The sequence below is a fragment of the Cervus elaphus genome, chromosome 1 (assembly GCF_910594005.1).
Source record: "Cervus elaphus chromosome 1, mCerEla1.1, whole genome shotgun sequence".
NCBI classification, from domain to species: Eukaryota; Metazoa; Chordata; class Mammalia; order Artiodactyla; family Cervidae; genus Cervus; species Cervus elaphus.
Genome location: NC_057815.1, coordinates 18357966 through 18430054, shown reverse-complemented (window position 1 = coordinate 18430054; position 72089 = coordinate 18357966). Strand labels below are relative to the sequence as shown.

At 35.9% G+C, this 72089-nt stretch overlaps 2 protein-coding genes across 4 annotated transcripts; both read right to left on the bottom strand.

Annotated features, from left to right (window-relative positions):
- Positions 1-14956: 14956 nt before the first annotated feature.
- Positions 14957-35108, bottom strand: LOC122686827 (caspase-13). Of its 2 annotated transcripts, XM_043892176.1 has the most exons (9): positions 35005-35108; positions 29943-30197; positions 25796-25905; positions 24846-25019; positions 23379-23613; positions 22346-22489; positions 21091-21200; positions 19169-19272; positions 14957-15794 (listed from the first exon to the last, which is right to left on the bottom strand). In XM_043892176.1, exons 1-8 carry the CDS (start codon positions 35009-35011, stop codon positions 19174-19176), a joined length of 1134 nt encoding a protein of 377 aa, XP_043748111.1. In that variant the 5' UTR covers positions 35012-35108; the 3' UTR covers positions 14957-15794; positions 19169-19173. The 2 variants fall into 2 exon arrangements, with proteins under 2 accessions (XP_043748111.1, XP_043748182.1); XM_043892247.1 differs by lacking the exon at positions 29943-30197 and having other exon boundaries at positions 35005-35098.
- A 1765-nt stretch (positions 35109-36873) lies between these two features.
- CASP1 (caspase 1) lies at positions 36874-48397 on the bottom strand. 2 transcript variants are annotated; one of them, XM_043891981.1, is made up of 10 exons: positions 48343-48397; positions 47497-47763; positions 45093-45152; positions 42400-42515; positions 41570-41743; positions 40899-41133; positions 40290-40433; positions 37944-38053; positions 37402-37501; positions 36874-36973 (listed from the first exon to the last, which is right to left on the bottom strand). In XM_043891981.1, the coding sequence occupies exons 1-9, from the start codon at positions 48347-48349 to the stop codon at positions 37403-37405; spliced, it is 1212 nt and encodes a 403-aa protein (XP_043747916.1). In that variant the 5' UTR covers positions 48350-48397; the 3' UTR covers positions 36874-36973; position 37402. The 2 variants fall into 2 exon arrangements, with proteins under 2 accessions (XP_043747916.1, XP_043747990.1); XM_043892055.1 differs by lacking the exon at positions 40290-40433.
- Between the last annotated feature and the right edge of the window lie 23692 nt (positions 48398-72089).

Sequence of the window (72089 nt, the reverse complement as noted above, 5' to 3'; positions counted from 1 at the left end):
CTTGCTTCCAGTCTACTTTTAACACAATAAGTCAAAGCAACACTTATTCGTCACTATGCCACCTCTTTGCCACTAAATGGTAGGATGCCTCACTTTACTGATGCCTGCTCAATCCCAGAAGTTAAATGTGAACTTGGAAGTCTTGGTGGTGGCAGGGGGGCAAGAAACTGACTGAACTGCTAAACAGTTTTAAAAATTCAGATAAAGAATCTTTTTACTTCTCTCCTCATCTGCTATTTGTCAGTTCTGTTTATTGTTTATCTGTGAGATTCATGTGTACATTTTTATTTATTAAATACACAAAGGACTCTTTAAACTTTCTCAGAATAATTGATAAATGTTTGTATGAAAATTAAACAATAGGAAATGTGAAATGCAGTAGATGCAACTTTCTTAATTTCATACTACAAATATATAATACTGTAAACATAGCACAATCATATGTTCAGTTTGCATCTTTGTGAATTTTTTCTGTAATTTCAAGAAACATAATATAATACTGATTTTATTGATAGCTGCAAGTATTGGTTTCTTTGTATCCATGTCCTTTGCTCTGACTACAGACTGGCCTTGTAATCTGGTTTTGGCCAGCACGACGTAGTAGAGGGACATGGTGCAATTCTGAGCCCAGGTCTTCAGAAGCATTGTGCACTCCTCCATCTTGGATACCTGAACCTCCGTTTGAATAAATCTGGCCTGGATTACCAGAGAATAAGAGACATGATAAGATGGAGAACCCACTTGTCTCAGCCAAGTTCATGTTAGACCAACTTTAATCTTTCCAAAACCAGATGCTTTCCAAAAATATAAGCGGTGCCACCAGTGTCAGTAGACATGCTTGTCCTATGTGCAAATGATTCCAGACACGTGAATAATCCCAGAGACAGGAAACACCCAGTTAACTGGTCAATTTTTGAATGATAGTCAGTGCTTATTTTTTTAAGCCACTGAGTTTTGGGGTAGTTTGTTACTCAGCAATAGATAACTGACAAACATATATTTACCCATAACTTCTTTTCCATATTATTAATAATTGCTTTTTCAAAATTTGGCGATGTATGAAAAACCTTAAAAAAGTCAACTCATTAAGAACTATCTCATTTTTTATGGCTATACAGTATTTAAGTATGGATAAATTATCATTTTAAAATGTTTTATCAAATTAATGCATACCTAAGGCAACTATCCCAGTAGTATATGGTTTAATAAAAACTATATTCTCCAGTGCATCTCTCCCCATCTTATATCTGCATCCTATATGTCACTTTCTTAAAGTATGCATGTTGTTATTTCCTAGTGATAATCTTCAGAATTCTCAGTAACATGAGAATTTCTATTTATCTGTTTTATCATCTATTTTCTTATAAATCAAATATAGATTACCTCATGAAAACTGAGATGCAGTTCACTCACACTGCCTCATTTATTGTCTATTCTACTGAATATTTGATATCATAATTTCAAGTATTTTTAATTCATTTTTAAATTAAATGATATATTTAACCCTCATTTCCTCTTCCATCTGTACTGCTTAGTTCTCTTCTATGTAAATTGAAGATAGTTGCCCTCATACAATTTCCTACATCTTTTCTCACCTCCAGTCATACCAATATTTTTAACTCAAAGTTTTATTTAATATTATCAACTTCTTAATATTTTCATTTTCTTCAACATTCACAACCAAATCTTCTGAGCTTTTTCCATGTAATATTAATAACTTAATGTTAAAGAACCAATGAAAAACATTTGCATTATTTTTGGCTATATACATATTGCAATCTATCTGGAAAAGTGGTATGCTGGAACAACCTTTCCTTCTCTTTGGGCCCAATCTCCCAAATAATTTCATCCCAAAGAATATTGACTCAATATCTACTGACTTACAATTACCTAGTATTCTATACTTGGCCTTTACTCCTATAATTCTATCTACTGCCAAGCCATCATTTTTTTTTTTTCTTTCTATTTTCTCACCCTTACCTACTGAAGAACATTGTTTAACAATAGTGCCATTTCTCTCTTATATCATTGATTTCCCCCACTTAATCATATCATTACTTGTGTGTGCTGAATTTCTCAGTCATGTCTGACTCTTTGTGGCCCCATGGACTAAAGCCTGCCAGGCTCCTCTGGCTATGGAATTTTCCAGGCAAGAATAATGGAGTGGGGTTCCATACCGTCCTCCAGGGAATCTTCCTAACCCAAGGATTGAACCCTCATGTCTTGCACTTCTGCCTTAGCAGGAAGATTCTTTATCATTAGCACTGCCTGGGAAGCCCAATCATCATTACTATAACTATAAAAATGAATTATAATATCCTATATTAAAAAGAATCCTCTCTTGATCCTAATTGCGTATAATTCCTCTAAAACCATTGCCTGTCCTTGAGATCTCTAAATGTACTTTATTCTATTTTGAACCAACTCCAATCACCCTTTTGTCTCTAGCTCCCTACCAAACAATTCCCGTTAATTTAACCAGTGACTTGTCAAATTAAATGTTTAATCCCCAGTAGCTTTTTTGACCTATTGAAGCATTTCAGAGTAACATTTGAAGCTCTTCTTGAAACTCTTCATTCATTTACCTTTCAAATAGCAACCCTACCTTGATTCTCCTGTTACTTCACAGGGTGGTTACTTTTCCTAGTAACCCTTGCCAAGTTAATTAATATCTTTAGTCTTTGCTCTGTTTTTCCTTACTTATTTAGCAGCCTCCTCTAGTGCCTTGGTTTTCATTACTGTTTTATATAGGAAAGCTCTAGAAATTTTAATGTTAAGCCTATGCTTGTTCCCTGAATATCATATTCACATAGCCAGTATCAACAGGTATCTATTTGAATGTCAGGTGAATATCTAAATCTTTTGTTTTTAAACTTTTTATTTCATATTGGGATATAGGATTCCCTGGTGGCTCAGACAGTAAAGCATCTGCCCACAGTGCAGGAGACCCGGGTTCGATCCCTGGGTTGGGAAAATTCCCTGGAGAAGGAAATGGCAACCCACTCCAGTACTCTTGCCTAGAAAATTCCATGGATGGGAGAGTATGGTGGGCTACAGTCCATGGGGTCACAAAGAGTCGGACATGACTAAGCAGCTTCACTCACTCACTCATAGCTAATTAACAACATTGCAATAGTTTCAGGTGGACAACAAAGGGCCTCTACCATACATATATATGTATCCATTCTCTCCCAAACTACCCTCCCAACCAGGCTACCAAATAACATTGAACAGAGTTCCTTGTGCTATTCAGTAGGATCCTGTTAATTATCTATTTTAAATATGGCAGTGTGTACTTGTTTATCCCAAATTCCCTAACTCTAATCACTTCTCCCCATTTTTCCCTCATGGCAACCATAATTTTTTTTTTTTTTTCCTCTGTGTCTGTGAGTCTGTTTGCTTTGCAAACAAATTCATTTGCATCACTATTTTTTAGATTCCACATGTAAGGGATGCCATAAGATATTTCTCCTTCTCTGTCTTACTTACTGCATTCAGGATGACAACCTCTGGGTCCATCCTTGTAAATACAAATAGCATTATTTCATTCTTTTTAATGGCTGGGTAATATTCCATTGTATATGTGTACCACATCTTCTTTATCCATAACTGTGTTGAAGGACATTTAGGTTGCTTCTGTGTCTTGGTTATTATAAATAGTGCCACAGTGAACATTGGGGTGCATGCATCCCTTTGGATCATGTTTTTCTCCGGGTATATGCCCAGCAGTGGGTTTTCAGGGTCATATGGTAGCTCTCAACAGAAAAGACCCTGATGCTCAGAAAGATTGAAGGCTGGAGAAGGGGACGACATTGGATAAAATGGAGAGATGGCATCACCAAGTCAATGGGTATGAACTTGAGCAAGTTCCAGGAGATGATGAAGGACAGGGAAGCCTGGAGTGATGCAGTTCATGGGGTCACAAAGAATCAGACACTACACTGCAACCAAACAATAACAACAACAATGGTAACTCCCTTTTTCAGTTTTTTCAGGAATCTTCACACTGTTCTCCATATTAGCTGTACCAATTTACATTCCCATCAACAGTGTAGGAGGGTAGATATCTCAATATTGACATTTCAACCCTCACTCCCCACCTACCTCCTCTGAGAGTGTTTTCCATTTTACCCTTGTGGTTGTTTGAGCCAATTTCACTGCTCCAATTATTCGGAGTAGAACACTTAATTCTTTTGTTTTTCTTTCTTAAAATCCTCACCAATCCATTGGTTTTACCTTCAAAGCATGAATTTTGTTCATGACCCTCATTTCTATTCTTATCCTTACCTTCCAAATATACAGTGTAAACAGTCTGTTGATTTTGAGAAAATACTGTGTTAGGATTTCTTTGGTATTCTGTTGAGTTTATAGATTAATTTGTATAGAAAATTAAAGTTTTTACACTTATTAGTCTTATCAGTGATAGTGATATATACCTCATTCTAGTTAAAACTTTTTTTATATCACTCAATATTTTTTAAAAAATGTTTTTTTTCACATATACTTTGCAACTATTTGTTTAAATTTTTCTTAAAGTATTTTATATTTGTTGCTTTTGCAAGGGGCGTCTTGCAAAAAACAAACAAAAAAACAAAAAAATACTTCCTAGGGGGGCAGTCCCAAGATGGTGGAGGAATAGGACAAGGACAAAAAAAAAAAAAAAAAAAATCACCACAGGAATCAAGCCAAGTGGCAATTGTGAGAAACAGCTCACATGCTCATGCCACCCACAGCAAGTGGGGGTTGAGTGTCCAGGTGCTGGCTGCATTGGTGGTCCTTATGGAGAGGACTGGGTTAAATGCCATAAAGACACTCTGAGGGGACTAATATGACAGCACAGACAGAATGGGGGAAACCCAAGCTATGGGAATGCTAGAGAAACAGAAACAAAGGACCTTTCCCCTGGGAAGGTTCTCACACAGCCTTCCAACCCCTGGCGCACTTATAGAACAAAGGGTGATGTCCTAGCAAATACCAAAGCAGAGTGAGTCAGCTGCCATTTACGGCCCTCCCTGGAGGTAGAGACACAGGCGTGCAACAGCCAGAGGTGGAAGGCAAGGAGCTGCTGCAAACTCAGCCTTAGAGACTGCATGTCTGACCAAACTGTAAGCAGGCCGCCAGTTGCTAACCACGTCTTCTTGGGATTTTTGACAGTTCATATCTACTGGGAGTGTCACAGACTGAGACCAGCCCCCTTGAGGAGATGCACAGCCCACCTGGGACTGTGCCCTTTTAGCATACCCGGGAGCCTGAGGGGCTTGGACCCGGGAGGTGCATGCTGCCTTGTGCTATGGCCATCCATGTGTGGTCCATGCACTTCAAACTCTCCCTACACATGCCAGTGGTGTTTGTTTGCAGTTTCTCTCCCTCTCCACAGCACAACTGAGCAAGTGAACCCAAATAAGTGATCATTTTCCTCCCTTGGTGTCAGGGCAGAGATCAGAAACTGGAGACAACCCAAGCAAAGAAAGGGAGAGGGAATGACCCCAGAAGCTGCAGGTGCAACAGATTGAAATCCTGCAGTTAAGCTGAGACTGTGCATTTGAGGAGCACCTGTAGACACTGAGAGCAAGTACAAGCCAGAACAAGGACATATCTGACACTGAATTGACCCCACACTGCCCACAACAGCTCCAAAGATATTCCAAGATATATATATTTCATTATCATTATTTTTTAATGTTATAGTTTTTAATTTCCTTAATCTTATCCCATTCTTTCTCTTTGCTTTTTTCCCTTTTTTCACCTCCACTTTTTCTTTTTTCCCCTCATAATGTTCTAATATGGTTTTCTATTACTCCTTTAACTTTTATTTTTATAGGCTACTTTTATCTTGCTTAAAAAAAAAACAACCTATTTTAAAATAAATTCCATATATTTATTTATTTATTTATTTTTGCATCCAGTTTCTTTTATATTGTACTTCTGAGAGTCTAATTTTCATTGTAGGTTTTTAATTTTTGTTTTTTTTCTTTTGTTACTAACTTTGTATCTTTAAGAGTCTAATTTTTAGTATCTTTTTTTTTTACTTAGGGATTTGATTACTGGCTTGATTACTGTCTTCACTTTTGACTCTCCCTTTTCTCCTCCTGGTCACCTCTATCACCTTCCTCCTTCTTCTCATCTCTATATAACTGTATGAATCTTTTTAGGTGTTCCTGGTTATGAAGAGTTGTTTCAGCATTAACCTAGGGGATTCTGTGTTGTGTGGATGGAGAAGTCTTGATGTGACTGTAAGTGGTTGGGACTAAAACCCAGAGACAGGAGGCTCAACTCCAGAACTTTGTATCATTACAGAACTCCTGACCCAGGGAATATTAACATATACAAGAGACAATCCAAAATCCAAAAATCATCCATGCCTACTCTAAGACCAAACTCCACCCAAGAGCCAGCAAGCTCCAGTGCAAGACACCCTATGCTAATCCTCCAGTAAAACAGAAACACAACCCTGGACATTAAAAGAAAGGATGCCCAAAGCCGTAGCAAACCTGGAGACACTCCAAAACTCTCTACTGGACTCCACACTGCCCTGCAAAGAGAGGAGATCCAGCTCCACCCACCAGAACACAGAAACAAGTTCCCCTTAACAAGCCACTGGTCCAACCCTAACCACAGGGAGCAGACTCTGTGATTAAGAGGAACTACAACCTTCTAGCCTGCAGAAAGGGGACACTAAGTACAACAAACTAAACAAAATGAAAAAGTAGAGAGATATCCAGCAGGTGAAGGAACATGATAAAAACCCACCAAACCAAAGAGGAGGAGATAGGGAGTCTACCTGAAAACAGTATTCAGAACAATGATACTAAACATGATCTAAAATCTTGAAAACAAAAGGAGATAAAGATAAATGAACCAGAAACATGGACTGAGAAGATGCAAGAAATGCTTAACAAGGATCCAGAAGAAATAAAGAATAGTCAATCAGTAATGAACAATGCAATAACAGATTAAAAACACTCTTAAGGGAACCAACAGTAGAAGAACTGAGGCAGAAGAAAGGATAAGTGAGCTAGAAGATAAAATGGTGGAAATAAATGAAGCAGAGCAGAGAAAAGAATAAAAATAAAAGAGGACAGCCTTAGAGACCTCTGGGACAATGTTAAGCACCCCATTATTTGAATAGTAGGCATTCCAGAAAAAGAAAGCCAAGGGAAAGGGCATAGGAATATATTTGAGAAGATAATAGAAAAAAAATTTCCCAAAAATGGGGACAGAAACAGCCACCTAACTCCAAGAAGCCCAGAAGGTCCCATACAGGATAAACCCAAGGAGAAACATGCCAAAACACATATTAATCAAAATAGCAAAAAATTAAACACAAAGAACAAATATTAAAATCAGCAAAGGAATAGTAACAAATAACATACATGGGGATCCCCATAGGGAAAACAGCTGATCTTTCAACAGAGACCCTGAAGGCCAAAAGGGAATGGCAGGATACACTAAAAATGAAGAAAGGGAAAAACCGACAACCAAGATTACTCAGCAAGGATCTAATTCAGATTCAAAGGAGAAACCAAAAGCTCTGTAGACAAGCAAAACCTAAGGGAATTCAGAACTACCAAAGCAGCTCTTCAACAAATGCTAAAGGATATTCTCTAGATAGGAAATATGGAAAAGTTTTATAAAAATAGTCCAAAATAATAAATGGTAATGGTAATACATATCAATAATTACTTTAAATACAAATGGTTAAACACTCTAACTGTAAGACAAAAACTGGATGAATGAATACAAAAACTAAGCTCTTATATATGCTGTCTACAAGCAACCTACCTCAAACTTAGGGACACCAACAGACTGAAAATAAGTGGCTAGCAAAAGATATCTCATGCAAGTGGAGACCAAAAGAAAGTTGGAGCATCAATATTCATCAGATAAAATAGACTTTAAAATAAACACTGTTATAAGAGACAAAGGAAAAAAAAAAACACAAAATAATCCAGACGTCAGTCAAGAAGATATAGCTATCGTAAACATATATGTACCCAACATAGGAGCACCTAGGAATGTAAGGCAAATGTTAACAAATATTAAAGGGGAAATGACAGTAACACAATAATAGTGCGGGGCTTTATTTAGTACACCACTCACATCAATGGACAGATCATCCAGACAGAAAATTAACAATGAAACACAAGTTTTAAACAATACATTGAACCAGTTAGGCCTGGGCATAATTGATACCTCTGGGCATTTCACACACACAAAAAATAATGGATTTCCATTTTTCTCAAGTGCACATGGAACATTCTCCAGAATGGATCACATTCTAGGCCGCAAATCTACCCTTCATTGTTGTTGTTTAGCCGCTCAGTCATGTCCAACTCTTTGAGACCCTATGGACTGCAGCAGACAAGGCCTCACTGTCTTTCACCATCTCCTGGAGCTTGTTCAAACTCATGTCCATTGAGTTGATGATGCCATCCAACCATATCATCCTCTGTTCTCCCCTTCCCCACTTGCCTTCAATCTTCCCCAGCATCAGGATCTTTTATAATGAGTTCACTTATCACAAAATGTGGTTCAAGAATTGGAGCTTTAGCTTTACCTTCAGTCCTTCCAAAGTATATTCAGGACTGATTTCTTTTAGGATAGACTAATTTGATCTCCTTGCTGTCCAAGGGACTCTCAAGAGTCTTCTCCAACACCACAGTTCAAAAGCATCAATTCTTTGGCACTCAACCTTCTTTATGGTCCAGCTGCCATATCCATACAAGACATCTTGAAAAACCATAGCTTTGACTATACAGAACTTTATTGGCAAAGTGATATCTCTGCTTTTTAATATATCGTCTAGGTTTATCAAAGCTGTTCTTCCAAGGAGCAAGCCTCTTTTAATTTCATGGATACAGTCACCATCTACAGTGATTTTGGAGCCCAGGAAAATAATGTCTGTCACTGCTTCCATTGTTTTGCCATCTATTTGCCATGGAGTGATGGGACCAGAAACCATGATCTTCACTTTTTGAATGTTGAGTTTTAAGTCAGCTTTTTCATTCTCCTCTTTTACCTTCATCAAGAGACTCTTTAGTTACTCTTCACTTTCTGAAATAAGATTAGAGTCATCTGCATATTTGAGGTTATTGATATTTCTCCCAGCAAACTTAATTCCCTTGTACTTCATCCAGTCTGACATTTCTCATGATGTACTCTGCATATAAATTAAATAAGCAGGATGAAAATATACATGTTTTACCTACTCCTTTCCCAATTTGGAACCAGTCCTTTTTTCCATGTCTGGTTGTAACTATTGCTTCTTGACCTGTATACAGATTTTTCAGAAGGCAAGTAAGGTGGTCTGGTATTCTCATCTCTTTAAGAATTTTCTACAATTTGTTGTGATCCATACAGCCAAAGGCTTTAGTATAGTCAATGAAGCAGAAGTAGATTTTTTTTTTTCTGGAATTCTCTTGCTTTTTCTATGATCCAAAGAATGTTGGCAATTTGATCTCTGGTAAATCTCTGGATTTTTTTTTTTTTTTAATGAAATAATTTCAAGTATCCATTCTGGTAAGAATTCTGTAAGTTTAGATATTAACTACAGAAAAATAAATACTATAATAAGCACAAACATATGAAAGCTAGACAACACACTTCTGAATAACCAACAGATCACTGAAGAAATAGAGAAAGGAAATAAAAAATATTCATGGAAACAAATGATAATGAAAACAAGATGACCCAAAATCTGTTGGATTCAATAAACAGTCCTAAGAGGGAAATTCATAGCAATACATGTCTACCTCAAGAAACAAGAGAAATATCAAATAAAAACCTAACCTTAAACAAAAAGCAACTAGAGAAAGAACAATGACAACAAAAACTTAGTAGAAGGAAAAAAATAATAAAAATCAGAGCAGAATTTAATGACCAAGAAATGAAGGAGACTATAGGTCAGTAAAGATGGTTCTTTAAGAAGTTAAACAAAATAGACAAACTGTTTGCCAGAATCACCAACAACAAAAGGGAGAAGACTCAAATCAATAAAATTTGAAATGAAAATGGAGAAATTACAACTGGCAACACAGAAATACAAACAATCATAAGAGACTACTTTGAGTGACTATATGCTAATAATATGGGCAACTTGGGAGAAATGGAGAAATTCTTAGAAAGTTATAACTTTCCAGAACTAAAACAGGAAGAAATAGAAAATGTGAACAGACCCATCACAAGCATGGAAATCAAAACTCTACTAAAAAATTTTCCAACAAGCAAAATCCCAGAACCATATGGCTTCACAGATGAATTCTACCAAAAATTTAGAGAGGGGCTAACATCAATCCTACTCACTCTTCCAGAATATTGCAGAGTAAGGAAAAATCCTAGACTCATTCTATGAGAGCATCATCATATTGATACCTAAATCAGACAAAGATGCCATGAAAAAGGAAAACTGCAGGCCAATATCACTTATGAACACAGATGCCTCAAAAAATTGAAAACCTCAAAAAATTCTAGCAAACAGAATCCAAGTACATGTTAAAAAGCTCATGTATCATGACCAACGGGCTTTATTGCAGGGATACAAAGATTTTTCAATTTTCACAAATCAATCAATGAGAACAAGACAAGGGTGACCATTCTTGCCGCTACTGTTCAACATAGTTGAAGAAAAAAATAGTGAGATGAATCTAGATTGGAAAAGAAGAAGTAAAACTCACTGTTTCCAGATGGCATGTTCTTTACACAGGAAACCCCAAAGATGCCACCAGAAAACCAATGAATATATTAAAGTTGCAGGATTAAATTAATACACAGAAATCCATTGCATTTCTATATGCTAACAATGAAATATCAGAAAGATAAATTAAGGAACCAATCACATTCACCATTGCAATGGAAAGAATAAAATACTTAGGAATAATTTTACCTAAGGAAACAAAAGATCTGTATCAGAAAACTATAAAACACCGATAGATGAAGTCAAAGATGACACAAATAGATGGAGAAATATACCATTTTCTTGGATTGGAAGAATCAGTATAGTGAAAATGAGTATTCTACCCAAAGAAATCTATAGATTCAATGCAATCCCTATCAAATAATCAATGATACTTTTCACAGAACTAGAAAAAATAATTTCACAATTTGTATGGAAACACAAAAGACCCTGAATAGCCAAAACAATCTTGAAAAAGAAGAATGGAACTGGAGGAATCAATCTTTCTTACTTCAGGCTAAAGCAAAGCTACAGTCATCAAGATAGTATGGTACTGGCACAAAGACAAAAAAATATAGGTAAACAGAACAAAGTAGAAAGTCCAGAGATAGATTCAAACACCTATAGACAACTTACCTCTCACAAAAGAGGCAAAAATATTCAATGGGGAAAAGATAGTCTCTTCAACAAGTGGTGCTGGGCAAACTAGTCACCCATGTGTAAAAGAATGAAACTAGAACATTATCTAACACTATACACAAAAATAAACTCAAAATGGATTAAAGACCTAAATGTATGACCCAAAACTATAAAATTCTTAGGAAAAAACAAGCAGAACACTGTGAAATAAATCACATCATGATCATCTATGATCTACCTCCCAGAGTAATGGAAATAAAAACAAAAATAAGCAAATAGGACTTAATTAAACAAAAATTTTTGCACAACCAAGGAAATATATAAGCAAGGTAAAAAAAAAAAAAAAAAAAAAAAAAAAAAGCAGCCCTCAGAATGGGAGAAAATAATAGCAAACAAAACAGCTGACAAAGCATCAATCTCCAAAATACATGAGTGGCTCATACAGCTAAATACAAGAAAGCAAACAACCCATTCAAAAAAGGGCAAAAGACCTAAACAGACATTTCTCCAGAGAAGAAATACAGGTGACTAATAGCGACACAAAAAGATGCTCAATATCACTCATTATTATAGAAATGTAAATCAAAACTCCAGTGAGGTATCATCTTGCATCAGTCAGAATGGCTATTATCTCATCAAAAAATCTACAAACAATAAATGCTGGAGAGGGTGTGGAGAAAAGGGAACCCTCTTACACTGTTGGTGGTAATGCAAATATGGAGAACAGTGTGAAAAGTCCTTAAAAAAAAAAAACAATGACAACAAAAGTTATTATGTATAAAGCATATATATATATATATATGTATATATATATATATATATTTGGAATTGCTTCTAAAGAATAATGTTTATTATCATCTTTAAAAAAAAAAAACAAAACTGGGAATAGAATTGCCATATGGCCCAGCAATCCCACTGCTGGGTATATACTCTGAGGAAACCTGAATTAATAGAGACACATGTACCCCAATGTTCATTGCAGTACTATTTACAAAAGCTAGGACATGGAAGCAACCTAGATGTCCATCAGCAGATGAGTGGATAAGGAATTTATGGTACATATACACAATGGAATATTACTCAGCTATAAAAATAAATGTATTTGAGTCATTTCTAATAAGGTGGATAAATCTGGAGCCTATTATACAGAGTAAAATGGGTCAGAAAGAAAAAGACAAATACTGTATATTAACACATATAAATGGAATTTTAAAAGATGATACCAATGATTCCATAAGCAGGGCAGCAGAGAAGACACAGTTATAAATAACAGATTTTTGGACTCAACTGGAGAAGGCAAGGTTGGAATGATTTGAGAGAATAGTATTGAAACATATACATTACCATATATAAAATAGATAACCAGTGTGAATTTGATGCATGAAGTAGAGCACCCAAAGCTGGTGTACCGGGGCAACTTAGAAGGGAAAGGAGAGGAGAGAGGTGGGAGAGGGGTTCAAGATGAAAGGGACACATGTATACCTATGGCTATTCATGTTTATGTATAGCTAAAACCGTCACAATATTGTAATTATCCTCCAATTAAAATAAATAAATTAATTTTAAAAAGGTGTTTAAATGGTTGTGTTTTGAATACAAGAATGCTATTAAATGTTGTATATTGATCTCAGTTCTTACAAATTATAGGATTATATTATTCCTTTTAAAATTTTTCAATGAATAAAATCATATTTTCAGAAACAGTGATGGCTTTGTTTCTTGGGCTTCAAAAAATTTTAGTTTATATTTTTAGCTTGCATTTTACTATCTTGAAATCTAGTGCAAAATCAAATAAAATTTTTTAATCTCTTATTTTGAGGAATGATTCCATAAAAATTTTTATTAAACTAAAACTTCATTTCCAGAGTAATTACTAGCTTATTAAAAAATATCAGCAATGTTTCCTATATGACTGCAATTGCTTTGCTAGCAATTGCTTAGCTAGTTGTTTAGAATATTTACATCAATGCACCTGAAAAATCAGCTTGTATTTTTCTAACTTTGCCTCTACTTCTCTGGTTTTGTATCAGTTTTGTTAGTTAGTTTAGTTGCTAAGTCGTGTCCAACTCTTGCGACCCTATAGACTGTAGCCTGCCAGGCTCCTCTGTCCATGGGATTCTCCAGGCAAGAATATTGGAGTGGGTTGCCATTTCCTTCTCTAGTCAGTTTTGTACTAGCCCTGAAAGAAATTTAAGAAGTTTATTTCTCTTTTTATTATATGGAAGCATTTAAATAAAATTGAGCTTATCAATTCTTAAAAGCTTTGTAAGACACTTCTCTACAGTCCTTTGGGTCTCTTCTTCTTCTTCTTCTTCTTCTTTTTTTTTTTCCAGTAGATATAGCAAAGAAAATTTAATGAATTTATTATTTATTGATTCATTTGTCTTTTCATTTCTTTATGTCCTCATTTGCTAATTTACTTTTTCTAGAATTCCATCAATGTTATGTACTATATTCTCATGATTTTTCTGTTTATGTTTATCTCTATTTATTATATCCCTTTACTGCTAATATTTTCTTTGTGCTTATTCTATTTTTTCATACTCAATCCTGGTGAATGTCTGCTATCTAATGAGTCCTTTTTAAAGGCAGTGTCGTGCTTAGTGTCTCAGACTGTAAGAATCTTCCTGCAATGCAGGAGACCCGTGTTCAATCCCTGGATTGGGAAGATTCCCTGGAGAAGGAAATGGAAGTGCATTCCAGTATTCTTGCCTGGAAAATTCCATGAACAGAGGAGACTGGCAAGCTACTGTCCATGGGGTCACAACGAGTTGAACAGGACTGAGTGAGTAACACTTTTACTTCACTTTTAAAGGAAAAGTTTTTCCTTCCTTCCTTTCTTTTTTTTTTTTTAAGAATCTGCCCAAATTTTTGTTTTGTTCTGTTATTGTCTCATTATATATAAATATATATATATATATATATATATAAATCTTTATCATTTGCTCTCTTCTATTTCCTTAATGGTTCAGTATTTTTCTGACTTCTCAAGTTGAATACTTAGTTCATATGTTTTCCTTTCTTATTTTATATCTGTATGTGTATTTTATAACTTATGCTTATATATGCATACACTATGTGCATGTGTTTTTATTTCTAATTATGTAGAAATTTGTTGCAGTCTTTGTATTATTGGGTTTTTAATGTTATCATGCATTAGTCAGAGAAGAAAGTTTAACTCTGTATATTCTTTGATCATTGTGATGTGTTTTTGTATGTTTTGGGATCTTTGGTTCCACGTGGAGAAGTACAGAAATGTCTACATCACAAGTCTTTGTACTGTTAGTTAACCATTACAATTCAAATTTCAGTTAACCCTTATAATTGAAAACCTGTACAATTTCAGTCTCTCCTTTTTAGAGAGGTAGTGTGGTGCAGTGGTTAGCAATTCAGATTTCAGAACAAATCTGATTGCACTCAAATTCTGATGTGGCCACCTACTTTATGTGTCCCTTTAGGAACATCTCTTAAGCTCTATTTTCTTTTATTTCATTATTTGTAAAATAGAAGTATTAATAGTGATTACTTCATAATGCAGTTGTGAGGATTAAGGTAGTGACTTAAATATACAATATCTCTTACAATAATCAAAATCTTTCAAATAATTTTAACAAACAATAACAAATATTACTTATTATGGTAGTATTTGATATCTAGAGAATCATTTTATTTTGTAATGCAGTTCAGCATGTACTGAAATATCTATTCAGCATTCTGCATGTATGTAATTGAAGTGCTGCATCTTCTTAGTCAGTAACTCAGATGGCCATGTTGCCAAAATTCCTCTACTGACATTCACTTTCCAGAAATGTTAACATTTTCTTTCCCATTGCTGACATTTCCCACACTCTTAGCTGTTCTTTATCTAATAATGGCTGTCTTTCTATACAAGCACACCCAGTTATACCATCTTAAATCACAAGCCCAATTTATTTTAGACAATTACCAAGTGTTTGCTAAATAACAAAAATTTCCTGAAGCTTTGAAATCTGGAAAGAAAATCATCAACAAGAAAGCAAATTAATTTATGGATAAGAAGAAAGATGCACAGGTAATAACTTTCTGAAAAAAAAAAATTAACTCGACCTGTGATGTTGGTTAAATAATAAATTAGAAAAATTATTCCAAATCATTCTAGTTGCAAGGTTTGATGAGTGATCAAAGGAGGAGGTGAGCCAGTTTGTGGTCCTTGTCTCCAGATGGGCACCATCTCCTTTCACCCTGCTGCTGAGAGCAAGTCATGACTAGTTCTCTTCACTCAATAAAGTGCAGGTATTATATGCAATACAACTAGAACATTCACTTTGCTTCTTCCACTTTATTTCCATCAATCCACCATTTTAATTGAAATTTTTTCTTAGAGGACCCCAAAGAACAGTTCATTTGTTTCCACTTTAATTGAAAGACAAAAGGTTAAACATGGATGCTGTGCTGATAAAAATGCTTCTTGAAGCTGACAAATGGTTAAATTTCCTGTGATTTTCTGGAGAAGAGAAAAAGAACAGAAAATCAACAAAGTAATCCCTGGAAGTCTTCAATCTAATCCTTACTGTGATTCTTTTTCTTATTTTCTTCCACATGCTTTTGCCATTCCCCCTACCTTCTATTGGTGACCTTTGTAGCTATTAACCAATAAGTAATCAGAGTGATCTTTGTAAAGTCTAAGTGAGATTATACCATTTTCCTGAATTTCACTCTGCCATTTCTCCCACTCACATTCTCTAGCCAGCTGTCTTTTTGCAGAATCTAAACAGCTTAAGCACGCATCTGCCTCAGGAGCTTATTTCCTGTTTCTGGTGTTGAGATGCATTTTCCACATAGAACTGTGAGGTTCACCCCACTACTCTATCCGTTCTGATTTCAAATCATTTCATCACTTCAAACCAGCCTTTCCAAAGTGATCTATCTATAACAGTACAGTGTCTATCATTTTGTGTCTCTTTAGCCTTTTTTATTTGTTTATTTTCCCTTAGCTCATACCACTCTCCGATATATATCTACTTGCTTGTATATTTAGATTCTGTCTCCACTTACTACAGTATGAGCATTTTGAGAGCAAGGATCTCATTTATCTTGTTCACTGGTATATTCTAAGCATCTATAATAGAACTTAGAACATAGTAAGTGCTTGATAAATATTAGTCAAATAAATAATTAAACCCCCAAATGTGGTTCCATAGAGCTAATTAGAAACTAAAAGTTATTCTGCTGAAGTATCCATGGGTTTTTGTAACCAGAGTATCAGAAACCAGGAGTAGAAGATGGTAGGTAAATATTTCTAGCATTGAGATGAAGTTTATAATAAAATATAATCTTTTTTAAACTTTATTTATTTTAATTGGAGGCTAATTATTTTGCAATATTGTGGTGATTTTTGCCATACACTGAGATGAATCAGCCATGAGTGTATAAGTGTCCCCCATCTTGAACCACCCTCTCACTTCCCTCCCTACTCCACCCCTCTGAGTTGTCCCAGAGCACAAGCTTTGAGTGTTCTGCTTCATGTATTGAACTTACACTGGTCATCCTTTCTACCTATGGCAATGTACATGTTTCAATGCTATTCTCTCATATCATCCCACCCTTGCCTTCTCCCACAAAGACCAACTATCTGTTCTTTACAACTATGTCTCTTTTGCTGTCTTGCATCTAGGGTCATCGTTACCATCTTTCTAAATTCCATTTATATGCATTAACATACTGTTTTGGTGTTTCTTTTTATGACTTACTTCAGTCTGTATAATAGGATCCAGCTTCATCCACCTTATTAGAACTGACTCAAATGCATTCTTTTTCTTATCACTGAGTAATATTCCATTGTTTACATGTACCACAACTTGTTTATCCATTTTTCTGCCAATGGACATCTAGGTTGCTTCCATGTCCTATCTACTGTAAACAGTGTTGCAATGAACATTGGGGTACATGCCTTTTTCAATTTTGGTTTCTTCGGTCTGTAAGCCCAGCAGTGGGATTGCTGAGTCACGTGGCAGTTCTATTCCCTGTTTTTTGTTTTTTTTTCAAGGAATCGCGACACTGTTCTCCATATTGGCTGTGCTAGTTTGCATTCCCACTAACAGTGTAAGGTTCCCTTTTCTCCACACCCTCTCCAGTGTTTATTGTTTGTAGCCTTTTTTTGATGGCCATTCTGACTGGTGCAAGATGATACCTCATTGTGGTTTTGATTTGCATTTCTCTGATAATGAGTGATGTTGAGTGTCTTTTCATGTGTTCGTTAGCCATCTGTAAAGCTTCTTTGTAGAAATGTCTCTTTAGTTCTTTGGCCCATTTTTTGATTGGGTTGTTTATTTTTCTGGTATTGAGTTTCATGAACTGCTTGTATATTTTGGAGGTTAACTCTTTGTCAGTTGCCTCATTTGCTATTATTTTCTCCCACTCTGATGGCTGTCTTTTCACCTTGCTTATAGCTTCCTTTATTGTGCAAAAGCTTTTAAATTTATTTAGGTCCCATTTGTTTATTTTTATTTCCATTACTCTGGGAGGTGAGCCATAGAGGATATTGATGTGATTTATGTCAGAGAGTGCTCTGCCTATGTTTTCCTCTAAGAATTTTATAGTTTTTGGTCTTACATTTAGATCTTTAATCCATTTTGAGTTTATTTTTATGTATGGTGTTAGCAAGTGTCCTAGTTTCATTCTTTTACATGTGGTTTGTCAGTTTTCCCAGCACCATTGTTAAAGAGTTTGTCTTTTCTTAATTGTATATTTTTGCCTCCTTTATCAAAGATAAGGTATCCAAAGATGGGTGGATTTATCTCTGGGATTTCTATTTTGTTTTATTGATCTATATTTCTGACTTTGTGCCAGTACCATATTGTCTTGATGCCTGTAGCTTTGTAGTATAGTATGAAGTCAGGCAGGTTGATTCTTCCAGTTCCATTCTTCTTTCTCAAGATTGCTTTGGCTACTTGAGGCTTTTTGGTGTTTCCATACAAACTGTGACATTATTTGTTCTATTTCTGTGAAAAATATCATTGGTAGCTTGATAGGGATTGCATTGAATCGGTTGATTGCTTCAGGTAGTGTGCTCATTTTCACTATATTGATTCTTCCAATCTATGAACATGGTATATTTAGGTCATATCTGAATGGTGTAGTGGTTTCCCCTACTTTCTTCAGTTTAACTCTGAATTTTGCAATAAGAAGCTCATGATCTGAGCCACAGTCAACCCCTAGTCTTGTTTTTGCTGACTGCATAGAGCTTCTCCATCTTTGACTGCAAAGAACATAATCAATCTGATTTTGGTATTGACCATCTGGTGATATCCACGTGTAGAGTTGTCTCTTGTGTTGTTGGAAGAGTATGTTTTCTATGACCGGTGTGTTCTCTTGGCAAAACTCTTAGCCTTTGCCCTGCTTTGTTTTGTACTCCAAGGTCAAACTTGCCTGTTACTCTGGACTCCCTACTTTTGCATTCCAGTCCCCTATGATGAAAATGACATCTTGTTTTTGGTGTTAGTTCTAGAAGGCCTTGTAGGTCATCATAGAACCCTTCAACTTCAGCTTCTTTCACATTAGTGATTGGATTACTTTATAGACTTTGGCATAGACTTGGATTACTGTGATATTGAATTGTTTGCCTTGGAAGTATACAGAGATCATTCTATCATTTTTGTGATTGCACCCAATACTGGATTTTGGACTCCTTTTGTTTTCTATGACAGGGGGATCCAGATGCATATATATAGAGTAAACAAATAACATATTGCCAAATTACATCAACAAGGAACACCAATTTACTAACTGACAACTAAAGCAATGAGCTGTCATTGGTCCTCACTATTAATATCACTTTCCTATTTCTTTTGCCTGCCAACAACATCTCTTGATACTTACTATTTTCAGTTGCCAGGAAAGAGGTAGAAATATCTTGTCATAGAAAGTCGTTCAACAGTGGGCATCTGAGCTTTAACATTTGGTTTTTCAAATGATTGTTGTACCTAAAAGCAAAAAGAGATTCTAGATGATACATATCTCTTATGCATCTCAGAAAATGTTTTGCAAAATAAGCCAAAGTTTTGTTTTTGTTTTTGAATGAAGGGTGCTCCTAGGATTGATGGAACCAAACCCTTGGGCATTTTAACTCCTTGTTGCTGCTATTCTACCTCTTAAATATAACACCCAATGTCAGAATAGCCTCTTTATCTCAAAATACATACCTCAGTCTCTCAGTCATGTCCGACTCTTGGTGGCCCCACAAAATTTTTGTCCATGGAATTTTCTAAGGGAGAATAGGGGAAGTGCTATTCCCTTCTCCAGGGGATCTTCCTGACCCAGGGATGGAACCTGGGTTTCCTACATTGCAAGCAGATTCTTTACCCTTTGAGCCATCAAGGCTCAAGCCCTATGCCTAAACTAAGCATTTTCAAATTTCATTTTCTCTACTTTCCATTTCTGATCTATAGATCTGATGATTAATTATCCATTGGTGTTTGTTCATGAGAACTGAACCTCAGAGATCCTCTATCTTCTACATCCAATCAGTCTAACTCTTCAATTTAATACTGTAGGGTTTTGTCCATAAGGTCTGAATGATGAGCAAGATTCACAGTTCCACCACTAAGTTGATCTTTGAAGCTTTTTTTTTTTTATCCCCATAGACTGATCAGTGAAATTGTAATTACTTAGATCCACTATTTCTAATCTTTTTTGAGGAATTCCCTTGAAAATGTAATGTTTAAATCTTATTCTTTCAATAAGACTTAACTTTCTATGTTCCTATTCACTGAGACCCTGACTCACTTTATCTTACAATTTCCTTCAATTCATGAAAGATATATTCTTCTTTTCCCACAGAAGTATTATTATTGTCTATGGATTTAGTTTAAAAACAACCACAGTTTCCCATGTTCATAATACCAGTAACTTTCTAACTGAAAAAGGAGGGACATTTATTCACACATTCATGCATGTATTTCTTCAATGACCATTAATTCCTACTTGCTAGCATATTGAGTATTGAATAAATCCCAGGCTTCATGAGCTTGCATTAAAGTAAGTAAATGAAGATAGCAAACACACAAATATATATTATCTGGGTGGTGGTAAGAGTTATGAAAAAAAAAATAAATTAGGAAGGAGGGAGGAAATAGGGAATGTCCTGAGTGAGGAATGAGTATTGAGCCTTCCCTTCTGGGCCACTCTATTCGAAGAATTTTTTCACTTCTGTCTCTTTCAAACGTCTTTGCTGTTCAGTTTCTAAGTCATTGATATTCTTTGCAAGCTGTTCACATTTCCTAGGACCTTCTCTTCATGGATCCTACCACAACCTGTATCACACAATATGTTTTTTGGAATATTTATTCAATACCCATCTCTCTCATAAGAAAGTAAGTTCTAGATAGCTTTACATCACATGTGTCTCACTCACATCTTTGTCACAAAGATATAACCCATTACTAAGTAGACCACTATATATATTTCATATATATATATATATATATATATATATATTAATATAACACTATATATTAAATGGAGCAGTGAAAATTAATCCAATATGCTTTCCATTCTTTGAATTATAAGAAATTATAGCCCATAAGATACACGCTCATATTTTGTTATATTTTGTTCTTCTGTGGTGCATTAATGCAGTCTTTTTGTAAATCAGATATTAAATACCTAGATTAAAGAAACCAAGTGCTACTCTACTTCTGTGTGCCTGAAAAAATCTGTCATTGTCACTTGAAAGGCAAATAATATTTAAGTTTTCCTTAACAAATAAATGATTAGAAAAAAAAAAAAAAAGATGAACTTACCTTCCTAAATACTTCCTCAAGATGACAGCACCAAGCATATTTTTGGAAGCATGTGATGAGCCGTGTAATGAAGAGAGAACCTTTTTTGATGTCTCTCCAGGACACATTATCTATGATGATAAGGAGTGGTAAGCCTTGGGCTGTTGTGTTCATAATTTTTTTTTTTTTTTTTTTACTTTTTTTTGTCTTTTAAAACAAAAATGTATCTTGGGAATTATCTTGACATATTTAGGGGAAGAACTTACAACCTTCCATTAACTCATTTTCCAAAAGAAGTTCAACTAAAGAAGCAGATCATCACAACTGAAGTTCATTTCATGGAGATTGCATTGTCTTTTGGAGACTGACTCTCTACTATGTGACTTATGTTTATCCACTTGGCTTTGAAAAGAGACTTGAGAGATGATTGTAATTATCCTATTTTACAGAGGGAGGAATACAGGTTCAGAAGGAAGAATTTCCCCATAATCATACATATGGTTGTTTACAGATTATAAACCATGATGTCTTTCACAATATCGGGAACAAAATAAATGAATAGATCTAACGAAACTTTTGTAAGGGAGGGATATGCTTTTGGTATATCAGATAACAGATAGTGGTATAGATAGTGGTATATACTTATCTCCCTAACTCATTAAACTATATACATTAAACATGTAGAGCTTTTTGTATGTTAATTATGCTTCCATAAAGTGATGAGTTATTAAAATTTTCAAGTTAGAGATGCTCAGATATAATGCCTCTCAAGATGATTATGTGAAGTTTAAAAAATAAGTGCTGTTCCCTTACTAATAATAAGCCCCGTTTTATCATTTTCTTCTTCTTTTAAAAGGACATGCACCTACTTGCTAGTGCATGCTTATGGTGCTACTCTAAGAAGCACAGATGAGAATTAATAGAGAACATAAGTTGGAGTTGATAATTTTTAAGAAAGGGCAGTCAATCCTTAGATCCATAAAAACTATACTCAAAATGTTAAATGGATTTAATAGAAAACTGAATCAATAATCTGTTTTTAACTAGTGTGATGGCAAAGGGATTATCTTTTATTATGTTGTTTTAATGGTTACTATACCTTTGGCTGTAAAGTGAAACAGATAATAACAATCATTTTTTAAAAGTGAAGAAAAAGTAAAATATATTGACAGTATTCAAAATTTGTATCAAATCATTGCTACTAATTTTTTTTTTTCAATCATTCAGAGATAGCCTTAGACCCACAAACCCCTGTCTGCAACTGAAAGACACATACGTGGTGTTGAGGAACAGAAGGCAATGAAGTCCTTCTCCACGTGGGTCTTGTAAACAGCGTCTTCTTCCAGGTTCTCGGGTGGCAGGGAAAAGCTGTCCACCAGGGCTGCTGGGGAGTCACTGACCCACAGTTCCCCACGGTTTGCTGTAGAGACATCAACTTCCTTCACACTGTGTGTCTCCCTCAGTGTGACTACTGCAATTACCTCATTATTCTACAATGCTTACTCCAACTAGTTTTATACACAGAAGTACACACACAAATACACAAATGTGAGTGCATCTCCACCCAGCACTGCTTTTTCCTTATGTCATTGAGCAATACGCCATTTAAGAGTGAAAACATGTTAAAACTGGAGGAATGCATTTGCTGAGAATAACAAAGGAGTTAAAGCCTTACCTGCATAATCTCAGAGAATATTTATCATTTTATAGCTAAATTATTTCTACATTTCATCTTTAAAAACTGCTCTAAAAGTTAAAATGGTGATTGGGAGTCAGAAAAAAAAAAAAGAAGAAAACAAAAAAAATTCCCTGATATCCCAAGTTTTCTCGTCTCCCAAGTTATTTTCGTTTCAATAATCTAAGAGGAAAAAAAGAAAAATATATTGCTATTATATAATATCCTGACTTTCAAATGAAGTTCCTCTCAAGCCAGAGAACATTAAAATGTCTGTAAAACATTTACAAGCAAAGCGATCATTTAAATTATTTCATTCCAAAGTTAGAATATTTGTGTCTAATTTTTTTGAGGATTCTAGTTATCTCCTTCATCACTTAGTTTGGATTAAATTTATCAGCTAATTTATCAGAAATTTATCAGCTAACAATAATTTGTTATCAATTTGTTATCAGCTAATAACAATTTGTTATCAGATAACAAATTTATCAGCTGGTCTCATGAGACCAGCTGCCTAAATGGAATTTCCTAATAATTCAATTTAGTTTAAGATTGTTTCACCTAGAAATAAAACATGTATTACAAACACCTTTATGATTTTTATGAACTATGGATTCTTCATCTCACAACTCACCACCTCTGCAGGCCTGGACAATGATGACTTTAGGTTTGTCCTTTAGACTGAGGCAATTACGGTTGTTGAATATCTGGAAGATGATGTCATAAGGTAGCACATCTGGTTTTCCAACACTGTGCATAGTCCCGCAGATCCCATCCAGGATGCCATGAGACATGAACACCAAGAATGTACTGTCTGAGGATTTGTGCTCTTCACGTGCAGCAAATTTCCACAGCACTGATTCCATGTCCTGAAAAGACCACAAAGTCTTACTTCAACAGGACAAGCATTAAAATTAAACTGACCTCCTATTTATTATGATCAGTATAAGAAATGTCTGTAACATTTCAGTCACAGTGTCTTTACATAGTGGATGTTCAAAGATAATTTTATTTTTGTTTCTATAATGGATCAGTAGACTCAAATTTTGCTCCTGATATAACCTGTTCTCTTAATACATTTTACATTTGTTTATTGTCAGTACATACTTTCCCTTTCAACTGTTTCCTTTCTCTCATTACTTAATAAGAAACTTGAATATAAACATATCATACCATTTTCCTTCTAAAACACTCCCCATCATACTTAAAATAAAATAAAACTTCTGACATGAGCGTACTTCTCCTGACGTTCTTCCTCCTCCTCTGGTTATACAGATCTCTTCCTACTATTCATGTAATAGTTTCATATTCAGTTCAGACTTTTCACCTATAGTCATGCTTTCTTGGAATATATTTCATTCACATCTTTCTAGAGTTATCTTGTCTCTGACAGTCATGTGTCAGAGCCCATATTATCTCCTCAAAGATGTTTTTCTTGGTCATGATTGTGAAACATTATTATTTATTATTATGGTATCAGTAAAACAATCAAACATTATTACTCCTCATTCACCAATGTATTCTTTTGTTTCCTTTTTCCTTTTCACTTTCTTTTCAATCTTAAAGACATATAGATACATCAAATCTCTGAAATGTTCTGTTTTGCTTATGGTTTGATCATTCCCTGTCACCCAGCAAGTTCACCTGCATCAGTGTGAGCTGGGAACCTTCTGTCTCTTTTACTGACCCATCCCTCATGCCAGCACAGCCCCTGGCAGAGTCAGGATTCAGCATGTATGTGACTGCTGTGAATAGCAGCTCACTCCTGCTAGCATTCTTTACTCCAGAATTTTCTGGGAAATACTAGGGCTGAATATCGATCTTCACACTTCAGAATTGTGTGGGTATACATGCCCATCAGGTGTTTTTTGTTTTTTTTTTTTTCAGGTTTTATGGAATTAAGAATGTTTGAAACTCTAAAGCGACACAGATTTCACCTATCTTAATATTTACTTTACAACACACATTCACACACTTAGACATACACATGCACATAAATGAGACCTATGGTTGTTAAAGCATTTGCTTAGTATTATAAAGTTCCCTAGTTAGTAGGAGGATATGTGTTGAATATGTGTCAGGGTGGGTGAGGGACCCTTACGCTGGCTGTGAGTTTTTCTTCCACTTCCACAGTGTAGCCAAGACCCTCAAGCAGCTGCTTCATTCCAAGGATGTCAAGGGCAGCACCATCCCTGGGAGGCAGATGATCAAACTCTGTATTGCATATGATGAGAGCCAGACGAGTGCGGTCCTTTCTCTGCTTTATTGGATAGATCTACAGGAAATTGATATGCAATGAGTTTTATTTACCAAAATCCCTCTTAAACTTTCATATACCAATCATTGTTGCTTTTAAGGGTTTGCATAATTGTCCCCTCTCCTATCCCATACCATATCTCTCTTACTAATGGATTAAATTGACAATAGAAAAAAGTTCAAATTGAAAGTGAATTATCTTTGAAAAGCTCAGAACAGGATCCAAAACATATTTGTGATGGTTACTCAAGAATCTTGAGGAGACTAGAACAACTCCTACCCTCTCCTTCTTGCCTTTCTTCTACACCTAGTCAAATCTTTCTTAACATTAAAGATTCAGGTCAAATTGTATAAAAACTAGGAGATATTTGCCATTGGCTCCAGCTGAAAATAAATACACCAAAGATCATTTGCCTTAGGTAACATTATTTTGATACTATTTTTTAACACTAACATTATATTTTGCACGTTAACATTTTTTAACTAGATTGCAACTGATTATTACTCAGCCATGCTATTTCATAAATATTTTGATTCTATGACTACAGCTAAAATTCTAATAAATCCCAAATATATTTGACAACAAATAAATGAAAAAATGAGAGACATATTTTATCATAGGGAAAGATAATTGGAATTTGTGTGAGGCCATGTGATTTCCTCCTACTCAAAGTATTTATAAACAAAATTACCACTGTCCCCACCCTGCTGTTCGGTAATGACTGCTTTAAGAAATTTTGTAATTGGTGAAAACAGTTGTTTCTCTTCCTCCCTCTCATGTACAGAGCACAGCACCTCTCCAGCCCTTTCTTTACACAGTTTCAGGAACTCTTCATGAGGGCAAAGCTTGAGGGTAGCTGCAGATCCTGCTGACTCGTCTGGTCCAGCCACAGTTTCCTCAGGAGCTGCAGGACACATCACATGATATAATTGGTGATATCTGTCCCTGTGACCCAGTTATCACCCAAGAAAACTGACAGGGGACAGTCTGGGGAAAAGATTTTAACACATTGGGTCATAGAAGATAAATGTATTATCACTGGGAAAGAAGGGAGAAATACTTGGTAGTAAGAGCAGAGCTACTAACAAATGCAATAACAGATTATGATATTGTGAAAAAAATAACCTTGATGATTTGGGGTCAAATAACTTTGTTCCTTACTGAACAAAACAATTTTATTTTTCAGATAGTTTTATTCTAAGGTATTGCTTATCTATGTGAACTTTCTGTTGTCTCTGAGCAAGAGCACATTGAGTAAATATCCATCAGTGTTATCTATTATAAATATAATTGAATCACATGTGCAATTTTAAATTTTCTAATGCCCACATTAAATAAGAATAGTATCAATTAATTTAAAAAATTTAACATATCAAAAATATCATCATTTTAATGTGTTACTAGACACAATTTACGCACATAAAAACTAAGTCCAACATCTCAAGTTCATTCCTACTTCACACAACAAATACAGACACATACACCCCCAAATACTTAAAGGAATCTTGAATCTTGTATCATCCTGGTATTATTTTTTTTTCAGTCTCTCATGAATTCTTAACCTTTCCAGAGAAAATGAGCTTCAAGGATTCCTCATCAAGCTGTGAATTCAACTATTTAAAAGAGAAATGCTGTCTATTAACCATAGTACTGTACCCAGTGTCAAAAGGACAAATTTGTCAGAGATTCTACATTCTACATACTCTGAATGTCTTTTCCTCCAAATGCTGAATAACCAGCACTAGGTTTTCAACCCATATGAGGAAATAACTTCTCCTTCTTGGAAATATTTGTTTCTGACTCATTCTGCCTTAATCCCTTGAGAAATGTAATATTTTCTGAAACTGGTTGGCCTCATTTGACTAAGATTGTGCAAGAGACTGGGAAAGTCCAAAGCCCTTCCTTTGAGATGGGAAGAAAAGTCCTCATAAGCAAAAACCGGAAAAGAAGTTTATCAAGAACTAATATAACAGGGGTTTTGTCTATGAAAGGAATAAACCTCTATGTTCATTTACATGAACTAATCAAAATTTTCTTATTAATTTAATTTACATTAGAAACCCAATATAATCTTCTATAATTTTTTTCATTTATTTTTTCCATTACTTTTTCAATAATATTTTTATAAATGTCTTTCTAAAATAGTACGTGAAAAATATAAGCTCTGGAGATGCAGCAAATAGTAAGTCTTTAAGGGTACCAAAGTCTCTGAACATTTATTTTTGTAGATTATATGACACATAATCTACCTATTTCAGAAGATTCTACCAATGTGAAGATGTTTGGCGTCCTGGGATAGTCTCTGGTCAGAAGGTATGTTTTGTCATTGAAAGTCTCCTGTTTTCAGGTAATTCACAGGTTTGATGTACTCTCAAATTTAACAAATGTCACTCCTATTGGCCATTATGTGTCTATGTATAGATGCAGCATTTACAAATAAAACTGAAAATTAGACTTTCTTATATCTAATAGTAAAAATAGCATGAATCATTTCAATACAGCATAATAAATATAGTGTAACCTGTGGTCCAAAGGGAGTGCCCATGGGCCTGACAGAACAGCAAAAAAAAAAAAAAGTTAGGAGTTTAGATAAAAAATTTTAATATCTCAGTTTTATCTGTTATCTAATGGTGTGCTCAGGAAATCTCTTAAACTGAAACAAAAATAAAGATACTGATACTAGATAAGACAAGGCCATCTCCCTGGGCAAGTTAGGAATTTGAATAATTATCTTCCTGACTAAATAGCAGTTCTTGGCACATAGTCTGTGTGAAAGTGAAAGTGTTAGTCACTCAGTTGTGTCGACTCTATACTACCCCACAGACTGTAGCCCACAAGGCTCCTCTGTCCATGGAATTCTCCAGGAAACAAAATTGGAGTGGGTAGCCATTCTCTTCTCCAGGGGATCTTCCTGATCCAGGGATCAAACCCAGCTCTCCCACATTGCAGACAGATTAAGATAAGATAAAATGAAACAAAACAGGAGATAATTCAACAAATGGAAATCAGAATTGAAGTAATGGGAACTTCAAGATGAATTTAGCAATTGCAGGATCCAGAACAAATCTTCAACTGAAATAGTATATCCTATCAGAAGAGTCCGTGGCAGGCAGGAGGCAAGTATAGACCTATTTGTTAAAACAAATAGCTTGGATTCTTCCTATCTCCCACCCCATTTCCTCAGTACTATGCTAAGAACCCTCCATGCCCCAAAGGCCTAATACCCTAATATTGCACATTCTAATTGCCCAACTTACCCAACTTCCTGACCTAGACCAGGGTACTCTAGGTGTCCTCGGACTCTTCTGGAGGTTCCATGTACAGATAGAACTCAGGGGACTACTGGATACTTCATGAAAGGGTCTGCACCTGCCTCCTGCCTGCCATGGATTCTGTTGACAGGTTATTTCAATTTAAGATTCATTCTTGTTTCTGGGATTGCTAAAATCATTTTGAAGTTCCCATTACTTCAATTCTGATTCCTATTTGTTGAATTATCTCTGATTGTGTGTTGTTTTATTTTATCTTATATTTTCTTTTCTTTTCCATCCTGGCTTAGTACAGGATATTGAGTATAGTTCCCTGTGCTGTACAGTAGGTTCTTGTTTATCCATTCTATATGTAATGGTTTGCATCTACTAACCCCAAAATCCCCGTCAATGCTTCTCCCACACCTCTCTCCCTTGGAAACTACAAGTCTTCTCTCTGATATTGTTTCTAAATCCAAATTATTTTTATCCCATCCCAGTTTAAGAGAAAGTAATAAACTTGCACAAGGACCAACTTAAATATTAATAATAACATCTTGGATATCTATTAGACCAGCATGTACTTCCTGCTGGTGGTAGTGTCCCTTCTACATAGAGAAAGGCTTATTAAAAATACTTAGTTGCTGTAGTGAGGTCTCTATAATTGTGTGGCATTTTGTTTACTACAGCTTACTATTATTGATAAGCTCCAGTATTCTTGGCTGGAGTTTCAGGTTAAATTATAACAAACTGAGTCCATCACTGGGGAACTTAGACCTGAGGATATTTAGACTCTAGTGATGTTTAGAAGTCAATTAAAGTGAAGTTTTGAAAGAGGTTAAGATATTGGACACTTTATAGACATTCTCCTAATCATATTTTGTAAACTCATAGGAATACATAAGCATTGTAAAGGTATAAATATTATAAGCTAGAGAATAATTATGATAACTACTATTATTGCATGCATGCATCCAACTTTTATTATATGCCTTATGATATGCTTTATATATATGCTATATCCTTGGTACTCTGCTAGGAGCTATTATTCATTGGTGAAAAAAAAAAGTTGTGAACTGGATTAAGAAACTCAGAGGATTGTAGTCTTAATGAGATAGGAGATAGAAGTGGAACAGATCTGATGGGGAGAATTAAGTATTTCATTTTTTATATCTTAGCTTTGTGAAGTCAATAGAGCAGTAAAGTGGAAATGTTGAATATGAAGCTAGAGCTAGGCATACCTGGAGCTCAGAGCTAGAATATTATGAATTGTCATCCCATACCTGTCATTATGTTCCTGGCCTTACAAAATCTGTGACAAAGTTAGTGAAATTTTTCCCATTTCAAAGGATGCTCATATTGATGCTTATGGAGGATAAGAAACTTGAATGAAGACACATAGTGTCCAAAGTGACAGAAACCTAAGTTCAGGCTCAGATATTCCTTATTATAAAGTCTCTGTAGCTATCTCAATGAACAACCTAAACAGAAGACTCAGTTTCTCAGCTAATTGGAAATTGGATGCCCTCCCCAAAGTGACAAAGTGGCCTCTAAAAGGGCAATGATAGATTTAATTAAAATTATACATTAGTAATAGGAGGATGAGGGAACTATAGACGACAGTGGAACAGTCTTAGAGTCAAGTAGATTCTGAAAAAATTAAGATCTCCCTTGTAAAGAATTCTAGTCTTACCTTTTATACTGGTGGAATTTTTGTCTATGTTTAGGAAAGTTTGAACAAAGACTTGACCTGCCTCTTGGTTTTTCTGTCGTATAGAATCAACCAAGACTCGGGCTTTGTCTTGAAGTTTGGCATCATAAATTTTTTTCTTCTCCTCTTCCTCCAACTTCAGGACATTTTTTTCCACGAAGTCATCCAAAAGGCCAGAAATGAGTTCTTTGCCCAAAGATTCCAACATCTTAAGTGGGTTTTTGTTGTGTTTGTATTCTGTTAGAAATACAAAGCTTCAACTTGATCTCTTCTCAAAAAATCCAGAATTGAAAACAATGTGGTGGTTGATCTTTCAATATTATAGATCAGCCTGACACCAGGTTAATTTATTACTGTCTGGGATAATTTGAATTTTTGTGGGGAAATAAAGAAGTCAAATTATTAAATATTTTGTTGTAACACCATAGATATTATTTGATCATGTAATGTATGGGAAGACAAGATATCTCACCAATCCTTAATTAAACCTACAAAAGAGTTATACAGTCCATCTAGAAATAAAGATAGCCTTGACACAAAATGAGATAGTCTAAAAAAATTCACCAAGACATTGAACAAGAACTTTGGCCCAGAAGCATCAGCCTCATTGTCTATCTTCAAGTATTCTTTCAATAAATGTTTACTGGACAACTTTTATGAGAAAGAAACATGGAAATTAACAAAACATGAATAAAAATTTACCTAATATCTGTTCATTTTTTAATAACTAACATCTCCTAAAAGATAAGTATAAAGCAATATAAAATATTATTTACAAGTATACTAAGTAATTTATAAGTGTTAATATGATAGACACTCACAATCATCCAGAGAGATGGTTAATACTTTCCCTATTTTACAGATCATTTAAATAAAATGCTGGATCACATTTCTGTTCTTATGCCATATTCTATAAATTTAGCCATAGCATAGCTTCAGTAAGTACAATTGATATTTAGTAAGTCCTACTGGTCTCAAGTGCTTCATATGACTCTTCTCAACGTTAATAAAAATTTCATGTAACAGATGTATTAAAATTTCTATTATATGGTAAAAGAAACAAGCACAGAGCAGTTAGTTAAATATTTGACCAAAACTGTGTGAAGAGTGCGCCATGTTTAGTAAGAGGGCAGGGAGGGATTCAAACTCAGAGGTTCAGAATCCAGAATCACCACTCTTAAGTCATCAAGCTACTTTGCATGATACTTGGTAAAGTGAAAGTGAAAGTCGCTCAGTCCTGTCCAGTGTCCAACTCTTGGCAACCCCATGGACTGTACAGTCCATGGAATTCTCCAGGCCAGAATATTGGAGTGGGCAGCCTTTCCCTTCTCCAGGGGATCCTCCCAACCCAGGATCGAACTTGGTAAAGAGGTATTTAAGACAATAGAAAGTTATTCAGGGACTCAGAAAAGATTGGACACATTTCTTGAGGTGAGGGCACAAAAGGCTGTTTCTCAGAAAAAGTCACAGAAGCATTGGTCTTAAAGTACAGCAGACACGTCACAACAGAGAATTTGAAGAATTACAAACAACATACAATTAATGTATGAGATGTTTACTCTGATGGGATTCTATTTCATTTATTTCTGCCCTCAACAAGGTTGAAAGTTGACTGAATGATTGGTACTAGGAGAAACATGGCAAATGATTAAAGTTTTGTATAATTTTGGCATTACATCCTCTTATTATCTACATGTATCATGGCTTCAGTTATTAGCTTTAAATAATAAATTAATTATTTAAATAAATAATTTTTGAATTTATAGATCAGTCCAAAGATGGATCTCAATATTAAGGCTTATATAGTCATTTTATCTCTTCATACCACAAACTCATAAACAACTTTTAAAAGCTGAACTGCTCTTTTTTGTCACCTGCTTCATTCCCTATCAGTCAGTCAGACAGTTCAGTCTCTCAGTCATGTCCGATTCTTTGTGACCCCATGAATCGCAGCACGCCAGGCCTCCCTGTACGTCACCAACTCCCAGAGTTTACTCAAACTCATGCCCATCGAGTCGGTGATGCCATCCAGCCATCTCATCCTCTGTCGTCCCCTTCTGATCCTGCCCCCAATCCCTCCCAGCATCAGGGTCTTTTCCAATGAGTCAACTCTTCGCATGAGGTGGCCAAAGTACTGGAGTTTCAGCTTCAACATCAGTCCGTCCAATGAACACCCAGGACTGATCTCCTTTAGGATGGACTGGTTGGATTTCCTTGCAGTCCAAGGGACTCTCAAGAGTCTTCTCCAACACCACAGTTCAAAAGCATCAATTTTTTGGCACTCAACTTTCTTCACAGTCCAACTCTCACATCCATACATGACCACTGGAGAAACCATAGCCTTGACTAGATGGACCTTTGTTGGCAAAGTAATGTCTCTGCTTTTTAATATGCTATCTAGGTTGGTCATAACTTTCCTTCCAAGGAGTAAGCATCTTTTAATTTCATGGCTGCAATCACCATCTGCAGTGATTTTGGAGCCCAGAAAAACAAAGTCTGACACTGCTTCCAATGTTACCCCATCTATTTGCCATGAAGTGATGGGACCAGATGCCATGACCTTAGTTTTCTGAATGTTGAGCTTTAAGCCAACTTTTTCACTCTCCTCTTTCACTTTCATCTAGAGGCTTTTTAGTTCCTCTTCAGTTTCTGCCATAAGGGTGGTGTTGTCTGCATATCTGAGGTTATTGATATTTCTCCCAGCAATATGTACTAGTAAATTATTTACAGTCAATTACACCAAGTCAGTAAAAACTGGTGATATTGAACCTCTTCTACCATCTATATTTTATTTTCCATTTCACATCAAACTGTATTGATTATATGTGCTAAATATTTGCAGAATCTGACTTCTTTTCCTTTTCTAATAGTTCAGTACTCCAGTTCTGAGCAATATCTTTTCTTTTTTAATTACTCTAAGAATCAGGTAAGTCTACTCTTGTACCTTTGTAATCAGTTCTTCACAGTGATGCAGAGTCAGTGTTCTAAAATCTTTTGAATATACTTCACTATGAAATGTCTCAGCTTAATGTAATCTAGGGCTTTCCTGGCAGCTCAGAGGTTAAAGTGTCTGCCTGCAATGTGGGAGACCTGGGTTCGATCCCTGGGTCGGAAAGATCCCCTGGAGAAGGAAATGGCAACCCACTCCAGCATTCTGGCCTGGAGAATCCCATGGACGGAGGAGCCTGGTGAGCTACATTCGTCCATGGGGTCACAGAGAGTTGGACAGACTGAGCGCCTTCCCTTACTGCGATCTAGGTCTTCTCGCTCAGCCTCATCCTCTGCTACCACACCCGCCTTGCTCATTATACTTTGAACACTTTGCTCTTCATTCAGGTTCTAGAAAGTGATGTACAGTTTCTCACACCCGACATTCCTTATTCTTTTCTTTTTATCTTCAAGTCTCAAATGACATGCCATTTCCTCTTAGAAATGCTCCCTAATGCTTAAGACCAGACCGAGCGTCAGAGCTATATGCTCCCAGAGAGACTTGTTTCAACCTAAGGTAGCATTTTTTTCCCTTATAGTTAACTAGTTAACAATGGCAACCAAACTCTTTAGTGTATTGTATCCCTCCACTAGTTTTTATGTACTACTTTTCAGTTTCTCATGTCTGTTTTCTAATGATGTCCTGATTCCAATTCAGTAACCAGTGAAGTCATCCTGCCTAGCTAAAAATGCAGCCATGAGCCTGAATTTAAAATACTACTCCCCAGCCCAATGCTGTATTACTGTCCTGAAGAAGACACTAAGAAGATACTAGAAAACAGTCAATTCTCACATTTTAGGAGCTTAAATTAAATGTGTGAAATGAGACAGAAACCTGGAAATAATTACACGACAGGGAAAATGAAAGAAATAAAGAAACACAGTAGCAAGAAAGTATGAGTGGGGTGAATGCAATAAAAATTTTTTAAGGAAACTGAAATTTTGCTTTAGAGAGATTAATGAAAGGGTGAATACATATTAATATATTCTGAAAAGTAGGAAAACCTGCCTGACAGGTTCAGACATTTTTGTTTGTTTGTTTTAATGGTAGTAAGAATCATTGCAATTTCTTGAGTGAGAAAATCTAAGTTTAGATATCTAGAGCATAAGAAAGATAATGATCTATTCTTTCCTAACAATGCTAATCTGAAGACAAGCCTGATGCAGATACATAAGAATCATTTGTAGATCTTTAAAATATTATAAATTACAGCCTATTCATGATTGAGTAATTTAAGGTTAGGGAGGGGGAAATAATCTAAATTTGTTAATGTCTACAGATTATTTAGATTTATTGTAAAGTTTAGAAATCATTGATTTAATTGAACCTCTTCCTTTACAAATGAAGAAAATGAAGCAAAGAAATGATTTAAAATGCTTGAATATTAGCTGCATAAATAGCATAAATAATAGCTGCATAAATAGACTCCATTTCTTATGCCCTCCAGCTCCTGTGTGTAAGATATGTGACCTGAAAGCAGTATGCAAGATGGATTGGAAGATTAAATTCTGGAGAGAAGGAGACCAGTTAAAAACTGTGATATCAGTCCAAGAAATAGTATGCTAGAGTAGCTAGCCCCAGAGCTAGAAAGGAGGAAAAAATGGAATCACTTAATAAAGACCAAGAGCATAATTCAAAACAGGAGATGGTAAGGGAGGGTGGGAATTCAAAGACTCACTTATCTGATCATGGAGAGAGTTTTATGAAATCAAGAGGAAGCCTAGAAGATATCATAATGCATTTAAGAATTTTCAGAGTTTTCTCACATATAAAAATGTACTGTATTTTTCTTTACCCACCCTTCATTTTGATTATCAGAAGCTGTAAGAAAAGAATTAACTGCTTCCTGGCTCTGAGCTATGTGTAGATCATACTCTGCTTCAGTCTCTGAGGCAGAGTTCCCCAACTTAAGTTATACACAACTAACATGAAGAATTTAACTTTCACAGAATCGGCTCACTTCCCTTTTGTATATTTCTGTCACAGAGCAATTAATAAAGTGTTTTCTAAGACTCAAATGTCTGACCCTTAGCTAGGAAAAAGACCCCTACTCACCAGCCATAGATAATAGGCTTAGTATCTTCCTACTGCCTTGAAGGAGCACAATCTCGAAAATGAAAGTTACTGGGCATTTCCTTAGTACAGGAGGCTGAGACTTCTAACCACAGATTGGGAAATTCCTGTTCAGAACTTCCGGGTTCACTGTCGGGAAATCCCCTGTAGTCAGCAAATGAATTTCCAAATCCTTTGGGAAGAAATGTTTATTCATTTTGGACGAAAAAAATTGAAATGACAAGACACTTTCTGACCTATGTTGGCACCTCTGTTTTTTTGTGTGTTTTTTGTTTGTTTGTTTGTTTGTTTTTGTTTTTCCCTTTCCTCACTCTCCTACACCTTGTTTTCTTTGTTCTCTCTCAGATATCTCAGTGTTTAAAGGACTTAAAACTAACAAGTCTCATTTTGTTTCAGGATAAGGGTTATCTGAATAACTTTTGCTTCTTTTTTAACTGTGCTAATAATGGCAATATCATCTCCTCTCTGTCTTCCTGTCATTTTAAACATTTATTGGAAATAAGTTCTGAATACTTGTCTTCATTTAATGCTTTTCTTTTACTGCCTAAGCTTCCGTAACATTTAATTTTTACTGAAAGTGACAGTTCCTCTTTTTGTTATATTCTGAACAAAGACCGACCATAGAAACACTGTCAAGATGTAGTACAATGATCCCTGTGATAATACAAAAGAGATCAATTCAGTTAGTGAAAGAAAAAAAAAATGTGACATGCTCAACTTTGAAGATTTTTAAAAGGTCAGAAATTCTAGGTCCATCCATGTTGCTGCAAATCATACTACAGAAATAAGTCAGATAAGAAAAATAAATATCATATGATAGCACTTACATTTGGAATTGAAAGAAAGTGGTACAAATGAACTTTTTTATGAAACAGATGCAGAAAATAACCTTTTTTTTTTTTTTTTTAATAAACTTATGTTTACCAAAAGCAAGCAAGGGGAGGCAAAAATTAGGAGATTGAGATGAACATATATATAACTATACATAAAATAGATAACTAATAAAAACCTTCTTTTAGCACAGGGAACTCTATTCAATATTCTATAATAACCTATGTGGGAAAATAATCTAAAAAGAGTAGATATATTATGTGTATAACTGATTAATTTAGCTGTACACTTGAAACTGACAGAACACTGTAAGTCAACTATACTCCATATATGTGTGTGTATATACATATATATTCTAATAAAAAATTGGAAAAAAATCCCAGGAAGTGTATATTTGACAAGTCCAAATAAAACAACAAAATGGTCAGAAATTCATCTTCACTTTTAATGGGTTAGGATTAGAAAAGGCTCATATTTGCAAGTGAAAGAGTAGTTTTTCCAGTCCTTTCTGGGTATAGCCTTGCTAAGTGAAAATCTTACTCCAAACTCATAGGGATATTATTTTGTATACATCTCACCCTGGCATTTATTTATAGGCATTATACTATATGCTGATTGTTTCAAGTTTCTTGACTGTCTTGTCTTCTCAATGAGATGGTAAACTACTAGGTACCTAGATACACAATTATTTTGTGTTACTGAAATGCCTTAAGGAAGTGCTAGAATTGTATAAACAGTAATCATGACTTTGCCAGTGACAAACTCTGAGATTTTGGATAAGTTACTTATCACATTACCTTCTCTGAATATCTCCTGTTGAGCTCAAAATTTGTTGAGGTCAGGTACCTACTGTAATTTATATCTGTATCCCTAAAGCAGAAAATCTAGCAAATGTTTTCTAGAAAGAATGGTGTGAGTAGCAAGTTCAATTCGTATGAAATCTGAAGACTTCAAACCCATTATTTGCTCCAAATTCCACCTCCCTACCTTCTCAGAGTGGTAAAAAAGAAACTGATGACCTTTCATTTCTATTTCAAATTTATTGAAATGTTTAAAGAAATGTCTGTTTTCTGCCAACAGGATTCCAAAACAGTTATGGAATGACAGAACTCCTGGCTTCCTATGGAAAAGGGAGAGAAAATAAAACAAGCATCAAAAAAGAATTCTGCTAAAAGAAATGCAAGTTATAAAAATGACTCCACCAAGTGGTTACACACACTCATAAGAATGAAGAGCCTGTGTTATGTCTCAATATTGCCCTGCTGACGCAAAGGGGAGGAACGTCTAAAACTGAGCTTTCATCATCTTCTGGCCAAATCTCAGTCTATTATCAGCTAACCTTGAGAAATGGCCATCTACCTCTGCAGAACTTTGAGGGAAGTGCAGTGTGCCCTGTACTAACCAGCAGAAAGGCTTTCGTTATCCTTTTGTTATCCCCTGTTTATTATACTAGACCTTGAGATCTTCACTAGGAGGGTAGTTCAGTACTCGTCCCCCAATTTTGCTCCATCCCTACCACACATACATCTGTACTTACAGCTTACTTACTTTAATATCCTGGAAAGAGGTAGAAACATCTTGTCAAAGTCACTCTTTCAGTGGTGGGCATCTGTACCTTACCATCTGGCAGCTCAAATGAAAATCGAACCTAAAAGGAAAATAAATTCTACAGATTTCCCACCGCCCCCCCCCACCCCAAGTGGAAGGATTTGCACTTATGTTGGAAAAATAGTAGCAAAATAAACGATTAAAACAAAGAGGTTTTGCCTCTATACAAATCAGCAGTATGCATGTCTAGGGATGGACTAACCATGCTTTTAAAATCTACTGAATCTAATAGTTTTGAACACAAGCAAATTAGAGTCTACTCATTTGTCTATTCATTCATTTGTCTATTCTTTTCTAGGGTTTGTTTTCTAGATCATAATAGCTTGGAACTGGCTTCTGGGTTGGCTGACTCACCAAAGAAAACCTCAAAACTCATTTGAAAAGAAGGACATTTTTTAGAAGAAAACATGTCCAGAGCTGCTTTTTAGGTTGCCAGTTAGAACAGATAGGGAGGTAGCATTTCAGAAGTATCTAGCACCTACCTTTCGGAAAATTTCCTCCAGGTCACAGGACCAGGCATATTCTTGAAAATTTTTGATGAGTTTAATAATAAAAAGAGAGCCCAATATGGGATGTCTCCAGGAAACATTATCTATGAAGAAAACACATTTCAAATTTCATGCAAGGTCTCTCACTTGGCTACAGAAATGGAGTCCTAGGATTTCTGTTCCAGCTAAAGCAGACTGTTGAGTTTATGCTATTTCTTACAGACTGCATGCCATTTTTAAGTGACTCTATTCAACATTCAGTGTGAATATTTTCAGATACTTGAAAGTTTTTAAAGCCATATGAAGAATGCTGTATATGGTACAGATGTTATGCAGCATAATCTTTGAAATTCAAAGAACCATAAATATAGTAGAGAAGGAAAGTCAGGATGGGATGGAAGGGAATAACTGGGCCTTGAGGAACAAATACCTGAGTGTGGACCCCAAGAGTGCCACTGACAGACTTGAGTTAAGTTAATTATACACTCGGAAATGCAGGCCTTGACTGTAATAGGTAGGGTAATAATTTCTGCCCCCCAAATACATTTGCATATTAGATATAAATGCATTGCAAGGATCTGGAAGAATATACAAATGTAGTACCCAGTTTATACAAGGAAATCATATTAATAATATTTCTTTAAATTTATCTACCTTGTGATTTAATAAAAATCAAATAATATTGATCATAAAGCATTTAGACAAAGAAATTACTCATTAAATTTGAAAATGGTACCAACAGAAAAGAAGTCCATACCTAGAAAAGATTTAAGAGGGAAAGATCATAAGACAAAACACTCTCATAGAAAAGACATATTAAAAAATAATAGTTATACAAAATAGTAGGACTTAGAAGTTATAAAGCCATTTTCAAATTATGTAAAGGAATATATAGGAAAAGTATCAAAACATTTTAGCCAATAGAAATGGTAATAAAATGCATACTAGTAATAGATTAAAATCCTATCTAAAACTACAGCTGTCTTGATGAAGATGGTTTCAATTAAAGGAAGTAGGTGGGACAGAGTTGCATGCCAATATCTCTTCAAGTTTTTTGTGAAATTAGTTAGAGACCAATCACTTTTCTTCATAAGAGTACTACAATGTAATTGGAATTAATACCAGAGGATATAAAGCTAGATTTACTCATAGAATCTCAAGACAACTGAACTGGAGTTTCTACAAATCATCTGGAAGGAGCATGAGGAAAGTGAAAGAAAACAAGACAAAAATCAACAAGATAGATTATCAAGAAGCCAGGGGGCCCATAAAGGTTATAATACCTAGAGGTAAATCTCTGTGGAATACTGGAATCAACTTTTTTTTTAATAGCTACATCTAGTATTAAAGTCTGCTAAATACACTCAAATTGTAAATGTATGGAGGCTTTCCCTAGTGTCATTGTTTTCATTTTTGAAAAAAATTGATTTCTATATCAAGATATGGTCAACACAATGCAAAAGCATGTCTCCTGAGAGATGGAACCTCATTATAGAAAAAAATCTGTTAAGTTAAACTATTTGATCAGGGGCAAATCCTTAAGGCTGGAAGTAATCAAGAGAATGTTAATGTCCAAGAAATTCCAAACTATAGTGGATGACTTTTATTTAAACCTGGATATGGAAAGTAACTCAAGGTAAAAGCTTGAATTAAGCTACAACATAGAAACATCATTAATAGTGGCAGTCATTTAAAGTGTGCTTTATTCTACATCATGCTTACTTAACATTTCATATTTATTATTAAAATGTTTTAAGCCTTATGACAATGATATTTGTATTCACATATATTAGTGAGGAATTCAAAGAAAGCCCAGAGAAGCTAAGTAACTGGAACTAATTTACAAAGCACTAAGTGACAGAGTCAGAATATAATTGGCAGTACTTATAATCCAAAATCTAGATTTAGAATCATTCAGTTGGTTTTTTTTTTGTTTGTTTGTTTTCCTGTTTCATAAACTCCACACTTCTGGTTGAAATGCCTTTACCATATGGACTCAATATACTTTGTTTTCTTTTCTGCCTCTCCCCTTTATAAATACTCTTCTATAAATACATGTGTAGGCAAATTGAAATGTTAAGTGATGTCAAGATGTGGACCTATCTATCTATTCCTCACAGTACAAAAATCATTTTGCACCATGGAAGTTTACTAAAATAGATGTATATTTATTTGGTCTCCATGGATAAGGAGAATTGAAGATGTAACTGAGAGGAAGACTTGAATTAGTCTTCCAAAGTCTCATGAAAATTTTAACACAGGTATCCATACTCTAATGTATCGGTGTGAGTTTCTGCATTGGTAATGCTCATAGAGGTGTCTTATACATATGCTCATTACCTGGTGTTGAAGAGCAGAAAGCAATAAAATCCTTCTCTATGTGGGCTTTCTTAATGGCATCAGCCTCAAAATCTTCTGGGGCCACTAAGGAACAATTTCCAGAAGCTGCTACTGAATCGTTTACCCATACCATCCCTTGCTTCTCTGAAAAGACAAGATTTGGTTTCTTGTTACTGCCAATAGCCAAGAAAACTTTCTCCACTCAACACCTGTTCAACCATTTACTAATTTGTCAATAATTTTAATTCAGGTACAGATGCACATATACATCTCAAAAACTATCTTAAGAACTCTTGTCCCTCCTAACCCTCAAATTAATTCCAACAACATCAAAGTATTAAGATTAAAAGTGATATTTCAGTTGAAAAAGGAACAAAAATCTACCAAGCAGTCACAGAATTCACAGTCACAGAAGTCACAGTCACATGTAATTCACAGAAGCTATAATTCCGTTTGTAATGTCAAAGAATATCTACTTTCACCAAACAGGATTGTAGCTTTTCTTTGACATTAAAGAGTAGACTCAAAGGAATGGAAAAATACTGGACACATACAGATAATGAGATCAATACTTCAGGGTCCCATGTTCTAACGGCAATGAGCACTCACCACCACGGCAGGCCTGGATAATGATCACCTTGGGTTTGTCCTTCAAAGTTGGGCAGTTCCAGGTGTTCAAAATTTGAAAGATGTCATCAAGTTTTAATACGTCTGGGACTTCTTCAGAGTATTTCTTCCCACAAATGCCAGCCCGAATTCCGTGAGACATGAGTACCAGAAAAGTACTATCAGAGGTCCGGTGCTCTGAGCGAGCAGCAAATGCCTTCAGTTCTAAAGCCATTTCCTGGAAGAGACATTAATACCACTGGTGTTGAACTATGTGATTGATTATCATGGCAGCTTGGAATCCAATAAAGAGACACTCCTGAATGATATGAAAATCAATGGAATACAAAAGGAAAATTTAATTTTCAATTAATGGAAAGGTGAAAAAGAGTTATGGGTTGTAATTAAGGGATTTCTGGTACTGAGTAAGGGGCATTACTTATTTATTTTTGTGGCAACAGACATATAATTGAATTAATAGAACATTTTCCAGGTAAAGGTTTCACCAAACTCTTGCTAAAAGATTCTAGGATAGAAGCATGAAATACCCTACAAAAACAAATTTGAATTTTAGACTTTCAAGAGATTAAGTTTCTGGTGCTACAACCAATCTTTCTAACGTTCTTTAAGGGTAAAGGCTATTACCATTGTCTCTACATTATGAAAAAATTTACCAAAGCAGTGAGATTTTCTTTCACATCCACATTGTATCCCAGACCTTCTAGTAGCATCTTCATATTTCTGGTATCAACATCAGCTCCATCTCTTTTGGGAAGATTTTCAAACTCTATGTTGCAGATAATGAGGGCAAGACGTGTGCGGTTTGACCTTTCCATTATTGGGTAAATCTGTAAGAAATGCAGGTTGAACAAATAGACTTGTTCTCTCTAATTAAATATCCATCTTGAGGATTTAAGATAGCTTCTCTCCCCTTAGTTCTCTACAGAAACCCAATCTCTTGAACCATAGGTAAAAATAAAGAGAGGAGAATGAGTCCTACCGTAGGAGTGGAATGAAATCTGCGAATGCCCAGATGGCAGCTGAGCACTTGATTTTTATTACTTTTGAGAGGTAGGACTGAGGGAAATGAGCATAATTAGAGCTACAATGACTCAGTTTTAAAACTAATTCCTTGACTTACTGCTTAAGACACATTATTTCAAAACTGTTGCCTCAGTTTTCTGATCTCTAAAATGGGCTATTTTGAGGGTTCAAGGTGTTATTATATGCAATATCCTCAGAACAGTGCCTGACTCCTATTAAGTAGCTGTTTTTATTATTTTAGCTGTTTTGTTCTTAATATTATAACTATTTTCTCAGGGGATTGAACTAAACTTGAAAATCTCTACATAAATCGGGAAAATAGGAATTCTTTATGTAAGGGAAGAAGCAGGATGGTTTTCCAGAACCTCTCAAGGAAATTAGCTCTAAGAAAGAACCACTGCAGTTCAGAATTTTCTCCAGTGTGTCTTTCACCCAGATCCTTATGTTCTAAGCATAGCACCTCTCCTGATTTTTCTTTCCATATTCTTTGGGCTGTTTCTGGGGGGCAAAGCTTGAGGTTCCCTCCTGGTCCTGAAGATGCAAGCTTAACTGGGTTATCCTGTATTGCCTGAGGAGCTGCAAGAGACAAGAAACATTATGAACAATGGCATTTCTGAGCATCTCATTTGGTGTACCTCCCTGAGTCACCTGTGCATGAAGCCGTGGAGGAGGGAATTAATCCTTAAGAAGATGACCCTGGGTTACTCCTTACACCATTGAAAGCAACTCTGCTAAAGGAATATATTCCAAGTCAGAAATTTCCAGGGTGTGATATAGACATCACATCCCTTTATCACTTAGACTTAGCATTTTACAAATGCTTTTCATTAAAAAGCAAAAGGGAGTTTTTCAAGGCTATGCATGATAAAAATCCCAGAAAACAGTGTGTTAGATAAAATAATTAAGCTATAAATATATTTCAACTAATTGAAATCTTAGATAATTGAAGTTGGCCTTAATGAATACATTTCAATGATTTAAAAATTCTTGTTTATGTATCTATTTCTTTAGCTGTTTGTTTGCTTAACAGTTGTGAGAGTAGGCATTAGAGATTGCAAGGAAGGAAGGAAGGTAGGAAGGAAAAGCCTTTGTCCTATATCCTTTAGGACTCTCTTTACTGTGTGTACATATAGGGAGAAAAAGAAGATACTGAATACATGGACAAAAATGAATATGAAATAGAGTAATAAATCAAGGTGTACACCTAGAGGAATCCATAGCACTAAATATTGATTGCACAAATATATGAGGAAGAATTTTCACAATGGCTTAAGACTTGGGAGTTTATTTGATCACAAATTCAACATCATCCAATAATGTTGCACATTTTCTAAAAAAATTAATATAATATTTGCTTCAAAATAGAAATGTTTTACTGATGTGGGGGGGGGATATTTTAGAAACTAAACTGTTCAAGCAAGAAAATTATATTAAATTTTGACAAGGAACTTGTAGAATTCAGTTAGGTAAACCAATGTAGCATGAAGTGTGTTGACTGTGGAGAAAGTAAGAGATAATTAGAATGGATATAGTTGGGAAAAAAACTATAGAAATCATTATCATGTGGAAAAAATATTGCATTTCTTAAAAAAAGGAGTCTGAGGAACAATAGAAAAATTAGATAAATAAATTTGGACTATATTAGAGCTAATTTTTCTTATGGCACTTGGTTATATAATGAGTGTCCCAGATGACAAGATTCCTTGTGCTACCTTCAGTGCTATGTTGAATGAAAAGTTCTGTGTTTAAATTTTGTGGCTGAGACTGGCTAAATCTTCAACAAGACAATTCATTCTTTTTCCTGAACACAGAGCTAATCTATATTGCTAACAAGTCTAGTCATTAGGTATGGCCATATAACTAAGTTCTAGACAATGGGATGAAAACTGATATACTGTGTTATTCATCCAGGCCAAGCCTAACAAAATCTCTTACAAATGATCCTGCATATTCCTTCCAATGCCATTAATTTGATTGTTATTACAACAATTATTTTGGCATTGTATGCTGCAGATATCAGAGCCATAGCATGAAAGAGACCTAGATATCTGAGTTACCACCTGAAGGAAAGCTGAATCTAAAGAAAAAAATGCCCATTTTAGAAATTCCTTGAATTGGAACAAACATTTCTATCTTATCTAGCTATTATAAACATTTGTCTCTGTTACAATATCCCATATCATGTCAACTGACACAGATATGTGTAGTTTCATTTCCATCCCCAAATTTTTGGCTGGCTTTATTTTGATGGTGGAGTTTCTTAAATGCCTATCCATTCACTATTCATATAGTCAAGTAGTTTTAAGAAAAGAAGAAATCTTGCTTGTTTTATTCATTACTTTCTAAATAGTCCATAGAACAGCTTCTGTAGCACAATTGGCATATGCAAATATTTTCTAATGGCATAGTAAACAGTAATGATTCTGCCCAAATTATTCAGTGAAATAGTCTTAACAAACATTTGTTACATATATATTACAGGTTTACTGGTGAAATTCTATTAAAGGTGAACTATAAGAAAAAACATATGTCCAATTTCCTCATAAAGCTTTTAGTGCTATGAGGGAAAAGAATGCATTTATTTTTAAAACTACAAGAAAAATATAGTGAAAGTTATGACTGGAGAATTATGGAACACTCTTGGAATAGGGGCTCTGACATCTAATAGTAGAAGTAGAAATGCAGAAGCCAATCTGAATTTGTGAGAGAAAAATAAAATCTGGGTGCCACTTAAATGTTGGAAGTGAGGGAGAAATGGTCTAAGACAATTTCAGGTTTCTGGCTTGAATAACTGGGTGACAGTGGTACCATTCATCAAGACAGAGGAAAGTTGAGGAGAGCCAACGGGAGGGAGGCATGGCAAGCTATCTCAGTTCACATGATTGAAAGTGTCTGTAGGAGATGAATGCACAAGTTCAGTAGATTACTGAACAGCAAAGTGTGGCACTCAGGATTTGCAATAAAGATTCAGAACTGTTAGTATAAACATGATAGTGAAGCTGTAGGAACAGCTCCTGCTAAAGCAGAATGGATTAAGAGAAAAATGTATAGAATAAATCTGTAAATAAACCCATGGTCCTCTCACCCTGAGTTCATCCCATTAATCTGTAGTTAATGCCAAGGAAGGTGGCAATGCCTTGAGAATACCATTACCTGGAAAAGGAGGGAACAATTCTTTGGATTCTTGTCTAAGATAATTTCCAGACTGTGAACCTGAGGAAAGACAAAGGACATTAAAATAGTCACACGCTCTAAAGATTCTTACCCCAGTGTGTTGGACACTCCTTACTAAAGATACCTTTCACAGGATTTAATCCTGTACAAGATGTGATTCACCTGGAGCCATACTCATCACTGGGAAACAAAAGCATCTACACATGAATGACTGGACTTTTTAACTTAAGTAGTGGTAGAACAAAAGTGTCTGGAAGTGACTTCTTTGACTTATACTTTCTATTATGAAAATAAAATTGAAACAGCATCAGCTATAGAATCACATATATTTTAAGGTGACTTCTGAGCTGATCTGTACTGCCTAACAAATGTGTATTCAAAGTGAAGTTGTCTAATTCAGAGTTGACCTGGACTTTGGAGAAAACTAGCGCTAAAAGGCCTCTGTGTTTGGACACTTAACTGTGCCAAGATTAATCACAACAAAATGAGAATGAAATTGAGGCCTATCCCCAATAAGTGTTAAGTAAATTTCCTAAGTCATATAATAATAAGGTGCCACAGCCAGGATTTGAATACAAAAATGTCTTGACTATCAATACTGACCTCTTAATCACTAACCTACTCTCTAGCCCACAAAGGGTTTTATACAATTATGCATATGACCGGAGCCCTGACCACAACCTGTAATCTGCGCTTGTCTTACTCAATCAAATCTATTAATATATTCTCTGATGTCACTAGACATTATGATTGTCAATTTCAAGCACAAGAATTGAAATTAACTTTATTTAAGGTTTTATAAATATCTCAATGTAGCAACACCCACCTGAGAAACATGTTCTAGAAACTTTAGAATCAGCATGAACCAATACTACTCCAAGTCATAGTACCTATTGAAGACAAAATTTCTGTAGCCAAAATATGGGCCATGTGAATGGAGGAAAGCCTTAGGACATCCCACAATACTTCAAGTCCAAGATGTAGGCTATAGTTTGTCCCACCTTTCCCATCTAAACTGCAGGACTAAATTAACCATCAATAAATTCAAGAACATTTTCTGCATGAGGCCTTGTCATTGCAGTAGTTTATATGCCAAGAAATGTTTTTAGGTGTGTCCTCTTAGAGAAAATTTAAATATTATATCCAATTATCATACACTTGGGTCCTGAAGCAACTGGCAAATAGCTGAGGAGGAAGCAAAGCCATTACAACCTTGACTGAGGAGGTATTATCCAACAACTGGAGAAATAGACTCCAGGAATTAGAGTTATCACAATGAGTTGCACAAGTGCTTCTAGGGTTTAAGGACTGTGAGTTAAAAGAAATATGATAAAGAAGAAGAAATTTTGACTACTATATAGATATTCTAAACCCTTATTTTTATTGATTGTCTTTAATTCTTGGAGGTGGGAGTTAATCTAAAAAATGTATCAAAAAAAAATCAACAAAGAAAATATTTGCTGTCACTGAGAGGGGCACAGGCTCCTCCCAGTTCCTGAGGGACAAATGATTTCTTGTTTTCAAATAACATCTACTCTCTTTGAATGATTTTAGAAGCACAAAAGTGAAAGTTGCTCAGTCATGCCCAACTCCTTGCAACTCCATGGACTATACAGTGGGTAGATTTTCCCTGCTCCAGGGAATTTTAGAAGCACAAAAGAAACCAGTAACTGGAAGCCCATCAGAGCTCCAGTCTTTTTTGTGTGGAGAAACTAGGGAAAGATAGAAGAAGCAGCTCAGATGGCTGAGCCTGGACTGAGTCTTCAGGAGACAGAAAGAGAGGTGATGGGCCTCTCAGAATGGTGCACAGTAGAGTGCGCAATCCTACTCGAAAGAAAATGCAAGGGGGCAACTAAAAGCAAGAGTCCACTTAAAATCTCTACTTTTCTGTAAGCAATTAATTTATTCTCTGGGTGTTCCATTCTCCCTGAAATATGTTTTATTCCTCCTGGAGAGCAAACTTTTGGAGAGACATTATACAAAGTATTTGATTACAGACTTTAAACCTGTGTCAAGTCACTACACAGAGGTTTCTAGGGACCTTTAGACTATAACTAACTTACTAGATAAATCAATAAAGTACCTTGCAAGGATGACTGGAGAATACACTATGAAACTTTTCAAGATTGTCCTCATGAACTTCAACAAATGAGCTACAACATACTCAGGATAGGAAATAAGCTTTAAACAAAAGAGAGACCCTAAGGCCAAAAACCAGGAACAAAGAAGAAAAGAGACAGGGGGCATGCAATATGATCATTGAAATACCTGGAGCCAGAGGTAAGAAGTGGTCTGCAAGCTAACATGACCAATGAAGAAGTCAGATATTCGGCCTGATGACACAGGGCTTGCGTGAACCTCAGTCTGAGTCACAGGCCCTTACCTGAGGTGAGCCCCAGTATTCCTGCCAGGTGGGAGTCTTCTTTACAAATGTGGCTGATGCAGATTTGGCATGCCTGACGTCCTTTACAAATAACAATGTCTATCAAAAACCGGGCTTTATCCTCAGCTGTAGCATTTTCATCTCTTACTTTTTCCATCTCCTCCTGGTTCAGCACTCTTTTTCCTAATAGCTCATCCAGCAAGCCATTTATTGTACCCTTGCTCACTGAATGAACAAACAGATTCCTCTTCTCTTTCAGAACCTTGTCTGTTGGAAACAAAAGAAGCCGCAAGTCATAAAAACAGCCTCACTTTCCTTTCCTCTCAGCAACTCAGAATAGCCTCTTTCAGACTTAATCAGTAAAATGTGCCTTCCCACACAGTGTGGTAATCCTGAAGACACTCACACCTCATTCTTCCCCCAGTATTATCCGTGTGCTGATGGAGTGGCCTCAAGACTGAGATTTACTATCCCCAAGATCGTACCTGAAAATCCTATGTTAACATGCTTCATGTTGATTCAACTGTGCATAATAAAATAATGAAAACAGTGATTTTCCATTTCCTTTGGGGAGAGCTGCTGGAACCCATTCTGTGCCAATTCTGCACCCTCTGTCAGAATTCAGTTAAGATTGCAAAATGATAGCCAGAGAGCAGCCAGTGAAGTTTGATTCCTTTCTGTCCCTTGCTGTTCCGCACCCCTTTCCTTTTCTTTGCCCACCCGTACCTCTCTTGGCACAAGCACTCCCTCTTTGCACATTCACAGAACTTAATTACGGCTTCTGTAAAAGCCAGCCCCTTCCAAAACCATTCTTTCAAGAAGCTGTTTTCAGTAAAAAAAACTCACCGGCCATGGCTTCCCCTTCTAGCCTTGGTGTGTGTTATGAAACTGAAAGCTTGTTCCACCTTCCTTTTCAACAGGGTGTGCACGCATTGTGAAATACCCATGGCGCATTTATGTATACGCATTTATTTCTGTCCTGAAGAGATTATCAGATAACTGCAACTTAGATCACATCAAGGAGTGTATCCCTGGGAAGTTTCCTTCACCACAGTTTGAATCGGGTCAGGGTAGGCGGGAAATGAGGCTTACAGAATAAGAATATAAAGAAGAAGTATGTATACAATCAAACTTATGCAATAATTAAGTGTAATCTGCAAAACTAACTCATCTTTTAGTATCTTCATTCATTCAGGCTGCTGTAGCAAAAAGTCAGACTGGATATCATATAAACAAAAGAAATGTATTTCTCCCACTTCCAGAGGCTAGAAGTAAAAGATCACTGCGCCAGCATGGTTGGATCGTGGCGGATCCTCATTTCAGTTGCAGACTGACAACTTCTCACCACGTCCTCACATGGCAGAAAGGACAAAGTGTCTCTCTCTGATCTCTGACATAAGGGCATTGGTCTTGCCATGAAGGTTCTGCCCTCATGATCAATTCAACATCTAAAGATCCTGCCTCCTAATGCCATCAGCTTGGGCATTAGGTTTTGAACATGGGCATTTTGCACAGGCATTCATTATATAGTCCTTGGAGAAGTTGAACTACTATGACCCATTCCCCCCACTCCATGGCTCTGGATTATGTCCTGGGAGCTATGTGTCCCTGTGAGCTTTTAGGAAGGAAGCTTCCTAAAAGTTCTAATAAAATAATTCCCTACATGTTCTGCTTTTAGGAAGGAAATATTTTTCTCCGGAATCAAATGTAACATTCTTCCTTTTTAAAAGCCTCTGTCTTGAGGAACACTGTAGAGATAAAAACACAGGCTCTGCACTCAGAATCTCAGACTTAGCATTTTAACTCTCTGTTCCTGGGCAAGGTATTGAACTTTTTCATGCTTTATTTCCTTTATTTGTAAGATACTTTAATTAATAGTAAATGCCTACACAGATTTGAGCACTAAGTGAATGAAAGTGTGGAAACTTCATAGGACATTTCCTGACACATGATAAGCAGAAAATAAGTGGTGTTATTATTTCTTAATGTAAGTGTTTCACACTAGAAAAATAGCCAAGTTTAGTTATCTGCAGGTTTTCCTTTTAATTTTGTCTTTTGTACATCTCACTTATTCATTCATTTAGAAAATATTTATGGATGGCCTTCATATCAGAACTGTTCTAGCCACCAGAGTTGAGACAAAACAGACAATGGTCCCTTGCCCCTATGTCCTCACATTGAATATGAAAAGACAGACATGAAACTCAACATGTGTAAGTAGGATGTTCAGAATGTTAGGTATGGTAAGTACTAAAGAGGAGAAATTAATTAGGGAAGTAGGTTATAAATTTTGGAAGAATCATTAATACTGAAAACAGGGGAGTCTGGAAAGGCACAAGAAGTCATTGCTTTTGTAAACACATGTACAAATAATTATCCCAGAAATAAACTCAATGTGGCCAATATATTTGACATATATTTGATGAAAAAAGGGCTATTAACAATGTGCAGATATTAGGCCTTCATGCTTATCACTTTACTTACTGAAAATACTTTCAGGGAATGTAAATAAGTACAACCACTATGGAGAACAGTATGGGGATTCCTTAAAAAACTTAAACTAGAACTACCATATGATTTGGCACACAGTCCTGGGCATATATCCAGAGAAAACCATAATTTAAAATGTTACATGCACTCCAATGTTCATTGCAGCACTATTCACAATAGCTAAGATATGTAAACAACCTTAAAAAAAAAAAAAGGATGAATAAAGATGTGATACATATGAAGACATGCAAATAACCTAAACAAGAAATGGATAAAAATGTGGTACAAAAGTCATGGAATATTACTCAAGCATAAAAGGAATGACATAATGACATTTGCAGCAACATGGATGGACCTAGAGGTTATCATACTAAGTAAAGTAAATCAGACAGAGAAAGACAGATATGATATGATATTGCTTATATGTGGAATCCTTAATGGACCTTAGGAAGCATCACTGCAAACCACACTAGTGGAGCAGATGGAGTTCCAGTTGAGCTATTTCAAATCCTAAAAGATAATACTTTAAAGTGCTGCCCTCAATATGCCAGCAAATTTGAGAAACTCAACAGATGCTTTAAACAAAGCTGACTGGAAAAGGTCAGTTTTCATTCCAATTCCAGAGAAAGGCAATGACAAAGAACGTTCAAACTACTGCACAATTGCACTCATCTCACACGTTAGCAAAGTAATGGTCAAAATTCTCCAAGCCAGCCTTCAACAGTTCGTGAACCATGAGCTTCCAGATGTTCAAGCTGGATTTAGAAAAGGCAGAGAAACCAGAGATCATATTGCCAACATTTGTTGGATCATAGATAAAGCAATAGAGTTCTAGAAAAACACCTACTTCTGCTTTATTGACTATGCCAATGACTTTGACCGTATGGATCACAGCGAACTGTGGAAAATTCTTAAAGAGATGGGAATACCAGACCACTTGACCTGCCTCCTGAGAAATTTGTATGCAGGTCAGGAAACAACAGTTAACTGGATATGGAACAAAAGACTGTTTCCAAATCAGGAAAGGAGAACATCAAGGCTGTATACTGTCATTCTGTTTATTTAACTTCTATGCAGAGTACATCATGAGAAACTCTGGGCTGGATGAAGCACAAGCTGGAATCAAGATTGCCAGGAGAAATAGCAATAACCTCAGATATGCAGATGATACCACCCCTATGGCAGAAAGTGAAGAATAACTAAAGAGCCTCTGATGAAAGTGAAAGAGGAGAGTGAAAAGCTGGCTTAAAACTCAATATTCACAAAACTAAGATCATGGCATCCAGTCTCATCACTTCATGGCAAATAGATGGGAACAATGGAAACAGTGAGAGACTTTATTTTTTTGGGCTCCCAAATCACTGCAGATGGTGACTGCAGCCATGAAACTGGAAGACGCTTACTCCTTGAAAGAAAATCTATGACCAACATAGACAGCATACTAAAAAGTAGAGACATTAGTTTGCCAACAAAGGCTGTCTTGTCAAAGCTATGATTTTTCCAGTTGTCATGTGTGGATGTGAGAGTTGCACTATAAAGAAAGCTGAGCACCGAAGAATTGATGCTTTTGAATTGTGGGGTTGGAGAAGACTCCTGTGAGTCCCTTGGACTGCAAGGAGGTTCAATCCACCCATTCTAAAGGAAATCAGTCCTGAATATTTATTGGAAGGACTGATACTGAAGCTGAAACTCCAATATTTGGCCACCTGATGTAAAGAACTGTGTCCTTGGAAAAGATCCTGATGGTGGGAAAGATTGAAGGCAGGAGGAGAAGGGAACGACAGAGGATGAAATGGTTAGATGGCATCACCAACTCGATGGACATGAGTTTGAATAAGCCCCCTGAGTTGGTGATGGACAGGGAAACCTGATGTGCTGCAGCTCATGGTGTCACAAAGAGTCAGACATGACTGAGCAACTGAAGTGAACTGAACTGATATGTGGGATCTAAAACTGATATAAATAAACTTATTTCAAAACATAAACAGGCTTGGAAAGCAAACTTATTGTTTATCAAAGGGAAAATATGAGGTGCAAGGATAAATTAGGAGCCTGCTACTATATGTACGTGTGTGTGTGTGTGCATGCGTGTGCAAGCTGCTCAGTCGTGTCTGACTCTTTGCTACTGCATGGACTGTAGCTTCCCAGGCTCTTCTGTCCATGGAATTCTCCTTGGATTGGAAGTATTCTTGCAGTCCAAGAATACTCAAGTGGGTTGCCATCTCCTTTTCGAGGGATTCTTCCCAGCCCAGGGATCAAACCCAGGTCCTAGGCATTGCCAGCAGATTCGGCAGATTCTTTACCTTTTGAGCCACCAGGGAATCCCAGATATATGTATATGTATAACTAAATCACCTGAAACTAGTGCAACATTTAAATCAACTATACTTCAATATAAAATAAAATTAGATTAAAAAATTAAATAAAATACTTTTAGAATTATGTCTTATTATCTTAATAGAATAAAGACCCAGAGTTACCAAAATGTTCAGTGTGTTTGTGTGTGCATGTGCACATGCATGTAATATCTAAAGTGAATATTAATAGCTTTATCACTATTGTTTTAAAGCTCTGTACAATTAAAAACAGAATTGCTTTTTAATATGTGGGCACCAGTTTTGCTCCTTGTAGTCTAGACTATATCAAATTTATTTTATTTATTATTTTATTTTAGTCCAGGTTTTCCTCAGGATAATTTTTATCTTTTCTACTTTGCTTACTTATTCAACCTGGTTGCAGCACACTCTTGCGCTCCTTGCCCCAGGGAGACGTGTCGCAGAGCAGCAAGCAGAAATTGCAAGCACATTTATTCTAGTCCACATTTGTATTTATTTGTTTAGTCATTGCTCAGTTACCTTAAGGATTTAACATAAGGGTTTCTCCACCAGCCAGGGACACACATCACTGAGCTGAAGCATGTTGATGTGGCATCCAAGCCACAGAAGGATGGCTGGGCAATATGCTTGAGAAGGTAGAACTCTAAGGACATAATCAATTTGATCATTCCATTGATCCCCAAAGCTAAGTAGAGACCCACATAACGTGGATCCACTGTTGCCTCAAAAAGGAAGATTCAAAAAACTGGAAATACCTCAAATGCCCATTTTAGGAACATGTCTGAGTAAACAAATTGCATTTTATGCAAATACTGGTATACTACTCAACAATAAAAAAATAATAAATTACTGATACATGCAGAACCATGAATGAAATTTTTATAACCAAAATAACCCATATATAATATAATACATACCTATTATTTCAATTATATAAAATTCTAGAATAGAGAAAACTAATTTGCTGTAATATAAATCAAATCACTGATTGCCTGAGGGGGAGGTGGAAGAAATTGAGTGCAAAAGGGATAAGTTGGCTTTATAGGGTGATGGATGGAAATGATTCGCATCTTGATTGGGATGGTGTTATATACTATAATATACATTTGTCATTAATAATCACATTGTATCCTTAAAAGAGATATGCTTTATTTTTATATAAATTATGCCACAAAAAATTGAATTTTAAAAACTAAAATCAGTTGTTGTAAAAAAGACTAGAAATTTTTTTCTTTTCTTGTTTTTCTGGACATACTCTATCAAGCTCCACAAAAGTAGAAAAAGAAAAAACTGGTAGAAGAAAGAGGTTCCTATACTGATGGAAATGGAATTATTAACAGTTGGATTAGGATTTGTAGACAGAAAGGAAATAATTCATGGGGATAATTTCTAGAGATGATCAATTTAGAAACTAGGATATGTACCTAGATAATAGTAATGCATAGCATTCTAAATATATAAAATCATCTTAAATTCATATAGCAGTCCAGTTGTAAGTAGTGTTTTAAAGGAAGCAGATTGATTTCAAAATTCTCCTGTGATAACATATTTGTTGCAACAGTATCATTTTAATAAAACTAACTAACACAAGAAGCTTCTACACAGAAGACAGAAGATCCCTGTGCTTATGTTCTGGTTGTGCCATTTTTATCCCTTAAAAATCCATTTACCCTCTCAGTTTATCTTTCTCTTATTCTTTATATTTTTAAAACCTTGTGATTAATACACCTTAGACTACTAAACAACATAACATGTTATTTTATTTATTCTTTGCCTAAAACTTTCCCTTCTATACAGCTTATTGAGATTCAATAGCCTTGGGATCAACTTCCATTTATTAGCTCGCAATCTTCGATATTTATGTAGTGCTTTTTATCTTCTGTTTTCTCATATATATGGAGAAGTTCATAATTATCAGTATTTTGTATGATGGCATAGTATGTGTAAAAGCTATGCCACAATGCCTTCCATCTATAGGACTCATGAGCTATATATCAAAAGCAAAGTAATGTCAAAATACACTAAATTATTCACATGCCTTATTTTATAGCCTGTTATAGCAACTGTATACATTAGGTTGAATAAGCATTGATTCTATTCTATAAACAAGAAAATCATGTAAACAGTTGATTCAGAGATTTGGCAATAAATTGCAGAACTTGAGTGAGGAGGCCGTTTTCCTTCCCATTCAATACTTGCTCTATGTGAGGTATTTTGCTCTAATTTGTACTCCTTGGGAAATATGGACAATAAAAGCAGAGGATAGAACTATGAACTTATTCTTATGGGACTGAAGATAATTTGGGGAGATTAAATATAAGCACTGGTAAGTGATAATAAATGAGGGCATAAGTTAAAATGCTTGGCTATGCCAAAAAAAGAGATAATTAAATATGGCCCAGAACATTCAGGGCAGAGTTTACAGGCTGGTAGGAAGAAGAGTTTTCAGATTGGTAATGGAGGAGAGAGAATAAATAGTGTATTTATTAAGATGTGTCTATGTTTCGGGTACCAAGATAGGTCCTTTCAAATGCTTAACAATACTGAAAAATTATGTCCAATTTTAAAGATCAGAAACTGAGGTTTTGAGTAGATACATCTCTTTGTCAATAGCAGAGTCCATGAGTAAAAAGTTAATTTGATTTCTTAACTCTGAAGTCCACAATTTTTTTAGAAAAAATATAAAGAGTAGAAATGTGAGAACAGGGCAATCCAGTGAGGAGTGGAATGTTAGTCATTCAGTCATATCTGACTCTGCAACCCCATGGACTGTTGCCCACCAGTCCCCTCTGTCCATGGAATTTTCCAGGCAAGAATACTGAAGCTGGTAGCCATTCCCTTCTTCAAGGCATCTTCTCCATTCAGGGATCAAATCCAGGTCTCCTGCTTTGCATGTAGACTTTTTACCATCTGCACCACCAGGGAAGCCCAACCCAGTGAGGAGAATAACAAATAAAATTTCAAGTCCAAAATCAAGGAAGGAGGGATTTTTTTTTTTTTTTAATTTTGTATGAATCAAAGGGTTTTTTTTTTTTTTTTTGAAAAGCAGGAAGTGTGTTTTGAGAAATAGGCTGAATCTAGATATGATGATTTATAACAATCAGCCTTAGTGGAATTTAAACTGATGTGATAGGCAATAGGGAGCCAGTGTAATTTGTTGAGTAAAAGAGTCACATAAGAACACCTCTAAAGTAGCTATTCTGTATTGAGTATTTAAGGAGAAATAAATTTGGAATGGGTACTTAATCTACATTGGTTCTACTAGTGAAAATTCTTGAAAATACTGATATTCAAGTTTACTTCATATTATTGAATCAAAATCTCTGAGTGTGGCTCAGGGTTATGAATATATAAAAATAATCCTAGATGATTTTTATATGTATCCTCTATTGAATAGCACTATTCAATGTCCTAATCTAGTATCAGAAATAAATAGGAACTCTCTGAGACCCCCACACTTCACAGCATTGAGAATTTAGTGGTACCTCTTTTTTGAGACACTGCTGACCACATATGAATCAGAAGATGGACCTTGAGTAGCCAGGGCATTCATGCTGTGAGATGGGATGGGAAAACCTGGGAGTTAGGTGTAGCTGTGAAAAGAAGCTATAAATGTGAAGTGGAGTGGAGAACCAAAGTGCTTGCCTGGACTGGCAGCAAAGAGGAGTGTGGTCTTCTTGTATCAGATTTCTATTTCAACAGTATATGAAAATACTGACTTATAGAACCTCTACAAGGTGAGAAAGTTGACCCTGGAATCACCCTGAGGCCAAATCCTTGAGGAGGAATGTATGAGGCCTTAAAAATGATTTTATTACATGACAGCAAAAGTAGAAGGAATACTTTTCCAAGTTTGGCCATCAAATTTTCTATTCAAAATAGGAAGTATACTGACAGGTGAAGTTTATAAACTCACTAAAATGCAAGTCACTGTAAGACTATATCAGCAGACACAAGAAACTGCAAATGTATGTCCATAAGGATATGAAGATGCTGGACTAATATATATAGAGTATAGAATGGAAGTGTATGAGACAATCAAATAAAGTGGGGAAAGTGATTATTTTATAATAAGGAATAATCAGAACAACAGGTGATGCCTTCCAACCTTCTCAAACTCTGTTGCCCTCTTCTCCTTCTGTCTTCAATCTTTCCCAGAATGAGGGTCTTTTCCAAAGAGTTGGCTATTTGCATCAGGTGGCCAAAGTATTGAAGCTTGAGCTTCAGCATCAGTCCTTCCAATGAGTCTTCAGGGTTGATTTCCATTTAGATTGACTGGTTTGATTTCCTTGCAGTCCAAGGGACTAAAGGGTCTTCTCCAGCACCACAGTTTGAAAGTGTCAAAGTTCATGGACATGAACTTGGGCAAACTCTGGGAGATGGTGGGAGACAGGGAGGCCTGGCGTGCTATAGCCCATAGGGTCATGAAGGGTTGGACACGACTTGGTGACTGAACAACAACAATAAATCAGAACAATTTCATTAAAATAAAACATAAGAGACATGTATCAGTTACAATTAATAATGGATAATTTAAAAGGAAGACATACAAAATTCATGAGAATATAAATGATCTGAAGATACACAGTTTATTTAGAATACAATAAAAAGAGATGAGGAGCTGGAAAATTTTAAAGAGGAATTCAGAGATAAGAAGCATTGAATGAGAAATTCTAATATATATATGATTAAAATCCTAGAAAGTCATAATTGAGTAAAGGAAAGAAAGAAGAAATTTAAAAATATCTTTTTTCAGAATGAAGGACTAATGAATCCACTGGATGAGGAAGTGTGACATGCCTCAGACTGGATAAATCCAAAAATAACTGTTTATGACCTTATGACAACCCTGTGAACTAGGCTTTTTATGGGTTGAATTGTATATCACAGAAATATATATTGAAATTCTAACCCACAGAAAGTCAGAATGCATTCTCATTTGGAAAAAGTGTTTCTGCAAACCTGTGTAGTTATCATGAAATCATATTGGATTAAGGTGGGCATTTAATTCAATATGACCAGTGACTTTCAAAAAGAAAAGAGACTCAGGAACAGAGATGGACCGAATACATAAAAATATAGATACACAGAGAGGAGGCAGCAATAGCATACTGAAAACAAAGATTAGCATCATGTATCTGTAAACCAAGGAACATGAAGGATTGTCAGAAACAACCAGAAGCTGTCAGAGAGAGCATGGCTCTTCTGACGCTTTGGCTTCATACAGGATTCAAAAGTGTAAGAGACTTAATCTCAGTTTTGATTCTCCTTGTTTATGATACTTTTTTAGAGCAACCATAGGAAATTAATATGGGCATTGTTAATTCCATTTTGCAAATGAGAAAACAATCTCAGAGAGGTAAACTACTTTGTCACATGAGGACAGATGATTTCAGCCACAAGGATTTAAAGTCTAGTGGGAGAGCAGAGATTGCATGAGTTACAACAGAAGTTAAAAAAAATGGTGGCTCTCAGACTCCATCATGAGCACAGATTTTGAGTTTTTCTGACTTTCACAGATATAGTTTCTTTTGACATTGGTTATTTATTAGTTAAAACTTAAAACGGCTTCCCTTGTGGCTCAGATGGTGAAGAATCTGCCTGCAATGTGGCAGACCTGGGTTCTATCCCTGAGTTGAGAAGATCCCCTGGAGAAGGGAAAGGCTCCCCACTCCAGTATTCTGGCCTGGAGAACTCCAGGGGTTCGCAAATAGTCGAACATTTGAAAACTTAAAAGATTTCAAATAAAATTGTGGAATGTAGTCCTCCCTTGCCTGAATTTACACGCGACAATAATTACCTGGAACAGCGTCCATACTGTTACATTTATATGTTCTCCCATTTTTCCTGTTCCTACCTAACCTGCAGAGAAGGCAATGGCACCCCACTCCAGTACTCTCGCCTGGAAAATCCCATGGACAGAGGCGCCTGGTAGGCTGCAGTCCATGTGGTCACTAAGAGTCGAACATGACCGAGAGACTTCACTTTCACTTTTCACTTTCATGCATTGGGGAAGGAAATGGCAACCCACTCCAGTGTTCTTGCCTGGAGAATCCCAGGGACAGGGGAGCCTGGTGGGCTGCCGTTTATGGAGTCGCACAGAGTTGGACACAACTGAAGCGACTTAGCAGCAGCAGCACCTAACCTGATTACTTTAATTTGTGCTTCTTGCCAAGCATATGGCCTTGTTTCATTTGTGGCCTCTAATGTGGTGATTAAAGACCGACCAGAGTTTGGACTCAGCCATTCTTAATAATATCAACACTTCACATTGATGTACTGATTGGTGTGATAACTATTCAACTCAAGTCTAAATTCCCCTACTTGTAAACTCTGCCTTGGAGAAGTTGTTAGATTAAATTTAATGTTGAAAATGAGCATCACCTGTTGAATAGTGTACACCCAGTAGTGTGATTGCTGCCTTAACATAATTTTACAAGTAACCATAATGCTAGTTGAAAATGAGAAGTGTCATAAGAGAAAGGTTTCTACAATAGAAATGCAGTATATTTCTGCAAAGAGTTCAAAAGTGAAAAACTACATCTGTTTCTAGGGTAAAGGTGGGCAGTATGGAGAAACACTGGAGATGATACTGACTAAAATAGAATAAAAAATATATTTAAGACATAAATAGTATTACATAAGTTTCATAAGCAAAAGTATGCAGTACTAATTTGCACTATGAGTTTGAGGAAATAATTATCGCATGCCATAGCCCTTTGTGTGACCTGGTTTGAATACTATTATGATGGAGAGCTTCTTGCACTTCTTGCACATCAAGCCATAGTGCATCCATTTTTTTTTTTTTTTGCTTTGCTGTCTGGAGATATTCACCAAAGGACTGAGGATTGCTCAGCTGTGAGCATGCACATTCAGGAATTTGTGTGTATGTATATAAAGGCCTGCTCCCCAAAACTTCAGCAGAGGGAGGACAGTAGTCAGTTGATAAATATCCCCAGTTTTCCATTTTCTCAGGAGGCAGATACTACAAGATACCAAATGATCACCCAGGAAGAATGAAATTCAGTTGTTCAGAATAGTAACTAATTCATTAACACAAAAATTTCAGGTGATTTTTTTTTTTTTATCTTTCATCTCCTTTTCCCACTCTGCTTCCACGGGCATCCAAATTGAGAAAATACCTTTGTCATCATCGTCATCATCCTTGCTGTTGTTCTTACCATACTAATTGAGGATTTTCTGTGTGAAAATCACTATGCTTAATTTTCTACATGTTTCATCTTATGTAATTCTTACTACATTGAAACTGATAGTATATCTCTCCTTACAGACAAAAATCTGTAACTAAGGTTAGTTATACATATAATCACATGTCCCATAAGTTGGATTTGTATTATATATCCTAATTATTTTAACTCCCTAAATTTAATCTAAATAGAATAAAAGGTTCATTTATTTTTAATAGCCTGGGCATCAACTCTTTAACTTTTAAAGCCCAAAACTATGTTTCTGATGTTTCTTATCAGACCTATTCTCCACTGCTCTCCATGATATTCATTAACTAACTTTAAGCAAAGCTAGTCACTAAATAATCCCTCAAGTATTTGTCTTGTCCATTTAGTCACACAACAAACTTTCTGTTTTTTTAATTTTATTTTGTTTTTGTCTGAGGGATGTCTACATATTTCTCTGTTATTATTTCACTACTCTGAAGAAATCAGTAAATGACAGGTAAATTGCCTGTGGTAGGAATGTATAGAATTATTTTCCATTGATAGTGAAACTGAAGATAACACAGGGTGGAATACATAAAACAATATGCAAAGCATTCTGTAAAAACTAGACACATTTCAACTGTCTAAATTGCTTCACTTCAGTTCAGTTCAGTCGCTCAATCATGTCCGACTCTTTGTGACCCCATGAACCACAGCACTCCAGGCCTCCCTGTTCATCACCAACTCCCGGAGCCTACCCAAACTCATGTCCATTGAGTCGGTGAGGCCATCCAGCCATCTCATCCTCCTCCATCCCCTTCTTCTCCTGCCCTCAATCTTTCCCAGCATCAGGGTCTTTTCAAATGAGTCAGCTCTTTGCATCAAGTGGCCAAAGTATTGGAGTTTCAGCTTCAACATCAGTCCTTCCAATGGATATTCATGACTGATTTTCTTTAGGATGGATTGGTTGGATCTCTTTGCAGTCCAAGGGACTCTCAAGAGTCTTCTCCAACACCACAGTTCAAAAGCATCAATTCTTCAGTGCTCAGCTTTCTTTATAGTCCAATTCTCACATCCATACATGACCACTGGAAAAACCATAGCCTTGACTAGACAGACCTTTGTTGACAAAATAATGTCTCTGCTTTTTAATATGCTGTCTAGGTTGGTCATAACTTTCCTTCCAAGGAGTATGTGTCTTTTAATTTCATGGCTGCAATCACCATCTGCAGTGATTTTGGAGCCTCAAAAAATAAAGTCAACCACGGTTTCCACTGTTTCCCTATCTATTTGCCATGAAGTAATGGGACCAGATGCAATGATCTTAGTTTTCTGAATGTTGAACTTTAAGCCTTTATGCATTGCATGACCTCCTACTCTTTCCATTTTTTGATTTATTGAAGCCTGGAAATTGGTGACCTCAACTCATAAAATCTGTCTAGAAAAGTATGCCCTTGAGATTGAAGAGTAAAACGTAAGAAGAAACTTCCTCCCAGGGGCTTTGTTAGTGAAACTATTTGGGTCCAGCAAAGAAGTAATCCCAGATATTACAGTGACATTTTTCACCTGTACATGTTCTCAAAGAGAAAATTGCATTTATTGCTAGTAGTCACTGGAAAAAAAAAAAAAAAATCAAGAAAATGTCAGTGTAGTCATCCTTTTATATATATATATATATATAGTCTCCGTTATTATACTCCACCTCTCTCTCTCTCTTTCTATTTCTCTCACATATACACAAACAACATACACAGATCTGTTTACACTGCCCCCACCCTCCCATTAAAAGTCAAAGCCGTCTTTTGCTTCCTCTTAAAAGAAAACTAATTTTGTCCAATAGGCTTTGAAACAGATTAAAACAACAACAACAACAACAATAAAAACTCACCATTCAGCAATAAAATATTGTATTTAACATTCACCTCCAAGTTGTTCAGTCACTAAATAATGAGATAAAAGCAGTAAAAAAGGTAAGGTTCCAAGAGTCAATTAACACATTTTCTGACCTTTATCAGTCTTTTAAGTACCATTGAGTCCATGAAAAACACCGGATGACAAGGAAATTTGAAATTCGATATACCTTGCACTAAAGCAACATAGCACTCACTCAGTAGTAGGCCTAGATGATGATCTTCCATTTGTCCTTAAAATTAGGAATAGTTCCAGCTGTCTCATAACTGGAAGGCAGTGATGGGGCAATATTAGAACATTCACTAGATCCTTGATAGTTAAAGTTTGTGTTTATTCCAAAAGTACTGGAATTACCTGTAGCTCATAAGAAATGCAGAATCTCAGTCCTACCTAGCCTTGTTGAATTTGAACTTTCCTTTTAACAGGATCACCAGGTAACCACCTTAAATGTATTCATGCATTTAAGTTTGGAAACACCGCTCTAAGTGCTTCTTCCCTTTGACACTCTCTGAGCTATTATAAGATATAAACACAAGAAAAGTTACCAGCAGCAATCAAGGTCCTGGGCAGGCAGCTAAAATTTTAAACTAAAATCATATTTTGAAAAGATTAAAAAACCACTGAATTTGGATTCAGTTGAACTATAGTATACACATTAAAGAAATTAGTAGTAAATTAACCTTAAATTAGAAAATCCATTCCTTTACCTTGAAGATGGCACTTGTGTATTTTATCATTGATGATCAATTGTATTTCTCATTAAAGAACTCAAAAGACAAAGAGCTAATTTGTTTTAGAGTTTATTAGAATGCAGCAAGAAATAACAAACTTGGAGGACTGGCAAATTTTCTTCTAGTCAAGAAGGCTAGACTGTCTGCCATTCTCTGCAAAAATAAAAGGAGTGAAGAAGAGCGGTTTGGCAAATGCTATTTTAAGCCATTTCCTGAAACAATAGTAGCCTTATCATGTGCATTGTTAGCTTCCAATCACCAAATATGTCTTTTTTTAATCAAGAATAAGAAATTGCAAAAGGACATTTGTAGTGGTATATGGTAACATTACTCTCAAATGACTAGGAATGATCAAAAAATCTTGGCCTAAGTGATAATGTGTATTCCGCTAGACTGATCATTTCTGTGACTGATCAATCACAGATAATAGGAGTCAAAAATTAGATGCTTAGTAATTATAATGCTGAGTTAATTTCATAACCTAAATTTTAAGAGTGTTAATAATTCAAAGTCTACTAAAATATATGCAAGTTTCTTAGATGTAATGGACATTTTGAAATGAATAAATTAATTATTGACTAAAATCAACATACATATTCAAAAAAGATTTTGACTGTAAAGAAGTTTGGCTTAGCATGAGAAATTGAAGAAAGTATTTGAATAGTAATGTAGTAGTGAGATAATATTATATCTTGTACTCTAGACATTTATGCAAGTTGCCAATCACAGTGATTGATACCAAAAGACGGTGTGAAATCTCTAGGCATCACTTAAGAAGTCATAATACTCCAGGTAAGCACACATTCAGGAGTAACTACATTGAAATGGGTAAAAATTTCAATGAAATGTCACATTTTATCCATGATAGCACTTACTAGAAGCAGACACACCTCAGTGTCATCGGAAGCAAACTTGCAGCTCACAGGTTGGATTATCTATCAAATGTGAAAGAGAGAGTGGCAGGTATATCTAACATTATGACTTACTGAGGCACTTCCAAGGGACTGTTTTTGGTGTTATTTGACTTGGAGGACTGACAGGGAATCAGCATACTTTGGAGGCTTGAGGGCCACTGAAAATAGGAAATCTCAACACTGGAGAACTTGCAGTAGGGCAGACAGATACCAAAAAGAAGAAGAGATTATGATCTCCTGAAAAAGAATCCAGTAAATTTCTCTAATTGGGAAATTATGCACTTAACCCCCAATAAAACACATTTCCAGAAAAGGTATGAAACCCTAGAATTTCTAGAAGAGCAACAACAAAAATCTCTAATACTGACTCTTGAAAACAGAAAATCTATAAAATATCTGACAAAGAATTCAAATAACTGTCTTAAAGAAGTTCAGTGAGCTAAAATAAAACAAAAATTGAAAACTAAATAAAATCGGGAAAATAATGCATTAACACAATGAGAATATTAACAGATAGAAACTATTAAAAAGAACCAAACAAATTCTTAAGCTAAAGAATAGAATAACTGAATTAAGAAAGTCACTAAAGGGATTCAAGGCAGACTTGATTAAAGAGAAGAAAGAATCAGTAATCTCCAATACAAGTGGTTTGAAATTCTCAAGTCACAGGAGCATAAAGTAAAAAAAAAAAAAAAGAAGAAGAAGAAGAAGAAGAAAGAAAGATGAGGAAAGCCAAAGTTACTTACAAAAAAAAATCACCAAGTAGACCAATATACACATTATATGAGTCCCGGAAGAGAGAGGCAAAGGGACAAATCATTTATTTGAAGAAATGTGGCTGAAAATCACCCTACCTAAAGAAGGAAATGGACATCCAAATTCAAAAATTTCAATGGATTCTGACTAGGATATGTCCAAAGAGACTCACACAAAACACATTATAATCAGATGGTCAAAAATAAAAGACAAGTAGAGGATATTGAAAGCATCAGGATAAAACTGACTCATCATGTACTAGGGAAGTCTCATAAAATTATCAGTGTATTCCTCATCACAAACTTTATAGGCAAGAGGGTGGTAGAATGACATATTCAAAGTGATGAAAGAAAAATAATTGTCAAATAAAAATACCATTTCTGGGAAAAAATAGTCTTTCAAAAATGAAGGAAAAATAAAAAGTTTCTCAGATAAATGAAAGGAGCTCACCATTACTAGATCTGCCTTATAAGAAATGCTAAATGATGACCTAGGAGGTGTGCTACCATGATTTTCCTCTTAGTGTCCTGAAAGTCAGAGGTCATTCTGCTCTGACAACCTAATTCACTGAACTCTGAAAGAGTTTGGCAGGCTGATTCCTTTGAGAACAAGAGTTGCTTATACTTATCCTGAGCCCAATGCCATTCTCAGGTGACCCACAGCTTCACATGCAGAGAAGACCAGCAAGCTAATAGTGGAACGTAAGCAGGATTCCTGATTCCTCCTGGTCTTGACCTTTCATCTCCAAAATGCTGTGCAAGACTAAGTGAACTCCTTTCCTTTCTCCCACTATTCTTTTTCCACCTCAGAGCTGCTCATGTAAAATTTCATCAAGCCTACTGAGTGCAGCCCTCTCTGAAACTCTTCCTCCATACACCTCCTCAGATTGAGGAAGACTGAAGTCTCTTCACATTCCCTTTGGACACGCAGTTGAAATGGGAAGCGAAACAGCCCTATCTCTTTAGGCAGGACTGGTGCACATTAGAGAAGGAAATGGCAACCCACTCCAGTATTCTTGCCCAGAGAATCCCAGGGACGGGGGAGCCTGGTGGGCTGCCATCTGTGGGGTTGCACAGAGTTGGACACAACTGAAGTGACTTAGCAGTAGCAGGTGCACATTGAGAAGTAATGATTACACCGTCCCGAATATGTATTTATCATTATCATTTCCTAAGAAGTATTTCATTATTACAACTTCCCAAGACATTTTTTCAGGTCAATAAACCTTGGATTATGTCATGAGCTGTGCCTGTAGACACCTACTTCACCTTTCCTTGGGGAGTGAGAATATAAAACAAATGAAAAAGCACATATAGTTAAATGTATGCAATAAAAAATCTTCAACTCACTGAGGTTTAAATAGAAAGTAAAAACAGTAAATGGAAGTTTGGCCACCTAAATCAAGTACTAAGACTTCTTTCAAATTATGGTTTAAATACATGTAACAAGACTGATCATCTGAATCAGTCTTTTTGTCCATTTCAGTGACATGAAGTATATATACTCATAATGCTGTGCAATTATCACAACCATACATACAAACAGAACTCATCTTAGAAAACTGAAACTGTATCTACTATACAACAGCTCCTCATTTCTCTTTTCTACCACCAGCATCTGCCAACTACAATTCTGCTTTCTGGCTATAAGGATTTAATTGCTTTAGCTAGCTCACATAAGTGGAATCATATAGTATTGGACATTTTGTGACTGAATTATTTCACTCAGCATAATGTCTTCAAGGTTTACCCAGGTTGTGGCATATGTCAAAATTCCTTTTCATTTTAAGGCTGAATAATATTACATTATAATTAAAATATATATGTATATATTTTGCTGTTCAGTAACTAAGTCATGTCTGACTCTTTGTGACCCCAAGGACTGCGGCAGGCCAGGCTTCCCTGTCCCTCACTATCTCTTGGAGTTTGCTCAAACTCATGTCCATTGAGCTAGTGATGCTATCCAACCATCTCATTTTCTGTTACCTCCTCCTCCTCCTGCCCTCAATCTTTCCCAGCATCAGGGTCTTTTCTAATGAGTTGACTCTGCATCAGGTGGCCAAAGGATTGGAACTTCAGCATATATCCTTCCAATGAATATTCAGGGCTGATTTCCTTTAGGATTGACTGGTTTGATCTCCTTGCTGTCCAAGAGACTCCCAAGAGTCTTCTTCAGCACCACAATTTGTAAGCATCGATTCTTTGGTGGAAGACTTCTCTATGGTCCATCTCTCACATCTGCACATGACTTCAGGAAAAACTGTAGTTTTTGACTCTATGGACCTTTGTCAACAAAATGATGTCCCTGCTTTTTAATATGTTATCTAGGTTTGTCATAGCTTTCCTTTCAAGGACGAAGTGCCTTTTAATTTCAAGGCTGTAGTCACCATCTGCAGTGATTTTGGAGTCCAAGAAAATGAAGTTTCTGACAGTTTCTATTTTCTCTCCATCTAATTGCCTTGAAGTAATGGGACAAGATGTCATGATCTTCATTTTTTGAATATTGAGTTTTAAGCTAGATTTTTCATTCTCCTCTTTTACCCTCATCAAGAGGCTCTTTAGTTCCTCTTTGCTTTCTGCCATTATGGTGGTGTTATCTGCATATCTGAGGTTATTGATATTTCTCCCAGAAATCTTGATTCCAGATTGTACTTCATCGAATCCAGCATTTCACATGATGTACTTTGCATATAAGTTAATAAAGCAGGGTGACAATATACAACCTCATGTATTCCTCCCCCTAATTTGAACCAGTCCATTGTTCCATGTCTGGTTCTAACTGTTGCTTCTTGACCTTCATTCAGATTTCTCAGGAGGTGGGTAAGGTGGCCTGGTATTCCCATCTCTCTTAAGAATTTTCCAGTTTGTTGTGATCTACACAGTCAAAGACTTTAGCAGAGTCAATGTCAAAGGCTTTATCATAGTCAATGAAGCAGAAGTAGATGTTTCTCTGGAATTCCCTTGCTTTTTCTATGATCCAGCAGATGTTGGCAATTTTATCTCTGGTTCCTCTGCCTTTTCTAAATCCAGCTCACCTGGGCTGGTTATTTTTACTTGCCATCCCAAGATCTATTCTCTCCTCTTACCTTCCCTGTTTCATGATTTTATGAAGCATACCTGTTGGATAGTCTTGTCAAAAACTTTGAATTGTGTTTGACAAATAGGACACACCAGCAGGGGAGTGAAGGGAATTGAAGAGTAGTAGAAGATATAAATGAAAATAACCTATTCTTCCACATACCCACATGCCTCACTGTTAGCATAGTCCTCTCAGGGGCTTTGTCTTCTATGACTACAGTGCCTTCTGGATGAACCCCTTCCTCAGCTGTAATTGTATCACCACAGTCTGGAACAAAACATGTGGGTGTGTATGTGTGTATATTTCCTAAATGAAGTGAGCAGTTTTGGGTTTAATAATAATAAAATAACTACAGTAATAATGACAATATTGTGGCTGAAATATACAAATATATGTGTACCATCACATGTGTCTATATATGTGTACACATATATGTATATGTATGCATATAAATTTCTCAAGGAGGTGTAGACATTTATAGATTTAACATTTTTATTATAAAGTTTAAGAAGGCAAGCTCCAGAAAAGTGAAAATGAATGACCTCAAATTACAAAGCTGGTTAGTCATTAGAGCTGTATGTGCACACAGGTTTATATTCACTGCGCAGAAGAAGGACTCTTACCTTTGTTATGAGGTTCTTTTCCACATGTGCATGGGAGCCCATGTCCTCAAGTAGCCCTTTCACCTAAATGATGTTGCAACTGGACCCATTGTGCCTAAAGAGGTGGTTAAACTCTGTGTTACAGGTGATGAGGGCTAGTCCTCCTCTATTACTGGACAAATGTGCATTGCATTTCTTCTTACATATTCATATCATAGTCAGAGTTACACTCTGAAGGATATAGCAGCTACTTGTTTGTCTGCTAGCTTTTGCCAGAATTATTTCTTCACTCTTCCTTGGTAATGAATAGTAGGAGTTTCTGAAATGAAACAGTGGCAATGGGAAAAGAAATCTAACCTACAGTATAACTAAAAGAGCAAAATGCCAGAGTGGTAATGAGAACAGATGTGCCTTTTAATCTGATTTTCCTAGAAAATGTACTTCTTTCCCTCCTTTCTTTGACTTAGTCAAAGTTTATCTAATATTCAATATCCATCTCAACATTTTTTTAATATTGAAGGCATTTCCCACCTATTTCAGCCTACACTAACTTTCAGGCCCATTATAGGGCATTATTTTTAATACATATATTTAAATATATAAATATATATATATATAATATATATATATAAAACCACCATATGTAATGCATTTGGGCTTCCCTGGTGGCTCAGTGGTAGAGAATGTGCCTTCCAATGCAGGAGACACAGGTAAGAAGATTCCCTGGAGACAGAAATGGCAACCCACTCCAGTATTCTTGCTTGGAAAATTCCATGGATAGAGAATTCTGGCAGGTTACAGTCCATGGGGTCACAAAAGAGTCAGGCACAACTTAGTGACTAAACAACAGTGACATATAATGTATTATATCATTATTATTCTATTATAAGTCCTCTTAATACAATGAAAATATATACCTATAATATATTTTAACTCCTACAGTGCCTTAAGACAACATTAGAAAATAAATCACAACTTTCAGAATCTCTTCATATTTCATATCTAGGGAAACTTCCACTTCATTTTACCTTCCATTTCATTCTTAATCATCTAAACCTTCCAGCCTCTTTTTTGTGTGATTCCAGGAATTTTTTGTAAGGACAAAAGTTTAAGTTTTCCTATGTGTTCTCTGGAGACTGACTTTGTTTTTCTAGCAAGAATTTCTGCCAAAGTTTTGTAAGACAGGACATAGAGTTGTGATATCTAGTGTACTGGCATTCTTGTTGATTCCAATATCCTATATTGCCCCAGAAATCATCACAGAGAAGGTACTTATTTTCTTGAAAGAAAGAAGAAAACTTTGCAAGATGATATCTTAGCTTTTAAGAGTTGTAATTTTGTCCAACATCTTGTTAACAAGATGAATTATTAAGCAAGAGACAGCTCCTTTGTCAGGGACGTTATCTGATTATAAGATCTATACCCAAGATTCATAAATGCATGATGCATGTGACTCTTTGATGAAGACTAAAAGGAAATGGGCTTAATAATAATAATCAATTTGATCTACCTTAATTCTTGGAATCCACTAAAAGACTCCTTTAAATCTAGCCTTTGATTCATAATGGTTGTCTGGCTAATTCCTGAGAGTAACAGAGTGAGTGAATTTTGTTTCATATAGATACCTTGCTCTCTTCTCCTTAATTAAAAAAGAAAGAAAGAAAGAAAGAAAAAGAGTTCCCGCCTCAGTTGAACAATGGAGGAAATGCTTTCTTTGTTTTGTTAATATTACTAGTGTTTTCTTACACTGAGGAGGACTAGGTGAATAACAGAACAGCTTGGGGCCTGCTGAGGTGTTGCTGACTGGATTGAGTAAAGGAAATGTCCTTGCCAAAGATCCAGAGCTCAGAACAAGTGTCAATTTCTTATAGCAGGTGTGTTGGGGATCATCAGGGAAGCACAAGAATATTCTCAAGCTGTAGAACATTGATAGCCATTTCTCCATTAGCTTACTTTCTGGGGACATGCATGTCACCCAAAAGCCACAAATAAGTTTACACAAGGAAGGGAAAAGAATACATATTTTGATTTTACTTACTATAAACTTAGAGTGCCCTTCATGGTTTACTGCTTGTTGTGGTGAAGGGGCTTGAATAACTCAAAGAAGCTATGAACAATGGCATGCAGGGCCACCAAAAGACAGATGGGTCATAGTGGAGAGTTCTGAGAAAACCTTGTCCACTGGAGGTGAGAATGGCAAACCACTCTAGTATTCTTGCCATGAGAACTACATGAACAGTGAAAAGTGAAAGTGAAAGTCATTCAGCCGTGTCCGACTCTTTGCAATCCCATGGACTGTAAAGTCCATGGAATTCTTCAGGCCAGAATACTGGAGTGAGTAGCCTTTCCCTTCTCCAGAGGATTTTCCCAAACCAGGGATCAAACCCAGGTCTCCTGTATTGCAGGTAGATTCTTTACTACCCACAAGAAAAACCCAAGAATACTAGAATGGGTAGCCTATCCCTTTTCCAGGGGATCTTCCTGACCCAGGAATCAAACTGGGGTCTCCTGCATTGCAGGCGGATTCTTTACCAAGTGACTTACTAGGGAATCAGTACACAAAGGCAAAAAGATATGACAGCAAAAGATGAGCTCCCAGTTCTGAAGGTGTCCAATATTCTACTAGGAAAGAGCACAAGCAATTAAAAATAACTACAGAAAAAAAGAACAGCTGAATCAAAGGAGAAATGATGCTCAGTTGTAGATATGTCTGATGGTGAAAATAAAGTCCAATATTGTAAAAAAAAAAAAAAAAAAGATAAATTGGACATGATCAAACAGATGGCAAGTGTGAACATCCACATCTTAGGAATCAGTGAACTAAAATGAACAGGAAGGGGTGAATTTAATTCAGATGACCATTTTATCTGCTACTTTGGGCAAGAATCTCTTAGAGAAATGGAGCAACCCTCAGTCAGCAAAAGTCAAAATTTCAGTACTTAATTGCAATCTCAAAAATGAGAGAATGATCTCAGTTCATTTCAAGGCAAACCATTCAACATCAGAGTAACCCAAGTCCATGTCCCAAACACTGATGCTGAAGAAGCTGCAGTTGACTGGTTTTATGAAGACTTGTAAGATCTTCTTGAACTAACACCAATAAAAGATATCATTTTCATCATGAGTGATAGGAATGCAAAAGTAGGAAGTTAACAGATATAGAGAGTAACAGGCAAGTTTGGCCTTGGAGTAAAAAATGAAGCAGGACAAACTCTAGCAGAGTATTTCCACAGAAAACACTGGTCATAGCAAACACCCTTTTTCTCCACACAAGAGAAGACTCTACACATGGGCATCACCAAGTGGTCAACACCAAAATCAGATTGATTATATTCTTTGCAGATGAAGATGGAGAAGCTCTATAAAGTCAGCAAAAACAAGACCTGGAGCTGACTGTGGCTCAAATCATCAGCTCCTTGTTGCAAAATTCAGGCTTAAATTGAAGAAAGTAGGGAGAACCACTAGGCCATTCTGGTATGATCTAAATTAAATTTTGTATGATTATACAGAGGAGGTGGTGAATAGATTCAAGGGTTTAGACTTGGTAGACAGAGTGCCTGAAGATCTATGGTCAGAGATTCTAACATTGTACAGGAAGCAGTGACCAAAATCATCCTAAGAAAAACAAATACAAGGAGGAAAACTGGTTATCTGAGGAGGTCTTACACATAGCAGAGTAAGAAGAAAAGTGAAAGGCAAAAGAGAAAGGAAAAGATACAACTAACTGAATCCAGAATTCCAAAGAATAGCAAGGAGATGTAAGAAAGCCTTAAATGAACAATGCAATGATATAGAGAAAGATGATAGAATGGAAATGACTAGAGATCTCTTCAAGAATATTAGAAAGATCAAGGGAATATTTCCTGCAACGATGGGCACAATAAAGGACAGAAATTGTATGGACTTAACAGAAGCAGAGATATTAAGAAGAGGTGACAAAAAGACACAGAAGAACTGTACATAGGAGGTCTTAATGACCCAGATAAACATGATGGTGTGATCACTAACTTAGAACCAGACATCCTGGAGTGTGAAGTTAATTGGGCATCAGGAAACATTATTGCAAACAAAGCAAACATAAGCAAACAAAGCTAGTGGAGGTAAAGGAATTCCAACTGAGCTATATAAAATCTTAAAAGAAGGTGCTGCTAAAGTGCTGCGCTAGATATGTAAGCAAATTTGTAATGCTCCACAGTGGACACAGGACTAGAAGAGTCAATTTTCATTCTAATCCCAAAGAAAAAGGACAATGCCAAAATATGGTAAAACTACTATATAATTGTGCTCATCTAACATGCTAGTAAGGTTACGCTCAAAATTCTTCAAGCTAGTCTTCAGCAGATGTGAACCAAGAACGTCCACTTATACACCTAGATTTGAAAAAGGCATGGGTACCAGAGATCAAATGCCAAAATTTGTTGGATCATAGAAAAATCAAGGGAATTCTAGGAAAAACATCTACTTCTGCTTCCTTGACTACACTAAAACCTTTGACTGTGTGAGATGCAAATAAATAAATTAATAAATAAGTAAAAAATATGTAAAATTCTTAAAATATATTTCATATATTTTCATATATTCATATATTTCATATATTCAT

What these genes read in the sequence shown, in the direction of transcription:
- LOC122686827 (XM_043892176.1), bottom strand. An exon ending in TGTCCAGGCCTGCAGAGGTG is followed by an intron (nt 22,490 to 23,378) that starts GTGAGTTGTGAG and finishes ATGTCTCTACAG; the next exon opens with CAAACCGTGGGGAACTGTGG. An exon ending in CTTCTGTTCCTCAACACCAC is followed by an intron (nt 21,201 to 22,345) that starts GTATGTGTCTTT and finishes TTATCATCATAG; the next exon opens with ATAATGTGTCCTGGAGAGAC.
- CASP1 (XM_043891981.1), bottom strand. An exon ending in GGAAAGAAAAATCAGGAGAG is followed by an intron (nt 41,744 to 42,399) that starts GTGCTATGCTTA and finishes CATTTCTTACAG; the next exon opens with ATTTACCCAATAATGGAAAG. An exon ending in TGGAGGAAATTTTCCGAAAG is followed by an intron (nt 37,502 to 37,943) that starts GTAGGTGCTAGA and finishes TTTTCCTTTTAG; the next exon opens with GTTCGATTTTCATTTGAGCT.